The following is a 71,695-nucleotide window of genomic DNA, read 5'->3' on the forward strand; positions in this document are numbered from 1 at the left end:
AGATTTAGAAAAATACAGGCAGAATAATAACTATGTTTTTAGTATTGTCTCACTTTTGCAATGAAATATATTTGTGTATCCCCAAAGAAAATTCTCTGAAGGAATGTTCTCAAAGCTATAAACAGAGAATATTTCCACAGATTTGACAGGTGAAGGAGATGCAAGACAATTTCATTATCTCTGTTATACATTTGTATTTTATTTGATCTTTATAAGGATATTTTACTTTTGAAATTGGAAGAATAGAGATTAAAGTTTAAAACTTGAAAAGTTTTATTTTAAAGTGATTTATAAAATAAAGTACAAATCTATTTATTGACACTGAAAGATATTCACAACACATGGTTAAATTTAAAATGGTGGTTACAAATTGTATGTACATATATATTTGTGCATAGGAAAATTCTAAACTCTACAAACGTACAAAAACACAAGAGAACACCTGAATTTAGGAGTCTGGGTAACATATATTTTCTTCTTTATGCTTTTCTGAATTCTACAGATTTTTCTTTATGGGCAAGTATAACTTTCATAATCAGAAAAAAGCTGCAAACGAGATCCTATTGTTATTTTAAATCCATGCATGTGTGTGTGTGTGTGCGCGCGCACACACACACACACACACACACACACACACAGCTTCTCTTCAGCTGAGAGTGGAAGATTCCATAGGACTGAGATGGCTTCCTGCCTGCTCTGAACAGGCCTTGGCTATTGTTCCCACCCTGATTTGTGTATGTTGTAGGAGGAGGAAGCTGATGAGGAAGAGAGGGGAGAAGGAAGAGGAGGGGGAGGAGAAGGAGGGGAAGGAAGGAGAGGTGGGGGAGAGAGAGGAGGAGAGAAAAGAGAAGGAAGGGAAGGAGGGGAGGAGGAGAAGCAGAAAGCACAGTAGGGGCCTTGCTGACTTGCTTGGAGAAAATCTCAGCAGAGACTGCCTGTCCCTGATGTGTTTCCTATGCCACGCAAATTTCTGGAAAGCTCTGTCTGGTCGTTAGAGCAGTAGTCCCTCCTTCCTTTACTCCCTCCTTCCTACCTTGCCTCCCAGCATTCCTGCTCTGTGATGTTCAAGCTGCAGTTCTGACTTTGAGCTCCAAGTGGCACTCAGTTGTATTTTCTAAATATTTCCCAATTCACATGTATCATTAGTACAAGGGGGAAAAAGCAATGAAAGTTATTTTCTAAGCAGTCTATGAGCCAATATGTACAGAAATTATCCATTTTTCTTTAAATAGATATAGTTAGAAAAAACTGGAAAGATAAACGTTGCTCAGTTGATTGATAGGAGTTGAAAAGAAAACAAAACCAATGATACAGTGTCTAGCAGATATTTGTCACTTGGCTAAGGGTAATACCCTTCACTATTGTCCTGAGTTCTTCCCATCCAAAGCAGCTAATCTGTTAATCAACAAAGCTTACTATGTCATGGCAAGCCTTCAAAAGGTAACAGCAAAAAAAAGGTACAACAAAAAGGAAAAGACCCACTATCATCTAGATTATGTAAAAATGTCAGTGTTATTTCTATAATTTAGGGTGTTGTCTAATGGAGTAGACTGGGGGAAATTCCTTACCTCTTTCCTATTGAGTCAGGGTGACTTTTTGTTCCCTTTAGGAAATACACATGAACTGGATGTCAGTGTTGTCATTGAACCCTAGAATATTAAGACACTATAGGGCCACAAAGCACAATCACGATCTGATGGACAGGATATTGGCATGAGACTCAGAGGATATAGCTAGGTGTGTGAGTCCTTGGGAACATCACTACTACCTTACTGCTAAAATTATTTCATGTTGAAATTTTTTCCTATAATTCATTCTACTACCCTCTCTTTACACAGCATCTTTTTGCAATTAAAAGGCATACTTCTGGTGCTTGAAAGAATAAAGTGACTTACACCACATTACAGAAAATCAATTGAGTCTACAAAGCAGCCGACGTGACAAGGATTCCCGACACCCAGGCAATGGCCTGCTTCTCAAGCATTATTTGTTAGCCATGTTAATTACTAGGTAACCATGACAACCATCAGGACTCTGACACCAAACCCACACTCTTAACCGCTAGTTTATGCTGCATCTTAATGTACTTGTCTAGGAAGTCCCCACCAGCAGGCTCTAGCAGACAGAACTGCACCAACAGCCTGGAAGGGGAGGGGAAAAAAGAAACTGCCTCCTCAAAAGAGGAGGAACAGCAAGAGCGCTCAAATACAGCCCAAAGAATACAAGGAGAGGAAAAGGATGACACACCCTTCCCCAGGCCACCCCACCTCCAGATACATAGATACACATGAAACGGCGTTGACTCACAGTCAAAATGGAAACGTGTGTGTATTTTCCTTCTTCTCTCCACATGCTCTCCAGATCACGCTGTCCCTCAAATATATTCACATCTGTAGTTCACACTCTCCTGCCCCCTCCACTACTAGTAGGGTAAAGCTCCACCAGATTCCTGACTCTCAGCAGATCTGTCCTCAAAAATTGTGAGTCCCTCTTCCTTTTTCCTTTGAATGTATGGCTCGGCTTCCGTCTTCACAGGCCCATTGAGGCTGGAAGGGGATGGGACCAAGGCCCTAAGTCACACAGTGACTGTACTGTCCTCACATTCCCAGGGTGCTGGATGCCTCCTGATGAGCATCTTTCTGATCCCGGTGGATCACTCCAGGAGAGCAGGGAGGTGGCGGGATCCTCCTTTGGAAGAAAGCTGTTTCTAGGCAAGAATTATAACTCAGAGGTTGTATTCAGTTCCATCAGTTTTAGACATGGAGAGAGTCACAGAGTAAGGTTGTTCATGTGGTAGATTCTTTTAAAGGAATTAATTTAGGCCTCCTGGCAAAGTGAAGGGAGCTGCCTCTGATGAGAGCCAGGCAAAGGGCTTCTGAGAAATGACCTCCTCTCCCTGAGACTAATTGGGGAGAAGGGTGGATGAGGTCTTTCCTTGAGGGCCCTGGGGGACAAAGAACCCCATGTCTAGCATAATCCACCCAAAACAAGAGTAAGGATTTATAGTGAAGCCCAGAAGGAGATAACTACATGTGACAAACAGTGGCTGGACAATTTTGATGAGTGCTACAACATTTCTTTTCCCACCCCATATACTGGCAGAAAAGAATCACAAGTCATTTTTTCAGTACGAAATGGGAAACACCAAATAAATTAGTCAGTGAATAAAGTTTCTAGGAAAACTAGCAGTAGCTCCTCCACCCAAGGCTGAACTGGCAACCAAGACTCTGATAAGCAGCTCTGCATGCTAGGGTAATAATGGAAGTTTCAGAGGAGAAAAAAAAGAGGCAGGTAATAATGGAGCCACCCCGTTGCCAGGTCAACAGACACTGAACTGCTCTGGCCAGCCTCCCTTTAAGCCTCTTGCCCAAATCACCCATCACTGTGAACTTAGACTGAGTGAAAGAGGAGACGACAACCCAGAGAGTTTGTGACTGTGGGACAGCTCCTCTTCCAACACTTTAAAATTATGGACTCCTTGCTGTTGGCAGAGTGAAGAGAGGGCCTTCTCTGAGTGAAAATCTGTCCATCACAATGGGTGGTTGGTCAGACATGATTCCCTATCTCTTTTTCATGTTGCAGCTGATTCTCTCTCTTCTGCTCCTCATCATATTAGTGTCCCACAGGGCTTTTCAAATGTGGAAACAACTTCGGACAACTTAACTCCAGGAGATTCAGCCTCTCTAAGATGAAAGATTCTCAAACTCCATTGGTGTCTGCAGCTCTCAGAAGAAAAGAACAAAGAACAGGCTGAAAGAGAAGATCATGTAGTCCATTACCATCACCTTTTGGTATTGAATAGCTGGCTCTGGCTTTGCTCAAAGAACCACGGATCTCCACGCCATGTGACATAAGAGCAGAAAACATAAAGATCAGCAAATATGCCTCTGTATATTTTTGTTATTATCTCCTGAAGTTTCTCATTTTGTACAGGTTTTGTAAGTAGCCTTTACCGTAAATACCCTATACTATGTGACAGGGATTGTGTTAAGTGCTCTACTTGCGTCATCTAATCCTCAGCACAGGTCTCTGAGGTAGGTACCACTTTTATACCTGTTTTACTGAATAGGAAGTAGAGGCTGAAGGGGTTTGTCTGCAGAACTAGATAATTATAAGTGGCAAGGCTGGGACTCAAACCCACACCATATGATCCCCAGACACTCAGTCTCAACCACTGTTATGTTCCCTGGTGGGCAGAGTGTGTGACAGTCTTCTGTGGTCCTGGGTGTACAACTTTGTGAGATGGGATGATTTCTCCTGGTTACTTCACATTTCTCCTAGCTTAAAATGAACCCCTTATAGCCTGGTGGAGAGCCAAGACAACCAAGCCTCTTAACATTTCATAAGTAGCCTGATGACATACTTGTATAGAGTAGAGGAATCCTTTACACATCAGAAAATAATGCTTTTCTTTTATTTTGTTTAGGATATTTTTCTTTGAAATACATTTCTTAGCAAATTCATGTTAAGGGTGAAAGATAACAAAATGTGGTTTCCTTGGAATTTACTATGTAGGCAATCATGTCTTCTGCAAATAGCAAGTTTTCTTTCTTTCTGATCAGTAGGCCTTTATTTCCTTTTCTTGCCTTATCACAATGATTAGAACTTCCAGCACTGTGCTGTATAAGAGTGGCAAGAGCAGAAATCTTTCCTTGCTCCTGATCTTAGGGGGAAAAGCATTCATTCATTCATGATTAAATAGTGTTAGCTGTAATCCTTTGTAGATATTCTGTATCAAACCAAGGAATTTCCCTCTCTATTCCTAACTCGTTGAGAGTTTTTGTTATGAATAGGTGTTGAATTTTGTCAAATTCTTTTTTTTCTTTTTTTTTTTTTTTTTTTTTTTGCAGTACACGGGCCTCTCACTGTTATGGCCTCTCCCGTTGCGGAGCACAGGCTCCGGACACGCAGGCTCAGCGGCCATGGCTCACAGGCCCAGCCGCTCCGTGGCATGTGGGATCTTCCCGGACCAGGGCACAAACCCGTGTCCCCTGCATCGACAGGCGGACTCTCAACCACTGCGCCACCAGGGAAGCACTGTCAAATTCTTTATCTCTGTTTACTGATCTATTATTTTTCTCCTTTAGACTCTCCATATGGTGGATTATATTGGTTGGTTTTTGAATGTTGAACCAGACTTGCATCCCTGAAATAAACCACACTTGATCATGGTGTATATTTCTTTTTATATATTGCTGAATTCTATTTGTTAATATTTTGGTAAAGGTTTTTGTCCTTATATTCATGAAGGATATTGGTCTTTTGGTTTTTTTCTCTTTGTACTGTCTTTGTACTGGTTCTGGTATCGGGGTAATACTAGCTTCATAAAATGGAAGTACTCCTTCCTCTTCTATTTTCCGGAATCAGTGTTAATTCTCCTTTAAACACTTGGCAGATTCTTTTATGAAGCCATCTGGGAAATTAGTGTGATTCAGCCCAGTTTTGTTTTTAATGATCTTTGTTTCAGTATCCATCGCTGAGGTCCCTTCTTCCATTTTTTTCATCCTTCAAATGGGTGTTTTATTGTAATTTTACATTCACTCCAAAGCTTAAGGTGTTTCAATTAGTGGGACTGTACATCTGGCACTTTCCTCTTCAGAACTACTGGGAGCTACATCCATAACCCCATGCCCTGCTAGAGGACCTACAGCAAGAGAAAGAGCTGGGAGTCTCTCTGAGATGCTGTAAGGGCTGAAGTCTTGTCTTGGCCCCCTCTCTCATGGCTGCCTGGAGAGCGCTGGGCTTTGTACTCCCTGTCGCAGGCTTGTCCACACAGAGAAACAGACACTACAGAAAAGGCAATCAGTCTGAAACTTAGAAACGTGAGACTTGGGAGAAGAGGTGGTGCAGGGAACCAAACTCAGGAATGTAAAATTGCCATGGGACAACTTCCTCCTGCCCTTACCAAGCTGTATTCAGAATATAAAACATAGTGTTTGGTTGGGTATTGGTTTTATAGTTGGAAAAAGTCAGGGGAAAAATCCAAGAGAAACTTAATTTATACTGGCAATCTTTATTGTTTTTTTAAAAAATTCTCCCTTTAAAAAAGAACATTGATTATCAATGTTTTCCTTTGTTATTGTTTCAAATGCCAAAAGTAATCATTGTGGTAAAAATTCAACAGTGTAAAAGCATATAATGTAAAAGGTGAATTTCTCCCCTCCCCTTTTTGCTGCCCTTTCTCTTCTATTTTTCCAACCCTTCTCAGATTTCAACTTCGTTCTGAGCTTGCCCACATTCCCATTTCCTTGCTCTTCTTCCCCATCCCTTTGCATAAGAGTTCTAAACAATTTTCAAAGTAAGCCAAGGTTTTTAAAAAGCCAAGGCTACTTGTGTTTGCATAAAGCACTGACTAGCAACCTCTTATTACACACACTGCCTTGATGTATTACCCACCCTCTTCCCGTGCAGATGTCCCTGCCAGCAAAAGCTGTACAGGCACCTACTTCCAGGATCTGGCTGAGCCACTCCATTTTCACGCTAACCTAACCACATAGAACTATTTCTGGCGAAATCTCTAATATCTTGATTAAAAAAATATATTCTTAGCACTTGTTGAGTTATGATTTGAGATGGACAATTACTGTGTGGAAGACTGCTAATAATATGGCTTTGGCAGTGAACTCTGAGGAAGAAAACTTTTCTGACTTTACTCCCTCCCCAATAGCTGGTACTTAAAGCAGGATAGCTCTGAATGGTCAATCATCTGAGGAAGGCATTCCTTTGTTCTTTTACTTCCTGGTTAAAGGAGTTGGAATATTTCTCTTAAGCAAACATGCCTCAGGCTTTGGAGTTGGTTACAGCCCTCCTGTTAGTCAAGTACACTAAGTAGCAAAGGTGAAGTGGTTCCACTTGTGGATTCTGGAGCCATACTCCCTGCCTGCCTGCCAGTCTGCCTGCCTAGCTTTTAAATCCCAGAACTACCATCTACTACCTGTGTGGTGTTGGATAAGGTAGCTAACCTCAGTGTGCATCAACTTGCTCATCAGTGAAATGGTGACGATTATGGCAGTATATACATCCACAGGGGTGTTGTAAGGATTACATGAGTTAATATATGGAAAGGACTTAGAACAGGGCCTGGCACACAGTAAGTCCCATACAAGTATTAACTCTTATAGTGATTACATAGAAAATATCTGGTAACTTATATTTGGCAGAAGGACCAAAGAATCTGTGTGGTCATGGCTTATATGGAATATAAAAGTATGAGACAGTCATTCACTGAGCAAGAAAAAAATCAGAGACCATCATCCCCATACACTCAGGAAAAAGGGTAAAGGTTGTAGCAATTACTAATTTCTTTGGTGTCTCCTGATAATATTTCATTAACTCTTCCCACCCTTATTCCACTTGATCCTTTGCATGGCTATAGTGAAGACAGAATTCCTGGCAGTGGAAGTGATAAAAACAGGCCTAACAGATTATTTATGGTAACTTCTCTCTGAGGCTACTTGCGTTGGGAGTAGACTTCACTTCTATAGCCTGGAAGGATGCTATATTGACAGTAAATAGGATTTGCTTGCCAACAGTCTCTCTCCTTCTTAATTTATATTACCCAAAAACGCTAGAAGCCACAGATACCCCTTAAGGAAGTATCCTACAACCCATCTCCAATGCTTTCTCTTCAGTATGTTCTCCCATTAATTCAACATGCCTGCAGGTACTTCTTATCTTGCTTTAATCTTGATTCAGTGAGAATTCATGGGTAATTGTCCTCTCAATAGTACCATCAATTCTCTGAGCTCATAATCATTTTAATCCACATTCCTCTGCCACTCACTAGCCCTGAATCAGTTTTCTCTGCTGCTGCTCCAAGGGGCTTCCAGACTCCACTACTGCTGCAGTTGCTGCCACTGGAGAAAATCCTGACGACAAGGTGCTCAGGGACTTCAGTTATACATTCATGAGCCCAACGTTCAGCTGGGCTCTCTGTCCCATCCTACAGCCATTTTAATTAGTCCTAGTCATTTCTCCATGCTGTGGTCTATGGAAGAACAGAGCACTTGGGGTTTTACAAATGAAAAACCTCTCCCTCTTATGACTGCATCGTGATGATTTGCATAAGTTGATCCAAGTGCTGTGCTACTGAATCAGATGCCCCCTCACTGATGTTAACAACATGCATTATTTTGCATGCATTCCTCTACCTTAGCTGTGTGGGAAATAATATTTTTGAGACATTAACCTATATTCTTGTGGCTCCTCTGGGCATTTAACTCTTTTGCCTTCCTGTCATTCATGCAGATATCCGTGAAAGTTTGTAGCAGGGTTTCCCGGTTTTTGTGTTTCTATAAAAACCTGAGCCCATTATTCTAGGAGCCTCTGAAGCAAAAAACAAGAATAATAGGGAGGAGGACTTTTTTCCCAGATTAGAGAAAGGGCCCTCCCCCAACCCAGTGGAGAGAGAAGGAAAGGAAGTGATAAGAGCAGAGATTCCAGGAAGGAAATGAATGCAAGTTGTGTAGAGGTGCATGAGGCCCTGGGCAAACTTACAGAGTTCCTGTGCCTTGGTATGGAGAGGAAGCATCTGACAGAGGTTTTAGAGTTGAAGGGGCCATCAGACAGTAATGAGGGACTTTCAGCAGCAATCTCCAAGGATCGATGACCCAGACCTGTGTGACGTATGGCTCAGGACCAGATGTCCACCTCCAGCCAATATCTTTGCTCCCATCTCCTTTTTGCACTGGAATTTAAACACAATCCTGCAAAAAGGGAAGAATTCAAACCACATGGGAATTAAATTTCTGCCATCCCAGGGGAGTGATAGGCTCAAAATAGAAATTAGGTTGAATCAGTTTTTAAAAGTTTTGTTTCTTGCTAATTAAATTAGATTCTTAAAACATAATGTTTGCAGACCTGAGTGTGTGAAAGGCTTGCACACCCAAGTTTGTGAACACTACTTTTTCACAGAGCTTTCTCTCCGCTGCTAATATTTTTAATATAATACTGGCAGTCATGTAAAATAGTGGCTTTCCAACTGTGTTCTAAAGAGCTCTGGGTTTCAGGCAAGTTTCTTATGGACCTGGGTAGAGATTGAGGGGATAGCAAGTTGGCAGGAGTCTGGTCATCCCCCAGCACAGCTTTTTCCAGATTACTTTCCCTATTATCTATTTAGTATGAAGCTTATTATAACATTTCCTTTAAATAGAAGATTCAGCAGCTCAGGAAGTTGGAAAGTCATTTATGTAAAGTATAAAATAACTCATAGTTATACTATGAAATATATCTATACAGGCATAACCATGTTTTTTGTTTTCATTTTGACTTGCTTTGTTTTGCCTGTATAACTTTGGAACCAGTTCTGAAAGCAATTCCCAATGTATTTTAAGCAAAGACAACAGAGGCAAATGGCTCCTTTCAAAGGTAACTATTCTGAAGGTCAGTACTTGTTTGCATTTTAAGTTCTCATGTTTGTTAAAGAAGAAAGTCGGTCTCTTGATCAGCGTCATATGCCACATTTTCACCGTCAGTACAGTTCTGGTAAAACAGGATTAATATTTCTGTTCCTTAAAATGCAAGGGCAGAGCTATGAATAAGTTATGTTTTAGTAGGAGCTACTGGATGGAATATTCTTTGGCAGCTGAGTTTATTAGTTCCACTGCAATAATCTTTCCCATTTCACAATCAAATGACTCTCCTGTAACAATATAGGAAATGGTTTTCTCTTTCCAAGTTTCAAGGAAGAATACTTGGAAATGAGCAATATTTTTCTCCATCACCTTTTACTCTCTTAATCCAATGCTAACATACTGGGTATTTCTTCCTTCCTAAGACTATGCAGAACTTTTCGTAGGGGAAACTCCTTGGGCTCTGGGCTGTAGCAGGAGCCCTCCAGCAGAGGAATAACTGCTGGAGAAGAAACAATCTCTGTCTAGATCATTGGTCTGTACTCAGCTTTCTCTTGGACACCACAGTCTGAGAGCATCTGGTTTTGGTTTGCTGTTAAGGAGTGTAGCTCACACAACAGGTAGCTGCTGCAGGTTGGAAGATTCAAAAGTCTTATTTTACTTCATAAAACCCTTGGTACTGACTAGGCTGGTAAAGAGTAAAAGCAGAAAGCCTCTAGGAAAGAGGAGGGGGAATTCCATTCAGAATGCCTTGCTGACACTTAGTGGATAGAACAAATCAGAACTGATTAAAGGACACTAGGGATAATATATAAGGGCGGTTAGTCACTCTTAGGTAGAGCAAGATGCATGTGTTTTAACGAAGAGTAGTGCCATCTCTGGTTTCTGTTGCTCTCTCTCTTTTCTCAGCAAGTCAGGTCTCTAAACATCTATTTATCATGTGGGATTTTATTTCCCAAATGGTTTTGAATTTAATTGATTTCCAAATTAAATGCAGAGAAGCATTCCTCTTAGTCTTCTCTGAATGAAACCTGAGACAATAATAAAAGGTACATGGAAATGGTTTGAGCTCATTGGTTTCAGTGAGTCAATGAAGTATAAAATCTCAAAAGGACTAAATATTCAACATCCTTAGCCTGAATATTAGAAACTTACTGCAGTCTCTGTAAACCTACATTTCTATCTTGGATAGGAATAGCAAAGAAGTTACAAATAAACAAAAGATCACTTAGCATGAAAAAGTTAATTGTGTCACACTGGATTTAAGTGATAAATCTGTCATAAATGAATAATAAAATTTTAAATTGAGAAGATAGTTCTACTGAACAAAACTGTTCAGTGTTTTTAGCTAAAAATTTTTGAATGTTTGAATTTCTTTTCCTTGTAATCTTTGAATAAAATAACGTAAGAGGTCAGAAAAAAACAAGATAAATTAGAAGTTGTGAGTAAATACCTCCAACTCTGCAATGAGATGCAGCTACTAATAAGTATTAAACTATTTCTTTTACAAAGACCCATAATCTTTATTTCAGAAAATTACAGTTATACTTGCAGAGTATTTTGCATTTTTTCCTTTAAACTTAAAATAAATTATTTTAAAGTTAGTCAATATTGTGAAAATAATTTGTGGCTCAAAACTCACCTTTAATATTTGAAAAAAATCCAATGGCTCCAATCAAGAATTATACACTCAAAATTTTCATCATTCTTCAAAAAGTCACAAAATTAGAACAAATGACTTAAGCATTTTAGTATCAAAATCTCCTTCTATAAAGAAACCCTTCCTTTGTGTAATCCAAATTACTCAGAAAAACTATTTCAACTTTTTAAAATCATGCTCATTTGTTCTACTTTCTTACCATCCTTTCATTACTTCAGTGGAGCAGGAAAGGAAAAAAGGAAGGTGAATTTTTTCTTAAGTAAACTTAGTGGTGTCATAAAAAGTCTTACCATTGTCCCTGTTCTAAAAGAAAACAGACTTAAACTTCTAACCTCATAAAACAAATCATGTGTGAACTCTAAAGGTTGTTCTTTCCACCGCTGCTCTTTTCTCATTATTCAAAATGGTAATTTTTTTTCAGTTACACAATTACTGGAATTGCTCAAGAGAAAGGGAATTTACCTTTCAAAATGTGCATTAGATCACACAGTCTTCCCACTCTGCCACTCAATATTTGGCATCCTGTATTTTATTTGGCAACACTACCAGTTACCAAATTCTCTCTCTCCTTTTATTGAAGTGTCTTTTACTTACAAAACAGTGCCTCCAATTCCAGCATTCTCACCTCTTCCTCTTTGTAGCAGGCCTTCTTCATTCATGCCTGTACCATTACAATGACTTCCAGACTGTTTTCATGTCTCCAGTCTCTCTCCTCTGCACATTGCTGCCAGGATAGTTTTTTACTAAGCCACTTCCCAGATTAGAACTTCAATGGTTCTTTAAGAAGCAGATAATTCCCATGTTATTTAAACTATTCAAAGCATGAAGAAACTTTTAAAACTTTCATTTTCTTTTTTATAATGCTAGCAATAATTATAAAAGTTATAAATATATTTTCCCAATACAACTTCCAAAATCGAACACTTGGACTCTTTAGGAATAACAATGCAAAAATCTTGTATATAAAATAGAGAAGCAACAAGGACTTACTGTATAGCACAGGGAACTACATTCAATATCTTATAATAACCTATAATGGAAAAGAACCTGAAAGACAATATATACATATTTATAACAGAATCACTTTGCTGTACACTTGAAACTAACACAGCATTGTAAATAACTGTACTTCAATAAAAAAATTAAAAATGCAAAAATGTCAAATAAAATATTAGCAAATAGTACCCGACATTACATTAAAAATAATACTCTTTGTTAAGTTTCATCTCAGTAGGGTAAACCTGTGACAATATTAAGAAATCTATTGCTATCAGTAATTAAAATAATAGTTATAGGAGGAAAACCATATGATCATTCTTAAAGATGCAGAAAAGGAATGTGCCAATATTTATCACCTAATCCTGGCTTTTAAAAAGACTTTATAAAATTGATAAGTATATTTTCAGTCAAAGCCACAGTCATTAATGAGGAAACACAACAGAAGCATTTTCAGCAAAATCAAAAACAAGGTAACAGTGCTTTCATCATTATATTTTAACATGGTTCTGGAAGTACCAGCCCAGTGCAATCAGAAAGAAAAAGGGTATATAAATACTGGAAAGGAAGAAGCAAATTTTATCTTTATTTATAGATGATATGATTTAATACCTGGAAAAATCCAAGAAAAAAACTGGAAAGCCATTAGAAGCAATGAGCCAGTTCAGTAAGTGACCATTTACAAGATTAATACATAAAAATTAATAGCTTTCCTGTGACTAAATAAAAAACAGCTAGAAAACAAGGAAAAGGAAGTTTTTATTACTGCAGTTCCTAAAAAACCCACTAAGTCTCTGTTGCTGGAATATGTGAAAATCAGTAATTTTCTTGGGGATTAAGAAGGAATATTGTAACCTGATGTGATGAACTGGCATCCAGCTGAGGCTCAATAAAGGCTATTTCTTTCCTTCTAGAAGCTCTGACTTCAACCTCCACACATCCAAATTGGAACTTAACCCTGAACTAAAGCCCCAGTAAGACCTGCAGTAGGCCTTTTATGGAACGGGTGTTTTCCTTGGTGCCTGTGGATAAATGAACTGTTAAGGACATGGCTGGGGTGGGGACTCTTTATATCTGCACCTCCTTAGCAACTCACCGACAGCAGTCCTTAAAAGTAGAGTAGCTGTCTCCATGCCCAGATCAGAAGCAGGGAAAAGATCAGCCCAGAACACTGATCTCAAAACTCATAGTTCCTGGTTCTGGGTAGTGGTCTTCAAACATTTATCACCTCACCATTACCCCTCTTATAACTTGCCTTCCTACACACACACACACACACACACACACACACACACACACACACACACATTGATAAAGTTATAAATGACTGCAAGTGTAATGTCTGGTCTCTGCTCTACCCAACCAGAAGCCCAGGAAGTTTCCAGTTAAAGAGAAACTAAGACTGTTTATACAGAATGTTTTCAACTACATAAAAAAGTCTCTAGATTGTAGCAGAGTAACATGGAATTGATTTCTTCTTTATACTCAGTTATACTTCCTAAACTGCCTTAGTATCTTATTGCCTTTTCACTGGGTTGAGTCATTGAGGCTGGTCTCTAAGCAAATGGGAACCAGAATAGATCTAAATATTCAAGTTCAAAGCTGTAGGTAAAAAGAAAAACAAAAGCAAGTCCAGGAGAATATCCGTAAGATTTTCCTTGAGGCAGGATGGCAGAGTATGGGAGCCTCAGATAGAGAAGCAAACCTAGTGTTCCTGAATGGAGAGAAAGCTGTGGAGGACACAGCTGGATTGCTATCTGGAGTGTGAACCAGGAGTCTTCTTGAAGGTTATAAAGATTTTCAGTGTCCTAATAGGACAGGACTTAGCAGTAGACCTGGCACCCAGACAAAACCCAATTTGCCTGTACTCCCTTTCCCTTGAATTTCTGTCCTCATCCCTTGCCTCCAAACCCTATACCCTGGATTAGGATTCAATCTTAATTTACTGCTCTGGTTGAGACTTGCAGTCAGCTAGAGTCATGGTTCTATTTTTTTATGTGCAAGGTGATGTTCCAAAAACTTGTTGAATCTATGCAGAAATGTCCAGACTATTCTTCATCTACAGTTGCATAGAGAGCAGGAGACATTGGAGACTGCTTTATGGACTGACTATCATTGGCCATCAGTGCCAATACCTGTTATTTCTGATGCAGGGCCCTGGTTTTCTACTACTTCCTACTTTGTGGACTTGCTCTTAGGCAATTCCATGACACCTGTTCCTAGCTACATTTTCCCTCTCTCCACAGATCAACATTTGGACAGAAAGTGTAATCATACAAGGTGATAGAAAAAGGAAGATTGAGAGAGGCTGAAGCAGCCCCTCCCCTGAAAGAAAACTAGACAAATATTGAGCATTAAATGTTTGAGGGAAGGACAAATACTTGCAGTTCTTTATTCATGGCCATGCTTGTCAAGCTGTTCCCACTTGGAAGTCTATTCCTTTTGTGGCTCCCCTACCATTCTCTCCCTTCATACATCTCACTTACCAGAAACACACCCCCCATCAGCGCAGTACAATCAGGGGTGTGTGGAGGGAGACTGATTGAAAATAGGAAAATAATCAAAGAGTGGGAGACAAGACTGGGAATCCAGACTTTGATCTGGTCCTTACTCCCTGGGAAGATAAACAAACCGAAAGTAGGGCAGCAGAGACTGCAGAGGTATTCAGAAGAGATAAATAAGTAGCACAGAGTGCAAGAGGTCGTGGCTGCCCCAGGATCCCAGCTGGCCTCAGTCATTCCCACTCTGAAGACACACAAAAGTGGAGAATTGAGTACTCAATGAGTATCCAAGTACTCAATCAGCTCCAGGACACGAGTCTTAATATCAATCTTTGCTGATTGAAACATCCCACTTCAACATCTATCCACTGTGTCCCCAAATCCCACTCCAAGCTCCTCTGTTACCAGCCACTTCCCTAGAAAGTCTTTAAATATTTAAATTCATAATTTTTAAGGTAATCATGGTATTTTAACTAGGTGTTGACAAGGCACAGACCCAAGTTTTAGGATAAAGAAAAGTATACAGCATGAACTTAACTATAGTTTCTCTCTCTCTCTCTTCTCTCTCTCTCTCTCATTCTCATTCTCTCTTCCACTCTTTTTCTTTTCCTCTCTTAATATCCAGTTTTATCTTGATAAATATGGCCTTGAGCAATCCATAAATCTGAAAGAGGCAGTATGATTGATGAACTAAGGTACATCCTGAAGACAGGGTTTCCTGGTTGCCAGAGAATCCTGACATTGTGATACACTGAAGCACAGGATAAGGGAAGTAGTTTAAATAGTAGTAGTAGTAGTCTGTGCTTCCAACACCTCATCCTGTGGCCCACCTTCATTCACCCCCTCCTGTGAGCTGGCTGCCCAGAGAAGCTTTATAATGATGTGATTATTCTAACTCAATTAGCAGGGAATGAAAGGAACAAAGGAAACCTATTTTGCAGCTGGCTGGTCATTCAAAAGCATCCTAACTTGAAATGTCAGCTAATTAGGACATGGTAGGAGGGAGAGATTTTGCTTGAGTACTTAGACCTTATTAACAGACCTCACTGTGATTATTAATATTATACTTCAATAAAATAAACCAAAAACATATTACATATCCAATTTTATTTGAAGGGTGAATTTCTATTGCTCTCACCCCAGACAGACATTAGATTCATAATGTCCCAAATCATAGGAACAATTAATTCCCAAATTAGTGTTTTCTCCATTAAGCACTGACCACTTCTTTTTAATTCCTTTTTGGTCTTTGAAGCTGTAATAATCTTTGGATATATTTAACTCTCAATTTATAAATGGGAGAGAAGCTGAGAGAGTAAGGTATGTTTGAAAAAATACAATTGGAGTAGACCTAATGGCTACAGACTCTAAAATGCAGAGAGAGTAACTGTTCTGTTCTCTGAGAAGGAAAGGCATATGCAAGAGAAAGCAGCATTTAGGATGACAATTTTAGTTAAATTTACTGAGCACTTACTATGTACCAGGCTCTGCTCTAAACATTCTACACTCAATTATACCCTGTGAGAAAGGATGTTTGTTATCCTAATTTTTCACATAAGGAAAAAACACAAAGAAGTTAAATGACTTGTTTAAAGTGATACATATAGCAATTAAAAAAAGATTTGTACCTAGGCAGTCTGACTGGAGAGTCCAAATTCATAACTATTATGCAATTCTGATAAAAATATGAAACCACAGATATTATTGGGCATCAATAAAGACGAATAATGAGAAAGTATGCTAGAGGATTAAAGGAATGCATGACTAGAGACAAAGGGCTAAACTCAGTCTCTAGCAATAAATTATTAAATCATCCTGTAACCAAGGTTTTTTTTTTTTTAAGGAGGGAAATATAGACACACACACATACATACACACATTGAAGAGCTTAGAAATGAGGTTTCCATCTGAAAGCTAAACAAGTAAACCCAGCCACAGTGGATTTGAAGAGCAGACTGTAAGACACAATCAAAGGACTGCCTTCCCAGGTACAACAGCAGAACATGCACACACCCAACATGCCAGTCAGGGTTAAGTGAGGACCAGCCAGATGAAAGTGAAGAAAGAGCGTGTTCCAGGCAAAAGGGACAACATGTGCCAAAGCTCGGAGATGAGAGACAGCATGGTGCATTCAGAGAACATGAAAAGGTTCAGTATGGCCAAAGCAGTGAAGAAGGAAGAGTAGACAGGGGCAGGGCTGTGGAAAGCTTAGCTGTTTGGAACTTATCCCCAGTGCAGTGGGAAGCCAGCCATTGAGGTGTTTGAGAGACATGGAGGAACACAGATTGGAGGGAGATCTCTGGCTGCAGAGTATGTTGGAGCTCTCCCCACCCCACCCCATAGCAGAGGTGGGTAGATCAGTTAGGAGCTGCTGTAGTCATCCAGGAGAGAGATGGTCAGGCAAGGTTGGCAGAAGTGGTGACTGGGAAGAGGGGGCTGATGGGAAATATTTCAGAAGTAGATAGATGGGGTGTGGGGGTGAGGCAGAGGAGGGGGTCTGGTTTGGGCAGCAGAGTGTGTTGTTGGTGCCCTTCACTGAGAGTGAGACCTTTCAGAGGAGGAGGAGGGGGAGGGAGAAGGGCAGGGCAGGGAGGAGGAGGAACAGTTTGAGGAGGAAGTGGAGGAGCTCAGGTTGAGAAAAGCTGAGTTTTAGGAGTTGGTGAGTTGTCTAAATGGAGCTCTTCAGTGACCAGTTGATGATATGGGTCTGGAGTTGGGCTGTGACGTCTGTCCTGGAGATAAAGATGTAGGTATCATCAGCCTCAGACCCTGTGAGTCTATCAGCTGGCTAGAGGAAGGAGAAGGGAAATGGGAACCAGGAGAAAACTGGAGGTTCAGACAGCACAAGTCAAATGGACATCACATAGTGTGGAAAAGGAGGACCTTTGTAATATCCCAAAGTCAGTATCATTTCTTTCCTCACTACTTTGTTTTCCTATTTACTGTGTATCTGTGTATCTAGAGGTGGGGTGGCCTGCGGAAGGGTGTGTCATCCTTTTCCTCTCTTTGAATTCTTTGGGCTGTATTTGAGGGCTCTTGCTGTTCCTCCTCTTTTGAGGAGGCAGTTTCTTTTTTCTTTTTTCCCCTCCTCTTCCAGGCTGCTTGTGCAGTTCTCTCTGTCAGAGCCTGCTGGCAGGGACTTCCTGGACATGTACATTAAGATGCAGCATAAACTAGTAGTGAAGGGCATGGGTTTTGGAGACAGTTCAGACTCTAACTCCACTAATTTCTAGCTTTGTGTACATTATCAAAGTTGATTAACTTCTCTGAGTCTTTATTTCCTCATCTGTAAATTAATACCTATCCACAATGAGATTTTATAAAAATTGAAATAAATAACACATAGAAAGCTTTCATTACATTTATCTTTATTATTATTATTATTATTACTATTTCTATTTTTATTATTCTTGCTCCAGGACAATCTGGAGCCTGCCATCCTAAGGCTTTTATGTCAGGTATCAGGAGGAAGAAAGAGTGCCCAAGAAGCATATTGTATTCATGATCTATAATAAACTTTGTACTTTCTAGATGAAGAGAAAGCCACAGGGCTAGTTAGAGCCTGATGAGCAGTTCTGGGTGTTGATTCTGAAAGCCAAAGGTAAGGTTTCCCTTTCTCAAAATACCATCTCATCTACTACAACATATGATATGGGAAGTTCTCATATTCCAGCAGATTGGGTTGGAGTCCCAGCATCTTTCTTAATGAGATTTTGATTGGATGGTCAACCAGTAAACCAGTTCTACACTCACTCTTCAAAATAAAACTAAAATAGGTGAAACATGTTTCTCTGGATTTCTGATCCCTGGGGGGCCCTAGATGGAGATAACAGAAAGGCTCTTCTCCACTTAGTAGTCAGGATTGTCATGGTTACCAAATTGTTCACAAGACTCACAAGTACACCCTGCTCTCCTATGAAGCGGCATTTGCATTTCAAAGGAACCAACAGTTTCAAAATTCTCCTCTAAAAAACATTTGTTTCAGTGGGGAAAATGGAATTAAGTCTAGAAAACTTGATACTTGCAATAGCAAATTTATATTTGCTGCAGGAATTTCAATAATAAAGGTTTTATTAAAGGTACACGTGTATAGCTATAAAACATAGACTTCCAATGACAAATTCAGGTTTTGATTACATGGAGCATTTGTTCAGGAGTAATGGCTTTTCTTTTCCTTATCACCAAAAGCTCTATCATTAACACAAACCTTCTTACACATTCTTATCAATTTTTATCACTTTTATCACCCACTGTTAGGATAAACAAAATTTAAAGGCATCTCAACCAAGTTGGTATGTTCTTTAAAAAAATACAGGTGATAGTGGCTCCTGATTTTGAAGGCGTTAATACCAACCACTCTTTACATAATGTAAGTTAGGTTTCCTAATTAATCAAAGACCTTATATCTGATTTGAATTATGAAAACATGGTTGTGAGAGAAATGCATACACTGAATAAAAATAGGCCATTAGTTGGGACTTGGGAATCCTTGTCATGTAGGCATTGTAAACAGACTCTTACATAATATCCTACAGTGTGCTGTAGTATTTTATTATCTCACAACATTAAAAGCTATGACTTTTAATTATAAGTGAAACTGGTTAGGGATAGGAGAGGGAAATAAATTGAATTATAGTGCAATTTCTCAGTATTTAATTATTTTAATGAGATATATGCTTTTAAAATGAGAAAGAACTTATCCAATGACCCATCAGTATCTATAGGGTCTTGCTTAATTTACTTACCTCCTCTTGGCCTCATCTGTCAAGTTGAGCAAGATAACTTATGGTTTAAAGAGACAGGAATTTCTCCCTAGTCACACACACACAAAAAAAATTCCTCTGTTCTGGGAAAGGGTTAGTGAAAATGAAGAAATGAGGGACTCCTAAACAAGGAGACACCTGTGCCCTGCCCCAAGAGTGCCTCAGTGATGTGGCAAATCTCAGATAGGACAGCCATGATGAGATGCTCAGCAACTTCAGCTTTGACAAAGATTTCTGGTCCTCTAGTATAGAGCAGAAGCACCAGAGCCTTGAAACCTCAAATGGATTTGCAATCTGGGACAATGTGTGTCTCAGCAGACTATGTGAATAGGCCTACCTTTCTGACACTCTGGTCCCAAATTTTGACAACACTCAAGGAGTAAGGGAACCACAAAAATAAATGAGGCTGCTTTTTTTTTTTTCATATTAGCAAGATGAGGGCCCAAAGTTTAAATTCCTCCAAGGTGCTTTCTATTCCCAGGAACCCAGGGCCATTACATAGATGTTAAATTAATGGGCAACCCATTTGTCAGGCTAACAAGGTCCCTTTGCCTTGACACCCTCCCACCTCTGCTTGGGTCATCTGGTCTAGGTGAATAGCACCTGCCCTTCCTCTAGTAACTTCTCAGCTGGTTTCAAGAATTTGGAAGAGAGTTGTATGGCAGTCAATTTAACACCTGCCAAAGCCTGTTCTAAATGGGCCAGAGCCATACATCCTATATCTAAACATCCCTCAACCTTTGTACTAGCCTACAATCTCATAGGCAGAACACATTTTTGCAAGGTGCTAAACTACATGCTACACAGCGCCCCTCCAAAATCTGTACATTGAAGGAGGAGATTTGATTCTTACTCAGGTTGTAGAGAGAAAATTAGCCTCTGAGGGAGAGTGTTTCTGAGACAAACGCTAGAAGATTAGAGAAGTACGAGCACTCTCCTCTTTTTGTTTTGTTTATGGAGAAGCTGGGCATTTCCTGATAGACCGCACCCATGAAATAACTCCACAGCTAGTAATGCTGAAGTTAAGGCTTCCTGATGGGAAGATCACGTGGATAGGAAGCACATTTTCATCACAAGAATGCAGAATGGTTGAATTGGGAGATTGAGATTGACATGTATACACTGATGTGTATAAAATTGACGACTAATAAGAACCTGCTTTATTAAAAAAATAAAATAAAATTCAAAACTTTTTTTAAAAATTAAGGAAAAAAATAATATTATACAATAACAATGATAAGTTTATAAAAAAATAATGCAGATTGGTTGGTTATAGTAGAATTAGTAGACACTATTTATGCCCTGTCCAGATTCCACTTACTGGGCTAGTACATCCATCCCCCTAAGCTGCTATGAACATTGGTTGCTAAAGATTCACAGTCACACCCTTGTCAGAGGATACCTTGGAGCTAAAACCCCTTTTCTCTCACTCCAACTCACCCATACACCAAGGCTTTCGGTCAGTGGATACAAAAGCCTGGCTCCTTTGTCTCACAATGGATCAGTTCTGTGGCGCCCTTCACATCCCAGATCTGCCCTGGGCTCAAGCTGAAGTTACACTTCAGCTGAACTACAGCTATGCCTAGGTTCTTCCCCTGTCCTATCCTGCTCTCCTATCTCCATACACGTTTCATCTGAGAACACTCCCTCAATAAACTACTTTCAGAAGAATCCCCATGGCAGGCTCTGCTTCTAGGGAACTCCACTTAAGACACAAGACTATTAATTTATGTTTCATCTCTATGGCTGTCTGTGTTCTCTGCTTTCCCTTTCTCAGTCCAGCCAGTTCTGTACTTCCTTGCCTCAGAGAAAGTTTGTGGCAGGACTTCCCAGATTTTATTTCCTCCATACCCCAAGTCCATTGTGAAAAATGAAGTTCAGGGAGTGAAGGATTTCCCTAACACTAAAAAGAAATCCCTTCCCTCACTCAATGGAAAAAGGGAGAGGTCTCTGAGTCCCTTGAATAGATGAGACCACTGGCCTGCTCCCTGACAGCCCAAAGAAAAGAGAAGGAACTCAAACCTGCTGGCCATATGATGCCCCTGGAAGTCTGGATCCTACCCAGGGCTCCCAGGCTCACCAAATTCCTATGTTCTCTATGCCAAGCAGAAGCTGCCTAACTGGTCATTCTGGAATCTGGGATGATGGCTATCACAGCTATAACTAGTGTGGAAAGACATCCTCTTGTAAGTCTATGTAGATTTTTTCTATATACGGTTATTTTTTCACAAAATTAAGATATCTAATATTTCTTTCCCATCTGAAAGGCTGACAAAAGGAGATTATGATTATGCTGTTATTATGAAACAATCTGTTAAAAGACTTTATGAAGCATTTTCATTAACTAATAAAAGGCATACCCTGCAATGTAACCTGAAAAAAATAATTCCAGGATATCATACACAGTGTAATTGCAGTAATGTTAAACACATCCACATTCTTACAAAGATAGAAAGACAAGGAATAGTAGTTGGTGGCTTATTTTTATTTTCTTCCTTACAGTTTTCTGTATTTTCTAAACTTTTTGTAGGCAGGATTAATGTCTTTTGCATCAGCTGGCCTCTTCTTATTCTGCTCTCCCAACGTCAGTCGGTATATGTAGTACCAGGAGCCAGCCCCGACCACCAGGCCTGTTGCCATCAAGCCCAAATTCTGAGCGCGGCCCATGCTGCAGCTGGAGCGAAGATCTCAGGGGACTCTCTCTCAGGCTAGTGAGAGCCGCTGGGACGCAGGAGTCTGAAACTGCAATCAAGGGGGCGGGGGTGTTCGGGGCGGAGGAAGGAAGAAGGAAATGAGGCGTTGAGCTTCTTTTTCTTTTGCATCATCAACCCACTGATAGATGGACCAGCAGACAGGGACAGACCAAAGCCAGAACCAGACAGGAACAAACAGGAGACAATGAGGACTCTGCTCTGGTGAATGCGGTGAACGCACCAACACCCGAACGTGGGTTCAAACCCGGACCTTTCCTTCTCCGTCCAGGTGGTCAGGCCTGTCTCTCACGTCACAGTCCCCCATCGCTCCACTCCCCGATAACCGCCTCCTCCCCTCCCTTCCGCCCGCTGGAGTCACCCACGCCAACCATTTCAGCTGCCTTTTACAAGGCACAACACGAAAAAGGGGCTGGGTTCGGGTGTCTCCGCGGGGAAATAGAGAAGCGCCTCCAAACTCGAAAGTCGTGCTGCTACCCTCCACCCTCACTCCAAGAGTCTCCAATCAATACCCACCCTCACCGTGACCGGCAGGAATCAGGACGGGTTTCCTCTTGTCCTCCTCCTTCCTTGCCCACAGCCACGTCACCTCAAAAGAAATTGGGAGCCGGTTACCTGAGCAAGAACCGCTATCTGGACAGACCAGCACACAGGCTCCTAGTCACATGAAGTTACGTCACTGGTGAGTTCGGGGTCCCAAATTTCCCCTCCTATTATTGGCAAAGCAGAGGGTGACCCGCCCCCTCCCAACCCCCCCCCCCACCACCATTACCACACAGGACACTGTTGCTCTTTCTAGTCTTTGCACATCCAACAAACGTGTTGTCTTTGATTATTGGAAGGGGCAGTATTTTCTCCTGAGCTACTGGCCAATTCTACTGCTTCTCTGGGGAATGGTCCCGTCCTTTTCCGTGCTCCCTCCACCTTTTTTCTTTGGAATCCTTAATGTTCACCTCTGCAGTCCTGAAAATACCTGTAAATGGGGACGGTGGAAGGGGTGTCAGGAAAAGAAGCAGAGAGTAGGAATGAATTTGTTATTTTATTTTATTTATTTATTTATGGCTGTGTTGGGTCTTCGTTTCTGTGCGTGGGCTTTCTCTAGTTGTGGCAAGCGGGGGCCACTCTTCATGGCAGTGCACAGGCCTCTCACTATCGCGGCCTCTGTTGTTGCGGGGCACAGGCTCCAGACACGCAGGCTCAGTAATTGTGGCTCACGGGCCCAGTTGCTCCGTGGCACGTGGGATCTTCCCAGACCAGGGCTCGAACCCGTGTCCCCTGCATTGGCAGGCAGATTCTCAACCACTGTGCCACCAGGGAAGCCCTGTTATTTTCTTGTTAGCACTATTCTGTTTCTTTTTTTGCCCAAATTTTATTATGGCAAAATAATGATAGAACTATTTTCATTAAAAAAAGATTATTTTTTTAAAAGGCATGTTTCATAAACAATCATTCTCACTGCATAATGAGTTTTATACATGCCACTCAAAGCAATCTTAATTAAGGTCTTCCACATCTTGTCACATGACGAGGCCCTGATTTAGCTAATCATTTATTTGAGAGTTAATAAATCTGCTAATGCAGCAAAGCCAACTGGCTTTATTTCTGGACTGCAAGAGAGTCGTTGTAAGTGCAATGTTGGAAAGCCATTTCTTTATTTATTCATTTGTTCAACGTATTTACCGAGCACCTACTACATACCATGCATTGTTCTCCATGCTGTGGTTACAGGGGTGAATAAAACAGACCTAAATCTCTAAATCATGTGGCCCTTACATTGTAGTGAGAGAGACAAACAATAAACAAGTAAATAAACTATATATATATATATATATATATATATATATATATATACTGTTAGTGATACATACTAAAATATTTTAAAGCAAGGAGATATGAAAAGTCGAGATGGGTTAAACTTTCAGATAGGGTGGCCAGAGAAGGCATCACTAGAAAGGTGACCTTTCAGTAAAGATCTGAAGTTAGTGAAGGATCTAAGTGTGGTGATATCTGGGGGAAGAATATCCCAGGCAGGAGGACAAGCAAATGCAAAGGCTCTGTGAAGGTAACAAGCCCAGTATGTTCCAGGAACATCAAGGAAGCCAGGATCGCTGAGCTAGAGACAGAGCAGTAGAAGATGAGGCAGAAAGGTAATAAGGTTGAAGAGAGTAGGGCCTAGTCAGTTGTAGTGAGGACATTTGCATTTACTCTAAACAAGGGGAAGTGGGTGGGGAGTTTGAGGAGTTAAGGGGAGTGGAGTTAAGGGGAGTTTGAGGAGTTAAGTGGGTGGGGAGTTTGAGGAGTTAAGGAGACTAGAGTGAAAGGGAGACTGGTTTATCTACATCATTCATTGCAACAGCAAACTGAAGGAGAAAATAAATCTTACAATTAAAGCACTTGATAAACTGAGTCAGCCAGTCCTAAATTAAAAAACAAAAAAACTATTAGTAAAATAGGAATAGTGGAAACTTTGCCTGTGCAGTAAGGAATTATATATTTATAATTTAATGAATTATTATTGGTTAAATTAAATTAAGTATAAAAGAAAATAGCCTTAGTCTGATGAAGACTATATCAGAGGCTCTTTTGACCTAGCAGATTCCTCACTCTTTGTGGGCTACCAAGACCACAGAACTTGTGACTTACCTCTACTCACTGATATTATTTCCTTCTACTACTTTTTGTGCAGTACTGGTAAACATAAACAAAAATAACCTTGAAAAACAGATAAAATATATCAGAAACAGCAAAAGTTACACTAAATGATGAAACTTCATAAGAGGTATTCCCATTTTCTTCAAGAACAAGAACAAGAGGTTCTCAAGCACCACCATTGTTCAACATAGTTGAACAATTTTAAGATGCTAATGTTCCTCAAATTAATCTGCAGATTTACCGCAATTACAATACAAATTCTAAATGCTTATTATTTGTTTATTGTTGTTCAATTCAGAACTTGATTAATAACCACAAATGCACTTACTAATATATGCATAAAAAGAAAGTTGGAAATCTTTAGCAGTGACTAGCAATGGGAAAGATATCATGGAGCTCTTTCCCTGCATGCTTTATACATTTCCTTATTGTTTTGAATATTTTTAACCACTAATATATATATTACTTTCATTACCAGAAAAAAAAAGATATTTCTAATCTGGACTATTTTATATAACACAGACTCTCTAGGCCATTGTATTGGTTCTTAATATCTAGGGCAGGGATCCTAGACCCCTTGAGAAACTGATGAGGTCAATGACCTTTATTCCCCTTTCCCCCAAAAAATGCACTTAATCACACATACACTCAAAAACAAAACCTTGCATACAATTTCACGTAGAACACAGAGGTAGCCAGTTGAGAATGCCTACTCTAGGTTAATCAGTATCGTCAGTGGGGAGAGACCCTGGGGCCCAGGTATACATTTGGCTAAGGAAGTAGCAAAGTGGGTGTGGGCCTTGGGCAGTGACCCTGCAGCAAGGCTGGGTTCTCCCTGGGTGCCCTGAGGTGAGGAGGCCAGAGGTGAGAGGTCAACAGGCTGCAGGCCAGGTGATAGCAGCAGACAGCATCAGGAACAAGGTTAACTCGGCCACACCATGAATAAGGGCAGAGCAGGGCAGGCAGGCCTGGGTGCTTCCCCCAGCAATCTTTGTGGAAACCTGCAGCTGCAGGGGTAGGTGGGAACAGCAATCCCTTCTCTGCATCCCTAAGTTACCACTGTGGGAATTTGAGGGAGGGAGTGAGGGAAGAAGCCAAAGGCATTTACTCAAATTGGTCACCTGAGTAAAGATGGCATTTACCACCCTGGTCACTGTCCATGTATACTTTTAGGATAAACAACAGAGTCAGGTGCCAGAATGCAGGGGATGAGAGGTTCTGGAATATAGGAGAGGTGGGAGGGCAAGCACCTTCCTCCCTCCCCTCTTGACAGGACTGGAAGGATTTGACCATCTCTGCATCCCTCATATCCATCATTTCCTTCGTCTAATAGTTCTTCCTTTTGCCCAGAGCTGAATCACAAAACTGGAACCTAATCCATGGACAGATGTTCAAAACTGTCATGGTTACAGCCATCAAATTACAAGAGGTTCACACAGCAGTCAGCAATGGTTTGGGAACATTAAATAAATGTGTTTCTCTAAGAGAACAAGACAGCATCATTTATTTACCCAACTTAAAAGCTGTCCCAGAAGGAGAAAAAGTAGGATATTATTTGTCCAAAATAAATAAGATCAGACAACTGAACATCTCTCCATGGATCAATTTACAGATCGTATGGAAACATGCTTATCTTGTTGAGAAAAATTCCATTTTTGGATATTCAAATGCCTTAGCATGTTTTGAAAACTATTTCCTATGTGGACAATAGAATCTTCTATGTGGTAAAAATTAACTAAAATTAATGGTGTCTTCCAATATTAGTGGGAAATCTTTTTTCTAAAACATGCCTACTCTTTTTCTTTTGTTGCTGCTTCCCACACTGAACTCTTGTTTTGTTGTATTTTCTTACTATAATAATAAAGAGTGGTGATAGCTTTAAAAACAAAACAGAGACGTATTACAGAAGTAAAGACCCCACTACCATTCCTACCCCTTACCTATACTGGAGCAGGGGCCCAACTGCAAGGTAAATGGTGGGCACTAGTGGATGGAGGATTGGAGGTGGAGTGAGGGGAGAGTATCCAGTTACCCAAGAAAGGATGAGACGATTCCCCAACAAGAAAAGCAAAAATTGTCAATAGCCCTCCAAGAAGATGCATCCCCTCCCCAGTAACCAGAGAAAGGCAAATTCTAACACAAGGAGAAGGGGCTACTTGTGGCCTCTGGGACTACAAAGACAAAAAAATGAGTGACAGGACCTGATGTGGTGGGGTGAGGTGCTAGTGGGGGTAAAGGAGGGGGCTCCTGCTCTTGGTGGGAGTGGAAGTTGGGGACCCAAGCTTACTGGCGATGCAGCCCTCACGTGACCAGGAGCTGACGTTGGCAAAGGTACTTAAAGCCCTGACCGCCGTCCTCCGTCCTCCTCTGGGTACCAACTCTATTGCGCTGCGCACTGCCGTGCGTTTAACCCAGGCGAGGAGGAGGAGGAGAAAATTCCCCCAGATCGGGCAGGTGGGTGTGAGAGTGGGCATGGCCTGGCACCCCCGAATAGGGGTAGCCCAGAGATGAGGGAGTCTGAGGCCGCGGGTGTCTCCGCCTCGCCCGCCCCTGGCCGGCTCTCCAGACCCCCGCGCTCAGTCGCAGCTCATTTTGGTGGGCGGCGGGAAGAGGGGGAGGGGGGAACGTAAAGACGCTGATATACTTGTGGAGAATCCGCTTACTTCCCCTCCCAGCCAGTGTTTTTTTGGTTTTGTTTTTGACACTCAGGCCCCGCACCCCACATCCCGTCCTGTTTTGAAAGGAGGAGGGAAGAGAAATAAACGTGGCAGCGCATATAAGGCCAGTGGGGAGGTTGGGGAAAGGGTGATCGGAGGGGCACGCAATTAGTAAACAATCCGGCTTATTCACTCCCACTCTCACTTTGCAGATACCTCTCCCGACCACCGCCCCCGCACCCTCCCCTCTCCCCCGGCCGACCCCACGTCTTTTGGGGGTGCTGGGAAATGGGTGTGACAGCCTTTGTAGGGGAGGTGGCGGTCTGGCTCTGGGCTTTACAAGAGGGAAGGCCCTGAGAGAATCTGGTATTAAACCGCCGTGCTAAGTCCTAGGCTGCTTTCCAGACACCTCCGGCGCATACAACCCTTCACCCCCGTTTCTTCAGTCCTGAAAAAGGAGATCGGGTACCCTGGCGGGAGAAATGGCGGTTAACAGGAGATTGCGATGGGGTGTGGGAGGTGGAATCCAGAGCGGAGAAACAGTGGAAAATCATGACCCTCAAACCGAAAGGGCAGACACTGGGGACCCGTTGTGCAGGCTGATGCTAGGCGTGGGGGCTGGGGACTGCAGGACTGGTGGTCATAGGAAGGAGACGCTAGATTGTCTGGCCATAATCCCCAGTCGCGCGTCCCGTCCAGCCTTCTGTGCACCCTCGCTCCGCCCCCTCCCGCTTCGGTGCAGGAGAAGGGGTGTGGCCGTCTGTCCGGGAGAAATGGCGGACGGGGGGGCGGGGCAAAGGGAAGGAGAGGTTGACTGCCTGGGGAGTCTGCGTAGGGGCGGGGGTTGGGGTGCGAAGGGAGGGGTGAGAAGAGTTGAAGGAATTGAGAGGTGGAACCGTTTGTCATTCTGGTATGTGAATGCTGAAAGGCAATTGGGGACTTTGGTCTTCAGTCCGTTCCATCCGCCGGGCTCTGTCTCCAACGTCTTGCTATCCGTATTTCTGCCCTTCAGTCTGTCCTTAGGATGGAGCTCTAACTGAACTGAAGAAAGGAGAAACAGCCCTGAATCATTGGAGGTCAGTGTGGGGGCTGGGAACTGTCTTGGAACCCCTGGTATGGTGTGGCAGAAACCAGAGCAGAAATTGGAGCCGGGGGCTCCTCTTCCCCCATCTTCTTCCTCCTTATAAGAAACCCTTGCCCTGGGCCTGTCCTTTTTGGTACAGCGAAAGGGGTGTGGCATTTGCCTTCTTAAATAAGGATTTGAGGAGGAAGGGATATGGAGGGAGTGAGGAGCCCTGAGCGGGGGAAACTTGCCCACAAGGGTTCAAATCAAGAAAAGAAGAGAATCCATCTACCAAAGGCCCCCGAAACCCCCTTTCTGGGATCTCTCCACAGGTCTGTCTGCCTTTTGGGCCCTGCACAACTACAAGCCTGGTGGAAAAGAGAAAATTGCTTCTGCTCCCAGCAGGTTGGTACGTGTATGAGAATCATTTGGGGACCTTTGGGCTGGGGGTGAGGGAATCAGAGAAGAATCTGGGGTTCTTTCTGGTTCTCCACCAGCTTTCCTGAAGTCTATATGGCCTCTCATCCCCCATTTAGGTGCTGGGAAATTAGATGTGTTTACATTGGGCAGTGAGGGCTAGGGATGAAGATGTAAGAAACATCAGACAACCAGGCTCCTGAATCAGCACACAGAGGCCTGGACACTTGTGTCTGGGTACTAGTCCACCCACCAAGCATTATGTTCCCAAACTCTCCTTTAAGTAGGCCTGGTTAAGCACGAAGTGAGCCAGAGCCCTAAGCCTCATTTTTATCCTTTACCCCAGGTCCTGCTTAGTTTGCAACCTCAGCAGAACTTTCGAGCCTGAACTGAAGCACCTTACCTTGTCGTGCACGCACCCCACTTGGGCACACCAGCTCCACACCCTGGATCAGGGAATCACTCCAGCTGCATCATGAGCCGTGTTCGGGATGCTGGCTGTGTAGCCGCTGGGATAGTGATTGGGGCCAGTGCCTGGTACTGCGTCTACAAATATGCCAGGGGAAGAAACCAGATGAAGAAGAGACTGGCCAAGCCCAAGACCAGGGCTGTGGCCGGGACTGGAGCCCGGGCTAGAGCTGGACTAAGGGCTGGATTCACAATTGACCTTGGGCCAGGATTTGGTCCTCCAACCCCAGTCCACACTGGGGCAGAGGTCAGGGTCCAGGATGAAACCTCTGCTCTGGACATGGCTGGAGCTGAAGCAGTGGCCCCAGCTGCATCTAGTGCCAAGGCTCAGAGTGGGGCAGGAAGTCAGGCCCAGGAGGCAGAAGGGGCCGGGGTTGGGCCTAAAGCTGAATCAGAAGCCACAGTGGCTTCTACAGTGGCACCAGCTCCCTGGGAGGCAGAGGCTCCCGTGGCTGCAGAGACCTCCACAATGACAGGGGCTCCTAAATTAGCAGAAGCCCCTGGCACAGCAGAGGCTCCTGGGGCACCAGCTCCTACTGAGGCAGCACCACCTACTGAGGCAGTGGAGGCTTCCATACCAGCAACGCCTACTGTGGTAGCAGCACTTTCTGGGGCAACAGCATCTTCTGGGGCAGCAGCACCTTCTGGGGCTGCAGTGCCTTCTGGGGCAGCAGCCCCTACTGGGGCTGCAGAGGCTCCTGGGACTTCAGGGTCCTCTAAAACAGCAGCAGCCGCCAAGAAAACAACCCCTGGGGCTCATACTGGGGCTATACCTAAGGCCGGGTCAGCTACTGGAGCTGTACCCAAAGGTGGAGCTAAGGGTGGAACCAAGTCCCGGACTGGAGGCAAGGGCAAAGGCAAGAAAAATAAGGTTGAAGTAGACGAATTGGGGCTGGGCTTCCGCCCTGGAGATGGGGCTGCGGCAGCTGCCGCAGCCTCCGCTAATGGAGGACAGGCTTTCCTGGCAGAGGTTCCTGATTCTGAAGAAGGGGAGTCTGGGTGGACGGACACAGAATCGGAGTCAGACTCTGAGCCTGAGACCCAGCAGAGAGGGAGAGGGAAGAGACCCGTTCCCATGCAGAAGCGCCCCTTTCCTTATGAAATTGATGAGATTCTGGGTGTCCGAGATCTCAGGAAAGTCCTTGCTTTGCTTCAGAAATCGGATGATCCTTTCATCCAACAGGTAGCTTTGCTCACTCTGAGCAACAATGCCAATTATTCATGCAACCAAGACACAATTCGCAAATTGGGAGGCCTCCCGATTATTGCAAACATGATCAACAAAACTGATCCCCACATTAAGGAGAAAGCCTTAATGGCCATGAACAACCTGAGTGAGAATTATGAAAATCAGGGCCGGCTTCAGGTATACATGAATAAAGTGATGGATGACATCATGGCCTCTAACCTGAACTCAGCAGTACAGGTAGTTGGACTAAAATTTTTAACAAACATGACTATTACTAATGACTACCAGCACCTGCTTGTCAATTCCATTGCAAACTTTTTCCGTTTGTTATCTCAGGGAGGTGGAAAAATCAAGGTTGAGATTTTGAAAATACTTTCGAATTTTGCTGAAAATCCAGATATGTTAAAAAAGCTGCTCAGTACCCAAGTGCCATCATCATTTAGTTCCCTCTACAATTCTTATGTGGAATCAGAAATTCTCATTAATGCCCTGACTCTATTTGAGATCATCTATGACAATCTCAGAGCAGAAGTATTCAACTACAGAGAGTTCAATAAAGGCTCCCTTTTCTACTTATGCACTACATCTGGAGTGTGCGTTAAGAAAATTCGAGCCTTAGCAGATCACCATGACCTCTTGGTGAAAGTGAAAGTTATAAAACTAGTGGACAAATTCTGATTGGCTATGTGTCTCAGAGACTTGAAGAAATGTCTGGTTTTGCAGTCTGGAAGCAATGAAAATTGAAAGTTACTGCTTTTCCACTTGCTTATATAGTAAAGGGATCCTTTCAGCTGCCAGTTTTGAATAATGTATCATCCAGAGTGATGTTATCTGTGACAGTCTCCAGCTTTAAGCTGAATAATTTTATGAATACCAAATAAATAGTCCTCTTGTACTGAAAACACATTTGTGACTTTAATCGTGCTGCTTGAATGGAAATATTTTTACTGGTTCCTCTATGTGAATTGATAGTGAACCTGTCCATCATGAATAGCCTACACTTCTATCATCTGTTTTGACTTGAATTTATTCACCAAAGACTTCATTTGTGTATCATTAATAAACTTGTATGTTTCAACTGACAAAAAAAATCGTTCTCTTGCTTGAATTTAAAATCTAGCTGGAGAGATAAGGTACATAAATAGAAAAAGATTACAGTACCTGAGCATATGCTCATTGTCAAATATATGCTATCTGTTTAAATGAAACAGAAGTGGCTAGAATGCTTCAAGGAGGAAGGGCACACTTAAGGTGGGCCCTGAAGGACAGCATGAGAAAACACAGAAGGGCATTCCAGGAGAGGAAATGGCTTGAAGAAAGACACGGAGGTAGGAAATCTGTTCCAGTGACAGGAAGGTAACCAGTTTGCCTGGAATGGAAAGTATGGGAATAGAAGTGATGGGAGATAAGGGTGGAAATGTAGGGCAAAAAAAGTTTAGGGAAGACCCTGAACACCAAGCTGAAGATTGAAATATGATCCTGTCATTTTCTGGGAGTTACTGGGCATTTTTGGCAAAAGGAAAAATAATCTGGTGGCAATGTGAAAAATGGATTGGAGCTGTGATGGGGTTAGGTGTAGAGATATTCGTTAGGAAATTATAAACCAAGCATGAGATGATGAAGAGTGAAATAGGGCGATGGCTATAGGAAATGTTAGGGAATGATGATAAGAGATGCTTACCAAAAAATGTACCAAAATCTGCTATCTTGGCTATAGGTCAACAGAGAGGAAGGATTGTATGATCTTGTGCAGGTTCTGACAGAGAAAGCCCTCTTTCTTGGGCAGTTCTGGCAACCAAGCAATGCCAAAGTGAGTTACCATTTTTTTTCTTTCCATTTTTTTCTTTTTTTTGAGTCACCATTTATAATGATGAGAAAGAGCAGTGTTACAAAAAGAATGACTCTTGGTGCAAAGTGATTTTTCCCCCCTCAGGTTAGAGGTCTAGGTCCTCCTTTGTTTGGAAGAGGGGCAGTGGTGAGGCCTTTTTGGGAACCCCACCCCCACCTCTGAGTTCACTTAAGAGCAGGAAAACCTTCCTTCATCTGCCCCCTGGCCAGTGAAGCAATGAAAGAAGAAAATGGGAGAAGTTGCAGAGATTTTCCAAACCCAGCCTGCTCTCCTGACACCTCTCATGAAACCTTCATTTTGGTGCAGGTGTATGGTAGGCTGTGGCAGAAATAGAGACAGGGACTCCTGGGAGGGGGGCACATAGAAAATGGACAGTTTGGCCTAATATACTGGCACAACTTATCTGGAAGGCAATTTGGTAATCTATATAAGAAGCTTTAAAGGTACACCTGCCTTTCAGCCAAGCATTGCACTTGTAGGATATTTTTCCCTATGGAAATAATCAAATAATTGTATACAGAGGAATATCAAGGGTATTCAATTGAGCAGTGTTTCTAAGAGAGAAAAAGAAGCAACTTAAATGTCTAACACTACAGAATTGGCTAAACAATAGGTGGTATGTCCACACAGTAAAATAGTATGCAACTGTTAAAAACTGCGATGTAGGGCTTCCCTGGTGGCTCAGTGGTTGAAAGTCCGCCTGCCAATGCAGGGGACACGGGTTCGTCCCCCGGTCCGGGAAGATCCCACATGGCGCGGAGCAGCTAGGCCCATGAGCTATGGCTGCTGAGCCTGCGCGTCTGGGGCCTGTGCTCCGCAACGGGAGAGGCCACAACAGAGAGAGGCCCGCGTACCTCAAAAAAAAAAAAAAAACTGCGATGTACTTTTATATTATTGGCATGAAAAGACATTCACCATATGTAAGAGTCTGTTGCATCAGTCAAAAAAAGGCTCCTGCAATTGAAAGTCAGTGAAAATTCTTTCAGATGTTTATTATGTCATCTCAGTGTATTTTTACACAGAATTGGAATCATATTGTACACCAGTGGTTCTCAATGTGTAGTTCACAGACCACTACAGGTCCCTGAAACTGTAAGGTCAAAATTATTTTCAAAATAAAACAATGGTTGGTAAAACTGCTGGTGCCTCAGCATAGATCAAGGCAGTGTCCCCAAACTGTACTAGTAGTGATTGAATTCTTTACAGCCACACACTCAACAAATTTCTGTAATCCAATTTCATTTCTAAATGTCTTTAATGGAGTCCTTATTTATAATAAAATTATATTTTTTATTAAATCTTGTTGATTGAGTGCATATCTTTTTAAAATTCTGTAACACAAAGTGTGCACAAAGCACTTCTCCTGCATAGCTTAATACAGTGGTTGTCTCAAAGGAAAATGTTTGCACCATCATTTGAGTTGTGCACTGAATTAGCTGCTTTTGACGTGGAACACCATTTTTACTTGAAAGAATGACTGGCAAAAAGACTGTGGTTTTTCAGACTTGAGTATTGGGCAGACATTTTCTTGAAAATTAATGAAGTGAACCTTCAAGAAAAACAACTGACTGTATTTGCCACCAACAATAAAATTTGAGCTTTCAAGCAAAATTAGAATTTTGGAAAGCTTGTATCCACAGCCATAGGCTTGACAGCTCATAATATTTAAGGATTTTCTGAAGAGATCAGTGGTGAAAATAATGAAGGTGAAAGCCTTTTTTCTGTTTCTCCTTTTAGGATAGAAATGATGGAGGACTCTGGGGCCTAATGTTGATCTTACTCAGTTTTACTGTGACCATTGTAACCCATATGACATCAAACCCATGGTCATTTAATAAAGAATATCATTGCTCTGGTAACAAGGTGACCCTGGGTGAGGCTAGACCCAAGATTGTTTGAACCCTTAATAAGGAGAATCTGAAAAGATGTCAATCCTGGAACAGTAATGTCTTCTTCTGGATGAAGTAGAGATGGTATCTGAGCCCATATACTGAAGATGGATGCATTAATGTCTCTTGGCTTGATCCCAGATATGAAGGTAATCTAACCAGCTTCCTTTGCTCTGATTAGCAGTGGAAATTTCCATCGCCTTCAGATGGAACCTATTCCCATGCAGAGACATGTAGTCTGGTCTTATGAATGAGCTAAGAATCACACAATAGGCAAATATTTCATTTCCTAAAGTCTAGGTTTTTGTGTCTTAAATCATCGCATGAGAACGATCAACAGCATAGTCCAGGTGGTGCTGAGATTTAAAAAGGTAGTTCTTTGGAAAGATTTAACCTGGTAAAATTATGACAACAGGCACCAGGAATTGAGCACCAACTATATAGTGTTCTATTATTACTTAAGCATGATTGTTGAAACATTCCTTAGACATTCTGTAGTACTATAGTTTTTACCTTCTACATTGTGTGTTCAGGGCATGGTTGAAGTGGGGGCAATTCTCACAACCATGTTTGCACTGAATAGTCCTGCCTTCCTTGCTTTAATTTATTGGTCTGGGTAAACAATTTGATCGAAAGTTATCATGGTTTCTTTAATTATTTTTAAAGAATATGAACTGATAAATGCAAGAATTGAGAATACAGGGCTGTCATTTTAGTGGTAGAGCACAAGGATGAAGTGATACAAACTCCTGCTCTTGGAGTCCCTGAGCTGCACTTGTTTCCATCCTTTATCAGGCCAGATATTCAACTTTTCCATTACTTGTAAAATATATCACAACATCTTTCCTTAAATTCCCTTTTTGTGCTTAAACAAAAGTCTACAGACTAAGAGTAAGACCAGAAGTGGGTAGTAAGCAATAGAGTCTCAAGAAAACGTGAGGGATTGGGGTTGAGGTGGGCAAAATGCAAATAAGAATTTTTTCCACAGTCTGGGTTTGAAAACTAATAGCCTACAATTAACTGGGTGTCCTTTCCCACTGACAATGGGTTCTAGGTGACAAGGTTTTTCCTCCCATAGAATGGTTTCATGGAGAAGAGGATTTGGGTGAGATCAGATGTTTGTTTGTAAAATCATTGAGCAAATTCCAGTGAAAACAATGAGTAGACTAAATTATGGAATACCTGATTCAATGTAAAAGATAAAATAGAGCAATTATGAACTCCTACTGCGTGAATCTTTCTCCACTTAAAGCTGTCAGAGACAACTTGAAGAATGAGTTTAGAAACTGGCCTTTTCAATTACTTAATTGTTATATCAGTTGAATGCACCATTTTATCAGATTTCTTTAGTAATATGGGAACACTGGTAACTCAAGTAGGTGATCTGGGAAATTCTGAGCCTTTCTGGGCCTTTTAAAAATAGTTACCACTGTGCCCTGCTTATAAGGAAAATAAATAGCAATTTGCCTCCTGCCTTAACTGAGATTCATACTTTCAAATGTGAAAACACCTTAGGGCTGAGGGTGATATTGCATTATCAGAACAAAAAAGAAAAGAATTATAGATTTTGAGTGTGCCTAAGAACATAAGTTTATATCAGTCCAAATTAATCACAATTAGGACTCTCATCTATTCTTAATATAATTGATTAACTCTAGACTTAAGTTAGATATGAATGATAAAATTGCAAGAGTGACCACTAAAATAATAGAGAGTGTAAAATGTCCAATGCATTAAAGGGAAAAATGCACTAAGAAGAATAATTTAATCCAAAAGAAGGTGAGAAATGAGAAAAGTGAAGCCTTAAAAGAGCAAGAAAAAGAGAAAGCACAGAACTCACATGTATTAGTAATCATAATAAGAAAAAATGGGCTAAACTTACTAGTTAAAAGATTTTGTCAGATTTAAAAAATCAAGCTACATGATAAAGAATAAGCATGCAGAAACTTTGAAAGTAAAAGTCAGAAAAATATACCATGTAAACACTAACCAAAAGGAAGTTGGAAGAGCTAAATTAATGAGACAAAAATAGGTTTTAAGACAGAAGGCATTATTAAAGATAAAAAATATGTGAATGGTTAAACAAACCATGGTACATCCATACCATGGAATATTACTTGGCTATAAAAAGGAATGAACTATTACTGATACACAAAACAACTTGAGTGGATCTCAAGGGCATTGTACTGACTGGGGGGGAAAAGCCAATCTCAAAAAAAACATATACTCTATGATTCAATTTATATAACATTCTTAAAATGAAAAAAATTATAGAAATGAGGAATAGGGAGTTAGGGATGGTGAGGGGGAGAGTGTGTGTGACTAGAAAGAGATAAGACAAAGGAGATCTTTGTGGTGTTGGAAGAGTTTAGAATATTGGTTGCCATGGTGAGAGAAAATGGCATAGAGCTATACACACATATTGTACCAATGTCAGTTTCCTAATTTTGATATCACACTATAGTTATGTAAGATGTAACCATTGGGGAAAACTGTGAAAGGTACAGAAAAATTCTCTGTATTATCCTTGCAACTTCCTGTAAATCTATAATTACTTCAAAGTAAGATTTTTTAACTGATGATAAATGGTTCAATTCACCAAGATAAATAAAAATTCTAAGTGTGTGGGCATTTAATAAAGTAACCTCAAAATATGTAAAGAAAAAAGAAATGAACACATCAACGATCACATGGGATAATTCAACACACTTTTCTAAAATATTTAAAGGACAAGTATTTACTAAAAATGGTAAAGTTATAGAATAGAGAACAATACAATCAACAAGCTGATTTAATGAAAATAAACAGAATCCTTCACCCAATAATAGGAAAATACACTTTCTTCTCAAGCATACACAGGACTTTTACAATAATTGATCACATAGTTGGCCATAAATCAAGTCTCAACAAATTTCTGAGAATGACTTTCATAAAGTTCACCTTATCTGACCAAAATGCAATTAGAATAAAAATCAATAATAAAAAGGCAACATTTTTTAAATCCATGTGCTTGGAAATTTTAAAACATATTTCTAAATAATCAATGGGTTAAAAAGGAAGCATAGTGGACATTTTAAAATACTGAGAACTGAATAATAATAAGAATGCTAAAGATCAAAATTTGTGGGATTCAGTAAAAACGGTATTTCAAGGGAAATTTATGGCCTTAAATCTTTATGTTATACAATACGTCCAGAATAGGTGAATCTATAGAGACAAATAGTAGAATCATGGTGGACAAGTGCTGGAGGGGTTGTGGAGGAGAGATGAAGAGTGACAGCTAAAGGGTACAGGGTTTCTTTTTGGAGTGATAAAAATGTTTTAAGGGCTTCCCTGGTGGTGCAGTGGTTGAGAGTCCGCCTGCCGATGCAGGGGACACGGCTCATGCCCCAGTCCGGGAGGATCCCACATGCCACGGAGTGGCTGGGTCCGTGAGCCATGGCCGCTGGGCCTGCACGTCCGGAGCCTGTGCTCTGCAACAGGAGCGGCCACAGCGGTGAGAGGCCCGCATACCGCCAAAAAAAAAAAAAAAAGTTTTAAAATTGATTGTGGTGATGATGGTTGTACAACTCTATGAATATACTTAAAACACATTGAATTGTACACTTTAAATAGGTGAATTATCTCTCAATAAAGTTATTTTTTTAAATCTGTTAGACTAGAAAAAAAGGCTAAACATTGATAAGATAAGCATCCAAATTAAGAAGTTAGAAAAAGACCAACAGAATAAAGACAGAAGAATGAAAAAGACAAGAGCAGAAATAGATAAAATAGAAAGTAAAAATACTTTAGACAGTATCAACAAAGCCAAAACCTGGTCCTGTGAATGGTATAATAAAAAAAGCAAACCTTTGGTGAGACTAATGAAGGAAAAAAAGGTGTTAAGAAAAAATATTAGCAATGAACAAGAGGACATAATAATGAGTAAGCAAAGATTTTTAAAGATAAAAGAATATTATGATTAACTTTATGCAATGAATTTGAAAATGTGGATGAAATGTTAGAATTCCTTGAAGAATAGAACCTACCAAAACTGACTCAAAAAGATACAGAAATTCTAAAGGGTCCTATAACCACTGAGGAAATTAAATCAGTAGTTTAAAAGTCCCTCTGCTTCCCAAAATAGGCCCAGATGGAATTGATAATTCCAATCTTGTACAAACTCTTCCAGAGAACAGAAATAAGTAATACTATCCAATGCATTTTATGAGACTAGTACTAACCTTTATATCAAAACCAAAGTTAGTATGAAAAAGGAAAACTATACATCTTACCTATAAACATAAATGTAAAATTTTTAAACAAAATATCAGCAAGTGGAATCCAGCTATGTATAAAAAATTTTTTCATGATCAACTTGGAATGCAAAAGTGGCTTAACACGAAAAATAGCTATCAAAGCTTGATTGACACATTCTAACATATATATATATATATATATATATATATATGAAGTATTAAGACTCTAAAAGAGCTATGCCAGTTTTGAAAAATAATGATAAAGAGAGGAGACTGATTCTACCAGATAGTAAGATATACTACAAAATTTTATCATTAGTCAAGATAACAATAGGCTATGCTGCAGTAACAAATGAACCCCCAAATCTCAATGAATACACAAAGGTTTATTTCTTGTTTACATAAAATTTAATGCCGGTTGGGCAGCTCTCAGTCTTCCATGTTGTTACTCTTCCATCTTGTGGTTTCTTCTATCTCGTGGCTCCTCCATCTCAAATGTGGCCTCTTATACAGGATTTTAAACTACCTTGAACCAGAAGTAATTCACATTACTTTTGCTTATAGTACCTTGTCCAGATCTAGTCATATGGCCTCAATTATTATAAATGCAAGGCAGGCAGGAGAGTAGGAAAAAACAGAGATCATTTGGTGATTGATTACTAGCTGTCCCTGCCATATCATAGTAATAAAAGAAATATGTAAGAGATAAACAGATAAATTTAAAAGCTTAGAGGCAGACTTAAGTAAATATAAAAACTTATACTATAAAGTTGGCACTACAAATCAATGGAAAAGGATGGACTCTTTAGTATATGGTATTGGGAAGACTGGCTCTCGATTTGGAGAAAAATAAAACTGGACCCCTGCCTAACACCAAATATAAATCTGGACTCTGGAGGATGAAAGACCTAAATACGAAAGTTAAAATTATGAAGTTAATGGAAGATAATATAGGAGAATATCTTTGTGGCCTAGAATTGGACAAAAATTTCTTAAAACCTCAGAAATACATACCATACGGCAAAAAAGATGAATAGATTTTGTTATATAAAAATAAGAATTTCTATTCAATAAGGGACGCCATGAACAAAGTTAATAGAAGACAGATAGAAAAAAAGATATTTGCAATATTTTAAACTAACAAAGGATTAATATCTAGCATATGCACAGTACTCTTCAAATACAAGAGAAAAAGACAGAGACACACCACCCTAAATTGGCAAAATATATGAAAATTATACCTAGAGAAGAGGAAAACCAAAATGCTTAAAAATACATGGAGATGTTCAAACTCATTATTAATCAGATAATTGCTAATTAAAATATAATTATAAATACAGGTTTCCCCCACTGGCTGAAAGTAGAGTGTTTCATAAGCAGAAATGGTCTAAAGTGAAGAAACAATTACCTTAGGACACATCTTGCTAACGGATGCACAAAATAAATCGAGATAAAACACAGATGCTTACAGACACAGTTCACAGCTATGGTAGCTTGATGCTGAGTGTAGTTCCGGGAGAAGGAGCTTGATGGTGCTACTCCTGCTGCTCTGGATGCACGCTGCCTCTATAATGGCTTGCTGCAAAACAAACCCTGAACTGCTATTTTCACTTTTCTCCATTTTTCATAAAAGCAAAATCCTCTTCAGATTTCTTTCTGTTAGCAGAAAGAGCTACTAAGGTTAAGTCTTTCGTAAAAGTGAACTTTCAAAAAGCAGAGGATACCTGTACACTTACACCTATTTGGCCAGCAATTCAAAAGATGGGAAATGCCAAGTGTTAGTAAGGGTGCAAGGATATAGGAACTCATACACTTACAGGCAGCTAATTAGATTTTAGACTGTCACTGCTATTCCAAAAAGCAATCTGACAGTATTTAATCACATTAATTATATATGTACCCTATGACCTAACAATTCCATTTTTATATTCCAGAACACTTCTCACACAGGTCCATAAGGGGACATATATGAGGACATTCATCTCAGTGTTTGGGGTAGTAAGGAGTTGAAAGCAGTCTAGATTCTATTCCTAGGAAAATGAAGAAGTAAATTAGAGTGATGAACACTTTGGTACATCATGCAAAAGCTGGAAACTACAGATTAGATGTACCCAGAGTAACATGTAACATAAAAATAATACTGCTGAGTGAGAAAAAAAACCAAAATAAGAACCACAGCAACATACCACTATCTAAATTAAAAATTCATGCATATTAAATAACATAAGTTCTAAAAGAAACTCAGACAAACAAGAATATACACATCAAATATATTAAAACAGTTGCCTGTTGGGAGGAAGATGGAAGTGAGGAATAGAGATGAAAGAAACAAAGTAGTATATGAATGAATAAAGAAGAGGGATTTTTAAAACTTATTTATATATTTATTAAAATAAGCAGAATAGATCTTGTGCCAAAAAGCCTTTCAAAGAGGAAAAGGTTTTGATTAGACCTATGCAAATGGTATGATATGAAGGAAGGAATCTGATTAGTGTAATCTTCATCATCTGAGGTCCAAAAAAAAAAGGAAGGAAAGAAAGCCATCAATGTCATAGTAGCATAAAAGGGTAAAACTGTTACAACAAAAGACTCAAAAAAGTATGATTTTATCCATCATCGGATGAATGGATAAAGAAGATGTGGCACATATATACAATGGAATATTACTCAGCCATAAAAAGAAATGAAACTGAGCTATTTATAATGAGGTGGATAGACCTAGAGTCTGTCATACAGAGTGAAGTAAATCAGAAAGAGAAAGACAAATACCATATGCTAACACATATATATGGAATCTAAAAAAAAATGTCATGAAGAACCGAGGGGTAAGACAGGAATAAAGACACAGACCTACTAGAGAATGGACTTGAGGATATGGGGAGGGGGAAGGGTAAGCTGTGACAAAGCAAGAGAGAGGAATGGACATATATACACTACCAAACGTAAGGTAGATAGCTAGTGGGAAGCAGCTGCATAGCACAGGGAGATCAGGTCGGTGCTTTGTGACTGCCTGGAGGGGTGGGGTAGGGAGGGTGGGAGGGAGGGAGACGCAAGAGGGAAGAGATATGGGAACATATGTTTATGTATAACTGATTCACTTTGTTATAAAGCAGAATCTAACACACCATTGTAAAGCAATTATACTCCAATAAAAAAAATAATAATTTTTTTCCCACAAAGGAGTCTCAAGTTAATGTTTCAGTTTAGCAGAGAGGTTCCGCTGTCCATCCATTCAGCTGGTGGATGGGAAAAGAGAGAGCACAGGTCAAGCATGGAGAGGTTTTACGTGGAAAAATCTGGAGGTGACTTACATCACTTCTGCCACAATTCTTTGGCCCACAATTAGACTTATGGCTGCACTCAATCAAAAGGAACACTTACCATTGTCATCTAGCTGGATACCCAGAAGGAAGCAGACAACATGAATATTGGGGAGCATTAACAGCCTCTGCCACAATAGGCAAGAGCTTTGTGGAAGGAATTATAAAATGTTATTAAAAGACATTAATCATCCAGGATGCTGGTCTCAGTGGCTGCTTTTTCTGACTCTGGGTAACAGTTTTCAAATGTTTTCAGCCCCATCGATATCTTTCACAAGACTAGTCTGATCCTCAGGCCCCCTCCCTCTGCCTTCAATCCCCTGGGGCAGTAACGTCTTCCATCTCCCCTACAACCATATCCATATACCAAAATGGAGCAGGGGATTGGGGTTAGAGAGTGGGCAGGAAGTCAGTAGTAGAGGCAGAGAGTAAACATGGGATTTGTACTTACTTCCTCATATTTTCTAGTACTATTGCAGCCCTTTTAAAAATAAGCATCAGCATGCAATCATTTTTTACCATCAGAAAAAAAGGCAATGAAATTATTTTCACTGAAAAAGTAACAAGGAATCAATTCGAGGAAATATATATCGTAAAAAATATTTCCAACTTAAGAAGGAGGCTTTGCTTCATGCAAGTGCCTTAGTCCAATTAAGTTTTACGATTGTACTGTTTTTCTACATAAGAAGTGTTATAAACATGCTTAAAGTATGTTTTTTTAAGACTTTTTTAATGTGGACCATTTTTAAGGTCTTTATTGAATTTGTTACAATATTGCTTTCATTCTACGTTTTGGCTTTTTGGCCACAAGGCATACGGGATCTTAGCTCCCCAACCAGGGATTGAACCTGCACCCGCTGCGTTGGAAGGCGAAGTCTTTAACCACTGGACCGCCAGGGAGGTCCCCCACATGCTTAAAGTATTTGGTAAGTTTTTAGACTGAATCCTTCTGAACAGTGAGATTCAACTCTGAGCAAAGGGAAGAGCTGTGAGGCTGAGGCAGCTGAGAGTGTAAGGGTTGCAAAGATGGTGTGATTCTCCCTGTCCTGTCAAGATGGGCATAAGGTGCTGTCTCCCAACCCCTTCCCATATTCCACAGCCTCTCATTCTTTGCACCTGACTCTGTTGCTCACTTCAAAAATATACACGAACAGGTGACCAAGGTGGTAACCTGGGTAAATGCCTTTGGCCCTTTCCATCCCTCTCCCAAATTCCCATAAAGATAACTCAGCCTCAACATAGATGGGAGCACTGTTCCCACCAATGGAAAACAGAATGGGATCGCTCTCTCCTAGACCCCTGTACCTGAGGGTTTCCATGTAGCCTAGAGAAGTGATTGCTGCAGGGAGAGCCCCCTAGACCCACTTGTTCTCTCCCTGAGTAGAAGCCTCCCTGGACCGTGTCTACTACCTCCCACCTAGCCTGAGGAGTGCAGTCTGGTAGGCCTCTCATTCCCAAACTCCAGGGAACCCAGGAGGAGCCTAGCCTTGCAGCAGGGTTGCTGCCTGCCATTCCATATCCTCCCTGGTGGCCCCTCAGCCAGGCTTAGGCCAGTGTCCAAGGAGCTCTCACCCACTAACCATACTGATAAACCTAGACCAGGTGTTCTCTGGCCAAGTCTAGAAATACCTAAAGTATATGTAAAGTTGTGTGTTAGGAATGAAAGGAGGGTGTATGTGGATTTTTCAGGAGAGAGAAGCTATAATTACCAACACATTCTTATTAGGAAGTGTGACCCTCAAATAATCACTGGCCCAGAAGATCTATGTTTATATTTGTTCTAAATAGGATAATCTTTATTTTCTTTTAATAATGAAATTAATACAATCATTGTAAAATATTCAAACAATGTAGAAATATATTCATTTATCCATTTAATAAGTCTTTATTGAGTGCCTATGCAAGGTACTGAGAATACAATGATGAGAAAAACTAAGTCTTTGCGTTCATGAAGCTCACAGAATAGTGGGGGATATACATTAATCAAATAATCACACAAGTGCATGTATAATTATAATTCCATATAAGTACAAAGAAAGAATGGGACACCGGTATATAAGAATATACAACAGAAGATCAAAGCTCTCTGAAGGGGGTAGAAAGGGGACAGAAAAAAATTCCCCAAGGAGTAAAATTTGAGCTAAAATAAGGAAAAGTGTAGTTAACTAGGCAAAGAAGACAATGTAAATGTCTTGTAACCTTACTGCTACTACAGAATGCCATTCTAATACACTGTGGTATATCCTTCCAGCTTGTTTACTATCCATATACAAATATGCGTGTGTGTATATATGTATGTATTTATATGTAACTGGAATAAATCTCAGTCCACAAATTCAAGTGTGTAAGACATCCAACTTTTATTTTCCATAGCAATACTCACAATTTTCATCTTGTCTTCTCATTCCATGGGGGTGACTGAAACAGTATCAGTTCAAGATCTACTGTTTTCTCCATGGTGTGTCTAAGTTCAAGGATGCTTATGGAGTGCCTTAGAGTTCTTAGAAGGAAGGAGTCCATGTGGATCTAGTATTATTCTACATAATTCACCACTTCCATTCCCTCCTTGTGGCCCCTTCAGACAAGATGGCTCTCTATTTACTTCTGTGTCTTCCTTGAATGATCAAGACTTTCTCTGCTGCTTCCCTGCCGTTGCCATTCTGGGATACAGAAAGCTTGGTAAGACCCTATATTATTTGGCTGGAAGAAATATAAAACAGCATTCCCCCGAGATATCTCTTAAGAGGCATCACATAAGTCACCTACACAATCCAATGCAACAAACCTGTATGAGGAACTTCCAGTCAATAGCATACTGAACTGACTCAGAACTGACTCCTTCCACTTAAAACTCACAGAAATTATAGAATATGAACCCCCTCTAAAAGTAGTAATATAGTCAAGCTCATAATCATGAAATGGAAATCCCCAAGGAACAAAGAAGGAACTAATAGCAGTGAGCAAGAGATAAAGACGAACAGATGGATATTGGCCTTAAGGGCTGGGGAACAGGGTTTTAATCCCACATGGCAACAGGAGGCAATGCCTCTAGGAAGTGGAAGATGGGAGGCTGGTACTGAGCTCCTGTCTAAATCCAGATCCCATAGAAGCACAACCAGTACCTAAAATGATGACTAGAAAACCTTTTCTCACAGCGAAGATATATAACAAGAAAGCTTGCCTTTTATGTGAGGTTATGGGTGGATAAAGAGATCCCTGAGAGCAATCAGAACACAGGCCAGCTCCACCCATAGGTGTAGGGTTGAATTCACAGTTCCTACATGTTAGTGAACCCAAAGGACACAAACTAACATAAAAATTAATCTGGAACTGGTTAAAGTTGTGTGACGCTAGCAGAGGTAAACTCAAACCCAAGGAGATAATTAAGACATTCAAAGATATATCTCAAAAAATAATCACCCAGAATGCAGCATAAAAAGATAAAGTGGTGCAAAATATGCATGAGAACCTAGAAGACATGGCAGAAAGAATGAAAAGTATCAAAATACGCTTGGAAGAAATTCCATAAAAAGAAGACTAGAAAGAATAAGCAAAAGGTAATATTTGAAGAGATTGTGGCACAGAATTTTCAACAACTGAAGCAAGACATGAATCCTTATATGTAACACACTGACTCTTGAGCAGGTTGAATACAAATAAAACCATAACTAGACGCATCTTAGTGTAGAGCATCAACTATCCCTAGCATGATACTTTCATGTGTTTGGGCTTTGGGAAATGACAAAGCCCTTCCATAAACCTTTCCTGAAGAAAGGAGTAGGGAAAATGGAAAAGTAAGAGATATTGTGGGAGAGAAAAACAAGAATATAAGTTTATATCTAAAACATAATATTATATCATATATGAATACACATAAATATGTGAGAGAGTACATGGAAATGTTCATGTAGTTTTTGGTGTCTGTCACCCCATCCCTTAGTAAATTACTGTATATTTTTTTCTTTCTGACTATTCAGACGTTTCCCGCAGAGACATAAGTAGGATGAGCCCATTGGGAAATTGTATCAGCTGTTGGTTAAGCCACAGTCTCTACACAGCTTATTTGCCTGCACTGTGTTTTCTCTTGGACTCTAAATTCTGAGCATAGCTTTTTTAAGCTACAACTAAGGTAACCAACATACAATACAATAAAATAATGATAGCTGGAGCACTGTGTTAATGAGATACATTGCAAATCTGGAAGAGGTAAGAGAGACAGAGTGAGAAAACAAATGAATTATGGGTAAGAGTCTAAAGATACTTTCTAAAAAAATCTTTAATCTACCACTTAGGTAGGCATCACTAGGTATGTCTAAGAAACAATGTTTGAAGAAAATGCACATATAGTGAAGAATAAATGCAGAATCATAAAATTATTTCAATCAAATCCCAGTCCTGCCTCCAAGGGATATCTCCCAGAAGACCTTCCTCAGAGTTTCTATTCTCCAAATTTCTCCAGTCCCTTGTATTACTTCCACAGATGACTATTCATATCCATGTCTGTGCACTTCAAAACATATTATCTCCCACTGAAATAGAACTACTTAAGGAGTCAGATATAATCTTTAGCAAAATAAGTAATAAGAGCACTGAAAGGAGTACAACTAAAGCAGAAAAAAATAATTTCTGGGATTGAAAAACATGATTTTCAAATTTAAAAACTCAGAATAAATATAAGAGAAAATACATTCTAAAAAGGAGAGAATTTATAGGCACATCCTCTTACCTTAACAAAATAAAATTAGAAATAAATAATAAAAGATCACCATTAAACATAACTGCCTGACAATATAGCACTGTTCTCCATAATAACCCCTGGGTCAAAGAGGAAATTAAAAGCAAAATTGCAAGCTATAAGGAAAGCAAAGAAAAAGAGAATACATCATATCATAGCTTATGGGGCATGGCTAAAGCTGTATTCAGAGAAAAATAAATAATCTTAATTACCATTATTATTCAAGAAGATCATAAATAAAAGAAATAAGCCCTATTCTTGAAGCATTAGAAAAGCACAATAGAACAAATCCAAAGATAGAAGAAATTAGTAAAGTTAAAAATAATGACCAGAAAAAACATTGTAGAAATGATAAATAAAAGCCTGTTTCTTTGAAAAGACCAATAAAATAAACACACTCTTCATAAGTAAAACTAAGTAATAACGGAAGAAAAGCAAAAGTATACAAATTATGAATAATAAAGGATTTCACTACAAAAATAGATGTGATTAAAAGAGTTATAATTTTACATATACATCTTCGACATCAAATTTAAAAATCTAAAGGTAATGGATGATTTCCCAGTAGAATAGACGTTACCAACATTAACCCAAGAAATAGAAAATTTGAGTAGACAAATTACAAGAGATAAGATTGGAAATGTGATTGTAGACCTACCACTAAAAAAGGAATCAGGATCAAATAGTTTTGCAGTTCAGTTCTATCTAACATTTAAAGAGGAGATAATACCAATATTATTTACACTCAAACAGAAAAGAGGAAAAAAATTGAAGTTCACTAACGAATTTTATAAAGCTAGCAAACCTAAGATCAAAACATGCTAAAGGTAGTACATAAAAGGTAACTATAAATAAATATTAATAATAAATATAAAAATCAAAATAAAACATTAACAAACTATAAAACTTATAAACAAACAGAACTCAGAAGTTTGGCAATAAAAAGCTCTACTATGACCTAGTAGGATTAGAAAAAAATCAGCAGCTACTTCTAATGGGTACCAACAAGAATAGAAAGGAATAACTTAAACATTGAAAGTGCTTTTTACCAACAGTCAACAGCAATCCTCATTCTAACCATGAAATGCCAAAGTCATTTCCACTAAAACCAGGAACAAGTCAAGGTCATCCACAATCTCCATTTTTATTCAATAGTATTTTGGGTGATTCTAGTTATTGCAATAAGATAAGGAAATAAATAATTAGTGTAAAACTGGGAAAAGTTAAAAGCAATTTCTATTTACAACTGATATGACTGTATTTGTCTAAAACACAGAGGACTATTTAAAAATCACAAAGTCAATAAGCAAAATAGAAGAGATGGTGAGGCAAAGATAAACACAAAAAAATCAATAGCTTTCCTCTATTCTAGCAAGTTTTTAGGAAGTATTGCACTCTAGAGACCATGTGCTAACATTATTTTCTTATTTCTTTTGCTTAAAAGGATACATATTACTAATGAAAGGAGTATCCTCTATCAAACTCATCCATAGAATGTTTTAATCAATTGCCACTCCAACCAATTGTTTCAGTGTCAATGTGTCACTGATGTTTATTTCAGTTTTTTCATTATATTATTTTCTCTATTTGTACACAAGTGTCTTTTATAAATTTAAATCTGTATCTCTACCAGTTTTTGATAAGAATATTACTTTATCTTGTAAGTGTCCACCAAAATGTCTTAATTCATAGTGCTCAAGCCTTCTAGATCTGACAGTTCATTCCATGTTTCAAAAATATCGGTTTCTTATCTTCGGTTTCAAGGCACATGTGACAATATGTAATAACTCCCCTGCTTGGAAGACTGAGTTAGCTAGCGGATTTTCAAACTCTCAAATACACCGATTAGCTTGCTCATTGTCAATGCTTTGAGCGAAGTGTTGTCACACTCGTGTAAGTCACTTGCTAGACTACTTTTTACAAATTGTGGCATTTTCATAGCCCATAGTGCACTGTATTTACCCTTTGGTGTTTCAAATTTCTTCATAATAGACCCATAAACAATTAATTACTAGTATCACAACCCAATACTATTCATTCCAACTTTAATAAAACAGGTTCTGTGATATAGGACTTCACCAACAGTCTTCAGTGCATCATGCCTCAAAGATAGCAAAAAGAGCAATAATGTTTCCATTTATAGAGAAGAATAACATGTGGTAAATAACCTGTAACTAATAATCTCTAAAAAGTTCTGTCAAAAAGTGGAGAAAAGGATGACACATTCAATGTCTGGGGATGGGAAAAAGAAATAAAATTACATCTCTACTTCATACCACATACAAAATTATATACCAGAAGGATTAAACACACACACATACAAATAGCTATTTTTAAAAGCTTGAAGAAAATATTAAAAATTATTGTAAACTCTTGGGATAGGAAAAGCTTGCCTCAGCATGTCCAGAATCCTAGAAGCCATAAAGGGAAAGGCTGAATTATATGACTACCCAAATATGTAGCTCTTCTACAGAAGAAGACACCATGAACAAAGTTAAATGAGGTAGGATATGCATGGAAATACACACATGATGTATTTTAAGTGAAATAAAAGTTGCAGAACAGAACAATATACGGACTGTGACTTCATTTTCTGATAAAAATATGAATATGTGTATCATTTATGTTTAAATACACATAAAACACATTCATAGTAAGTAACTGTAAAAATGGGCGAGAAAAGGGCAGTTTTACATTTTAATTTATATTTTATCTGTTTTAGTTTTTAATAGAACTGCTATGGTTTAAGAAAATAAAGAAGATTAAAATAGAGTTCTTTATGAAAAATAATCTCTCAGAGTGGTGTTAATTCCCAAATCTGTCTCAGAGTGGTAGTCAAATATCCAGATGGATGCATAATCCTGTCCACCAATGCAGAAGCGATAATATGGCCTTCTTCCCCAGATACTAATTTTTCCCCTTTCTAAGTTAAAACAAATATGTCTGGGACTTCTACTGATAGGTTTAAAATAGATGAAAAACAGGGCTTCCCTGGTGGCGCAGTAGTTGAGAGTCCTCCTGCCGATGCAGGGGACACGGGTTCCCGCCTGCCAACACAGGGGACACGGGTTCGTGCCCCGGTCCGGGAAGATCCCACATGCCGTGGAGCGGCTAGGCCCATGAGCCATGGCCACTGAGCCTGCGCGTCCGGAGCCTGGGCTCCGCAACGGGAGAGGCCACAACAGTGAGAGGGCCGCGTACCACAAAAAAATAAATAAATTAATTAAAAAATAAATAAATAAATAAAATAGCTGAAAAACAATTCCAGAGTGTTACTAATATCTTAATATTTCCCCAATTATAGTCATTTCCACCTAAACACATGTGATGATATATGTATGACATATATTTATAGACATTCACAAGTTATGACATTCATAAATAAAGATTTAACTTTTATATCGGAAGAAAATCAACCAGAATTTAATGGAATTATAAGCGACATGGTGCAATTTAATACTTCCAACTTTGGCTATAGATTACACAGACCAGCATAACAAGAGCTGATGACTGATGATGTTAAATAATTAGTGATTACAAAGAATCATTCCCCAAGTCAGCTTAAATGGATTTAAGATTTAGAAAATATTTTAAATATTGTTTGTTTTATTTGGTCTTGCCTAGATTCCATCCTTTCTAATAACAAAAAGAGAATCCAATTTAATTCATTTTAAATGATGGAAGAAGGTAAAAATTAAAAGTTTTCTTTTATTGATCCATTTCATTATGTCAGGGTTTTCATTACAGCTTATTGAAAGAAAGCCACAAAAATTAGCAAGATTATAGTTAAACCACATTTTAGCAAAGACTGAAATAGAAATGGAAAAAAAACTGAAGAGGTGACAATTCATTTTGCTTGAGTTTAAAAAAAAAAATCAATAACAAGTTATCATTACTCATCAAAAAAAATCCAGAAAAGAAAGATACTAATCAACATGTAGGAGAGGATGCATTGCAGATATTACAGTTTTCTCCTGTTGTAAAAGTATACACTCTCAAACTCTGTATGAAAGCTAATTGATAATATACCTTAACAGTCATAAAACTACCATCAACTGATGATCCACCTCTGGCAAAGGGGTATCTAGGCAGACAAAATTTTTAATTGTGTCCAAGGAGAAAGATGCTCTAGCTCTTGAATACAAGTATTTGATTTCAGCCACAAGTCAATCACCATAGCAGATGTGGATGCACCTGGTTCTACTACTTTGACAGCACTAACATCTAGCTAAGTCAGCTTGCCCTGATTCCTTGAGCACTAAATAAAAAACCTTCTGATAATTTGGTTTCTGATGCAAATTGACCTTAGGGACAGAATGTTCTTAGCAGCCAACACTAAGAATCTGATCTATTTGGTAATTACATTTCTTATAGTAACATAGACTGTCATTCTGTTATTTTATTTTCAAAAAGAAATTCCACCCCATTTAATAACATGTTATGTCCATGTGCAAACTTAGAAAAATGCTCAATAAACAGAAGGCTCTAATGCCCAAACAAAGATGCTTGTATTACACTTACTCTTTCACTTTTTAAAATGTAAATGGTCAACAGGGCCAAAAAGTTACACTTAGCCCACTGCCAGTGCTGGATTGAATTCCATTGGCATGAACCTGTTAGGATAAAATTACCCATCCAATAAGGCTTCTTTCCCACCCCCTACCTTCTCCCTCCACTCAGGCTTACCCCCAAACCTAACATTGCCCAAGCCCTTAACACAAGGCCTGAGAGGGACCCAATGGAGAGGGGAAAGCATGGAGATACACATCTCTGAAAGTAAATATGTGTTAACCTGCTTGACACCACACCTTAGGGCAGAGCAAACCAGGGGTCATTACCCTAGTCTTTGGCACCCCGAGATGGCAGCACGATAGTTCTGGTTTAAAGGCAAGAAAGAGCCACAGTTTAAACAGAGAAATCAGAATAAAACGTTCAACCTGGGATGTGATGTAAAATGAATGTAAAAAGATAGCATTGAAAATAGTCATAATCACTCTTCAAAAAAACCATTCTCAAGGGAATTTAGCAGAGAAATTAACCAAACAGAGGCATAAACACAAAATTTGCCTGAACCACATCAATTTGCTAAACCTACACTTAGAATCCCTTTTGAAACAAGGCAAGTAAAATATGAATTTAAAAATAGAAAACCAGTTTCCTGAGCCTTGAAATATTATGCTTTCGGTGACAATTTATAAGAGAACTATACTCCATCTTTGTAAAATTCCCTTTGAACACATTTGACTGGGATAGACCCACTTAAATTCCTAAAACAATTAGATGAGAGAAAAACCAAAATAGCAAAATATCCTCTGAGTTTCTAATTTCCTCAGTTACCCAGAAGTTGCCATCCTCTCTAAAGAGAGGACACTGCCCCCTCCCTGCCCCGATGAGCTGCCACAATCACAGAACTGTGCCCTTCCCAAAATGTTTGAGAGTGGCAGCCTCCGATGTGAAAGCATGAGGACATCTGCGTGTGGCTGGGCCGGCCCTGTGGCCTCCCTGGACCAGGCAGTCACATATCTGTCTCACACAGCACTTACCAAAGTCTGGGTGATTCTGTGCCAAACAATACCAGGTGTGGGACATCAAAATTGCATGCAGTGCACATAGTGCTGTGCCACGTTAAGACTGGTGCCTTCTCAGTCTCTGTTCAACAAAGGTCCAAAAAATCTTGGCATCCAGCCACACCCAGGTCACCGTATTACCACAGCAATGACAAATATTATTCTGTATCAAATGCCCACCGGTGCATGACCTGGTGTCATGGGGATTAAATGGTCATCCACAAAAGACACAGAAGCACAGAGACTACTGCCAATGGTCTCTCAGAAGGAGGAAATAAAAAAGACAAGTGCAAGGGAGGGAGAGGGAAGAAGAATGGGAAGGGATGAGAAAAGAGACCTGCAGGAGCAGATGGACACTGGTCAGACCTGTGCCCCTGCTGCACAGTGGCTTTTTATTACGCAAGTTGACCTCATTTTTCACCCCATGTAGAAAAGTCACTCAGCACCCCAAGTTCAACATGGCTTGATCTGAATATTTTTTAGATGTTCAAGATACAGATCTGGGTCAGTGGACAAGTTTGTTCTTGTTGTCTCTATTTTCTTAAGTATCTCCAATGAATAATTTTTAGTAGAAAAATAGAAAAAATTTAAATCAGGCTCTGAAAATTCATCTACAGTATCATCCAATTTGATGTATAGAATATATAGGTATATGGATAGTACAAGTGTCTGGAAGGGTATCCACAGTTGCAATTCTATGCTTCTCTCCCCAGCTGCCACAGTCCCTTACCCAGTTCTTTCTGCAGCCCTCCACTCTTACTCTCTGCACCTTCTCTCTGGGGATCACATCCACTCCAATGTCCTCAATTATCATTCATCCTCCAGTGGCCCCCAAATCTGTATCTATAGCCTAGTCTTCTCTGAGCACCAGATCAATACATTCAAGTGACAATAGGGTGTATCCATCTGGATGTCACACAGTTACCTCAAACTCAATTTATTTTAAATGGATTAGGCTTCCCCTCCCAAATCCTTTTCTCCTGCCTAATAATAGAGCAAGAAAAAAGTTAGTTCCCTTTACCCTCATCCCATCCTTAAAAATGATGTCAAATTAGCCCCCACGTGTTCATGATTCAGTAGGGTCACCATACCCAACAACTTTAAGCTAACCAGTCCTTGGTCCTTTTGTCGACTATAGGCAACATTAGAGTAAGTATATGGAAGCCTGAGGCTAAAACCAGATCATAACTGAACAGACATTTTACCCTTTCCTGGCCTCATGTATAAAGCAGGATAAGATCTCCAAACTGACTAGGAATATGTTGTGAGGGCGGGTGAGATCATGTCTGATGAAACACTTTGTGTCCTTAGAAATAAGAAAACCCTATTTCTTTGAGAAATTATTGTAACAGTTGCCTTGCAGGAATGACATCACTCTACACAGTGGTCACTTAATAAGTGCTAAACTTTATTGTTGTTATTATTTATTAAATGATGCTGACATGTGGAAGAATGCCCCCAGCGAAACAAAGGTCAACCAAAAAAGCTATCAACCTTGAATTCCAGGGAATTAAGCGTGCTCACTTTTCTTAATTAACTGCTATGTGCCAGAACATTCTAAGTATTTCCCATGTATTACTTCATTTAATCCTCACAACGAGCCCCATCTTCAGCACTCATCTATTATTTCAGAGAGAAAACTTCAACCCATCTCATGTTTAATCTAAATATTTTTTCCACTCAGTACATGCTCCAATCACCTGCTCCATTCCCAACACTTCTTTTTCAAAAATTTTTGAAAAAATCAGTATTTGTTTTAGATAAATAAGAACACATAGATGAATAAAAAGTAAAAAGGTAAAGATTACTCTATCCTTCCACCCAAAGATAACCACTGTTACTATTTGGGTGTCTGTAATTCCAGAGTTTTTAGTGTCTACTTAAACGTCTTATATTCTCAAAAAAGTGGAATCATACTATGAATACTGCTATCTAACCTACCTTTCTCACTTAATGCATGATGAATATCGTTCCCTGGCAATATGGATTACAAGTGACATATTTATCTTATACCGTGTGAATATTCTTTAATTTATTTAACCAATCCAGTGTGCTAAATTGTTTAAGTTGGTTCCAGTTTTTACTATTTTACACATTGCTGGGATGAACAGCCTTGTACATACAGTTTTTGGCCAATGAATCAATTATTTCTTTGGGACAAAGGGTTTACATATTTTAAGGCTTATGATATGTATTACAAAATGGCCCTCCACAAACCTTGAGCCAGTGTAAGCTCATTCCTACCACCAGGGTTTGAAAGGATCCATTTTGCCACACCCTCAAGCACACTGCACAGTGGGTGAGAGAGGAACTTTTATATGAATTCCAATTATTCTTTCTAGTCAAAATTATTTACTGGCTCTCAGTGTTCAGTGGGATAATATTCAAACAGTTCTCCACAAACTGGCTTCAGCCAGTTTTCCAAATTTATTTACTTCCCATCCTTACACTCTCCACTCTAAGCAGACTAGTCTCCCCCTTACTGTCATAGGAAGACTTCCTACCTCCATGCCTTTCTCACACCAGTCCCCCGTCGCTCCCATCATACGGAATGCCCTAACTACCTATCCCATAGAGGACTCATTTTAAATGGCCACTTCCTCCATAAATCTGTAGCTGACTATTGTATCCCACAGAAACCTTTGCTTCCTCTGTGCTCTGAATGCACATATTTGACGATGAATATATGCTTGAGATATTGTTATCTTTTTGTTTGTATGTTTCTTATCTCTCCAACTAGATTATAAACCAAAAGACAAGGATGGTTTCTTTTTCTTCTTTTTTTTCCAGCATTAGCACACAACTTTATTGATGATACACAAATTAAGTCAATGCCCATGACAGGAGAGAGCTTATTTATGACGAATTGGTTCACTGTCACTTGTGCAGAAGAAATAGTAAAAATATTTCAATCTAGGCAGTGAGATAAAAAGCAACAAACTTGTTTTCAGAACAGGTAGTGATATTCATTCATCCAGCTTAGACCTGAAGACCAACTCAGATAAATATCAGCGTTGATGATACAATATGATATTCATTACTCAAAATTGGCAGCTGAAAGGATTCCTTTACCATATAAACAAGGTGGAGAAAAGGAGTAGTTTACAATGTGTGTTGCTTCTAAACTACAAAATCAAGAAGTTATTCCTGGCTCTTTGGGAACATATGCTCAGCCAGTTTGGCCATGAATTTTCCAACTTTGACTTTCACCAAAAAATCATGATGGCTTTCTATCCCCAGAATCTTATCAGCACACACTTGAAATTCTTTTAAAAAGAAAAAAAGTGAAACTTCGCTGAATTGATTCTGAGTAGGTTCATTTTCCTCCCATTTAAAATTGTCATTTATGTTCTCAAATATGACCAGAAGTTTAAGAATCACCTCTTTGTTCTCCTTCTTATTAAAGAGGGAACCCAGCGAAGATGGTACTTGGGCCCTGAGCAGTTCTCTAGTCATGGCTGGATTTTCAGCCAAATTCAAAAGGAGTTTCAAAACCTGAAATTTGGTTTCTTCATTTCCTGCTGAAAATAAACGAAAAAAGTCTGAAATGGAATTAGCAAGCATGTGCTGATACTCATTAGTAACAGTCATGTTCGTAAGCAATCTTAGTCCCGCCAGCTGCACAGATGAGTTCAAGCGAGAAGTGATTGTGTCATCACACACTTGATTCATGTATATCTTAAGCCTGCGCTGATTTTCAGCATTCACACTCAAGTTATTTAGGACAATTAAAGCCTTTTCCTTAACTATGGGATCCCGAGTATTGAGAATCTTTGCAACAATCGGGAGACCACCCAGATCACGAATAATATCTCTGTTAAATGCGTAAGCAGCATTGTTACCCAGGGCAATTAAAGCTGCTTCGAGAATATAAGGCTTTTCAGACATCTCAACCAAGCAAAGAACTTTTTGCAACTCTTGAGGGGACAAAATAGTATCATCTGAATTGGGGGAAGCCCTTTTCTGCACGGCCCGACGAGCCCGGGTAGCCCTGGCCCTTGCCCTGGCCCTAGCTCTGGTCCCAGCCTCAGTCCCAATCCGGGCCCAAGGTGGGTACCATACTATACCTTTGTTCTCACTGTTGTCATCATCATCATCAGACCAGTCATTGTACCTGGCCCCAGGACAGTCCCCAACATCATCCATGTCGCCAGACCCGCCCTCAGCCATTTTCTCCTTGTTCTGTTTTCTTCCCCTGGTCAGTCTATAAATGCAATAGCAGGCGCCAGCCCCAATCACCAGTCCTGCGGTCACCCAGCCTACTTTCCTGGCGTAGCCCATGCAATCGTCCCTGACGATATCAGGGACCAAGGAACACAGTAGTCACAGGCTGGGGGAGGAGGGCTATGGGCTTGGCCTGGGTGCAGGCCTTCGGAGGATGATTGTCTTCAGCCTCTTCAAGGCCACAACAGCTGATTCTGGAGGCGGACCTTAGGGGGTGGAGGAAGGAAAAGGGGTTTGAGTTTCTCTTCTCCTTGTGTTGTCCCATGCAGAGAGTTGCACAGAGGGATAAGTAAATGAGTTCTTGGCAGGAAATGTAGATTGTTAACAAATTCTTTCCTCATTTCACTCTCCCCCTACCCTCCGCAGTCCACCCCCTCCCCAAGCCTAGATAAAGGCAACGGAGCCCATAGTCCGCTGGGCCCTCAGCCACCCCAACCTCGGGTGTTCCCAGGGAGTGGCACCTTGCACTAACCTCCTTCAGACAGGCAGTTTGCCCCTTCTTCCCTCCCCTGGAGGTGTGCCACGCCCAACAACCCTTGCAATCTGCAGAGAGACCAGAGCCAGTGAGAACTGAAGCCTTGATGGATTGACTGTTCATTCCTTGCTTTCCTGATTCACCTATCTAGGTTGTCAGATTTAAAAAAACAAAACAAAACAAAACCTCTCTATGCCATCCAAAACATGCATGTGCCTGCCCCTTCCCTAGCCTGAAATGGGAGGGATGTTAGGGAAATAAGGTAGGATTGGGTGAGCCTGTCCAACCGCGGGCGATTTCCAACCCCTCCCCCATTCCAAGCAGCCCCCACGCCCACACCGACCTCTACTGATCTGAGGAAACTTCCTCCCTCTTTTCAAGTGGTGCCACCTGCTACAGCAGACCTGCAGGATGACAGATCGAAAACATGGGGACTAAATGCTGTTGAGAGAAGAGGATTATGAACAAACTATCTGATAGGTTTCCCTTCTGTCATTCTCCCCCACCCCACCCCCCGCGACACACGCGCGCGCGCTCGCACACACACACACACACACACACACACACACATCGCACGCCATTTCGCCACAGTCCCGGGAGTGCAAGAAACACACTCAGACTCAAACCCAACCTAGATTATTGCCATCTCTGGTTTCTCCCCACCCCCACCACCGCCCCGGTTAGGGTCCCCATTTGGTCTTACCCTCAAATCGACCTTCACCGATCGGGGTTAATTTCCTTCCTCTTCTCTAGCCTGGCGTAGTGCCGCAACCTACGGAAAGACTGGCAACCCGGGAGAGGCTCGGACCCACAAAACACAGAGCCATGGTCAGGAAGACACAGTCACAGAAAAACTGGAAACAGCCGCTACCGAGTGCTTGGTGGACGGACCGGTCCCCAGAACAGAAAACTCTTTCCTAATTCGGAGGCCTGGTTGTCAAAGGTTTCCCACCCCTATAACCCCTCTCGGGGTTCTGCTGACACATCACGTTGCACCCCCGCCTCCCCATGTCCAGCCTTTCCCCGCCGGCACTGTCCTGGAGTACTGGGGGCAAACACCCAGGCCGCAGCTCCCTTTCCAGATTATGGCCTCGGTTCCACCAGATTCCCACCTCCCAATCTCTGAGCTCCTCCCCAAACACCCCGCTGCTCACCATTTCGCAGCAACGAAATGGGCTGCGGGCGGGACAGATGTCTTGGAAAGCCGGCGGCGAGTGGGAGAGACGATGGAGGCGCCCCAGGACTCGCGACGGTCTCCGCCCTGCGCCCTCGGCCACCCCCACCTTCTGGAATCTCCCAGGCACTGACCTGCAGGGATCCGGGACAATTTCCTTCTCCTCCTCCTTCTTGCCTCTGCTGCAGGCCCGCTCGCCCTCAGGGCAATGGGGAGCTGGTACTCAGACGGGAACAACGACCAGAACAAGAAGGACTTCTGCACACGTCAGCTCTTGGTCACGTGAGAGCTACGTCATCCACCAACTCGGGTCCCCAATTTCCCCTCCCACCAGCAGTGCGGCAGAAGAGGGCCCGCCCCCCTCCATTCCCTCCCCCATATCAGGCCTTGTTACTCTTTCTTCTTTGCTAATCCCATCTCCCTGTAGTTGTGTTTGCCTTCCTCTGATTACCAGAAAGGGACAGCATCTTCCCCTGGGGTTACTGGCCACTTGTACTTTTTGAAAAATTGCCTCTTCCTTCCCTAGGCTCCTGGGGCAGCAACCTCTCCTTCCACCTCCCCACCTTCCAGCTACAAATGTCTACCGTTTCCTCTGAAATCTAGTCCCAGATCTGAAAAGAAAAAGCCATCAGAAAAGGAGACCTGGAGTGAGTGTGGTTTTTTCTTTCTTAATGCTTTTTTGTTCTTTCAGTTCTGCCCTCTCCCACCCCCAGCCTACATTCTTTTTATGAGAAAAGAATTGCTGTAAAGCTATTTTCATTTGAGAAAGAAAAAAAGAGTGGGAGTTGGAGAGTGATGTTGGGTGATGGCCTCCAAAAGTCCCACATTTTCTCACTTGCAGGGAGTGTTACACACTTCACTCAAAGCAATCTTAATGTCTTCTGGGGCCTAGCACATAACACAATCCTGAATGAGCTCATCAGTGTGTCTGAGGATACATAAATCTTCTGACTAGGCCAGTCTTCTAAACAGTAGACTTTTACTCCCATCAGTTAGCAGGGAAGAGGCATGGAGACCTCAGAAGCCACTGACACAGAAAAGGTTGAGTAGAAATCACAACTATGTTGTGGATGTCTGTCAGATAGAGGGGCACGCACACTGACAAAGTGAGTGGCAGACAAAGAACATTACAAAATATACAAATAGTATCATCTTTAAATGAAATAGGTGTTAGAGGAACACTGAGACCAAGACAAAATTTGCTGAACTCGGAATCTAGCAATTAGTGTGAAACCTTTTCACTGACTGCTTTGATGAACTCAATGATTCATCTGTCAGCAATGAGAAAACTATTTAAGAGTGGGAAAAATAATAAAATAATGTCAGAACACGGGGTCTACAGTGGGATATGCCCTAATGTTTAAGATATAAGTTTATTATCTGAGTATAAATTTTAAGATCCACAGACCATATGGGAGTAAATCAAGAGTCTGGGAAGTTGGGGAACAGGCAAAACTCCAGGGAAATTCATATCGATGTAACTTCTGGAAGACAGTACTAGGATATGACTAAAATTTATTTTTTTCTTCCAGTTTTATGAGATATAATTGATATACAACACTGTGTACGTTTAAGGTGAACAGGATATGACTGAAATTTAGTAAGCAGAAACCAAATCAACTATATGATTCTGTATTTGGAGAAAGATCATGTGCAACAAGGGGGCTTATTTAAGCACAGGAATATATGAAAAGGAGAGTCAGAGGAAAGTGTTGATAGTTCCCACCCAAGCACTGTCTGGAGGAGAGGGAGTCTTGGCGAAGATGAATGGAAAAAAGAGCTTTCTTTGGCAGAGCCATCCCCGTGATGCATAAGTGTACTTCAAGTTTCTTAGCTGAGAGACTCTTCTTAACATGCACCAATGCCCTTGCTCTGACTTCAGGCTCACCACACAACCTTCTGAGGTTGTGGCTTCCCAAGGAGTAGCTTGTCAACAGGGAGAGAATGAGCTGGTAAAACTGACAGAAACCTCTAGTACCCCTGAAGGTTGTATTTCTCAGGATAAATTTTTCAGTTGTCATTCCTTTGTGAGACTTAGCTTCCCTTGTGGCCTTCTTACATGGAGAGAATGCAAAGATCCATGGGTTTGGGCATTCAGATATAGATTTATGTATGTCTCTATGAATGGGAGTCTTTCCTTGACAGAGGCATCTGCTCTCATCGTACAGACAAAATCAGGTATTGATCATGAAGGGATGAGAACAAGACTGAACTGTAGATGCAACCTTGTCTACAATCTTGTCAGGGAAGCCAAGTAGCTTTAGCTTAGAAGACAGCCTTGTGCGTCACCATTTCAGAATTGTACCTCTATAACGTTCACTTAATGTGAAAGTGAAAACTAAAGCATGCTGTGGCAAATAGGCCCCCAGCACCTCAGTCACAGCTGAACAAAGGATTCATATCCAAAGTAGTTAAAGGTCTCCTGCAAATCAACAATAACATCTGAAACAGTTTACATTTCTCTCTGGGAAAAGAAAGGAAGTGCATTTTACATTTTACATGCCCTGTCATTTTCCCCAGCAAAAGGGTGGGCATTGTGCCCAAAACAGACCAACTCAATACTCTCTTACTGAAATTTAAACCTTAAGCAGAGATAGAAAACCAAAAATCAGTGGAAGTATGGCATCCTGAAAAGACCATATATCAATTCCTTCTACCTAGACACCTCAGAGCTGATGCTGGTCTTCAACATTCGTTTAAGTTAAACAGGTTTGCTTTCTGTTGCTTGCAATTAAACAAAATTAACTAATACACAACACAAAAACAAATAACACAATACAAAAAGTAATACAGCTTTTTAAGATAACAATCTTCTATAATTTATTTTTTTCACCCTCCAAAATTCCATTAGTGTTACCATCTGCTGATCCTTTTCTGCTTTTGGATACTTTATAAATCACACATCACATGTGACCATATACTGATTTAAGCCAAAAGGTTCTTTCTGGCAGTGGCTTCACATAGTCTTTCGAAGGCTCGTCTGAAGAACTGCTTAAGGATTTTCCATTTTTGCTGTTGAATATTATGTCAGGCAAATAGCATGTCCTTAAATAAATATTTGTTGGTGGATTTATAACGGAGAGAAAAGTAGATTTTAAATGCTAGTCTTGGGCTTCCCTGGTGGCGCAGTGGTTAAGAATCCGCCTGCCAGTGCAGGGGATAAGGGTTCTAGCCCTGGTCTGGGAAGATCCCACATGCCGTGGAGCAACTAAGCCTGGGTGCCACAACTACTGAAGCCCCCGCGCCTAAAGCCCATGTTCTGCAATAAGAGAAGCCACCGCAGTGAGAAGCCTGCGCACCGCAAGGAAGAGTGGCCCCCACTCGCCGCAACTAGAGAAAACCCGCGTGCAGCAATGAAGACCCAACGCAGCCAAAAATAAATAAATAAAATAATTTTTAAAAAAATGCTAGTCTCCAGGTTCCTTGGTAGGAATTGTGGGTCAAAATTACAAAGTAAGAGAACTGAAAGTGTTATCATTCCCATGGGGTTTAGGAAGTTTAAGAGAGGGAGTGGATCCAAACAGAAAAGTTCTGACAGCCTGGGAGAATGATGGTCAGGGGTTATACAGTGGAATAACTGAAAAATATACCAAAGGGGAGAGATATTTTTTACTAATGAGGAGCGGTAAGAGTGGAGCTTTTGTCCTTGAAGGCTGGCTGAGTTGTGAGAATGAGTTCTTACTGGAAAGCCACGTCAATGACACTGAAGCACCTGCCTCTTTTAAGCTTTACATACTCCTTAGTTCTTTCTAATGTATATATTCAAAATAAATAAAAGCCACTTATATAAGTTCTTAGCAGCCAAAGATTGAATGATAACAGTTGAATCTGCGAGTTCTGTTAGTAAGGTTTCATAAATAGAATTCACTTGCCTCGGAGAAGCAAATAAAGGGCAATGAAAAGAATGGTGTAAGGAGATGATGGCAAAACAAATAAGGTAGGGGTTTAGAGAGATGAGCTGTAATACTGGTTTGTTTGGTCTATAAAAGTTTGAGGAAGACCAGAAAGCTGTGACATGTTCTTGACTTCTGAATTTTCACCAGCAAGGCACTCTGGGCTTCCTGGCTCACCTCCTGAAAGGGCCTCCCCCACACTGGGGCCCCTCACACAGGGAGCTTCCTGCTGGGGTGTCAGATTTCAGCGTTCTAAGAAAGAGGCTGCCTGAAGGGACTATATTTAGAGTATGACTCCCCACCGGGGACAGCTGAATGTCTGGGGACTAAGTTCTGCATACTTTGTCCCTGAGTTCTGGGATTATTCTGAGGGGCTTGTATGGGTGGTGCAGTAAAATTGTAACAGAAGGCAGGGAATGGAAAGGACTCTTTCCCCTGGCGACTGCTTGGGATCCTGTAAACCGTGCCTTTTGTGAGAGAAAAATGACGGATCTCAAGGGTTGTCGCAGTGATTTACAGTCACCCACAGACTCTAACTACTATTTCCACTGGAAAATGCTGGACACTAGCCGCTGCTAGGGGGACATACAGTGCACGAATGACAGATACCAGAGATATTTCTCCAGTGTAATGATGAAATGAAAATTCCATCTACCAAGTCTCATTTTCATCAATGGGATAGCAGGGAATCCTCTAATTTCTGGATGATTTATAGGTTACACCATGAAACTTCAGAATAGATTTAAATAAAGACATTTGAATGAAAAGCAAGCTAATCTGTGAAGTTACTAATTTGTAAGATTCATCTAAATTTGGGGTCTGCAGAAAGTCTGTCCTTTGAAGCCAGAATGAAAGCCATCCAGCAGTCCCCTCTGACGATCTCAATCGTGTGACGCCTAACACCAGGAGTTCAGCCAGGAAGAAGGGATAGTGGTTCACTTAACTAAACTGGTCACAATTAAAGCACTGACCACTTCACTATAGATTCATTTTATCCGTCAATTTATAAATCATATTGAAAGCACACTGGCTTTGTTTGTAATGATATGTTTTTAAATTTTAATATACTGCTTGAAAGCTGCTATTTCCTGTGCAGTCAGAAGAAAATATTTTCAGTGTGGTATAAATTAGCTTAAATCGATGAGGCCTCCTTATTAACTAGGAAATCTTGTTTTATATATGTATATATATATATATATATTTGTATTTTCTGATTACAAAATAGTGTAGCTTGAATCAATAAAAAAAGGAAGGGCCGACGAAAGCGAACATAAATATATTAAAAATACTAACAAAAATCTCACTGCTACTTGGGCTTTTCTTCCCCACCCCTCCGCTTAATTTTGGTGCAGAGACTGGTTGTGGGAAAGGGTAAAAATTAAGAAAGAGAGGACAGGAACTTCAGAGCCAAGGAAAGGATAAGACATTTCCCCAAAAAGAAGTATAAGTAATGATAGACCCAGGAAAAGATGCTGCCCCTTCCTGTAATTAGAGAAAGGCAAAGGCAAACACCAGAGAGCCACGGTCACTTCTGGTTTCTGGTATTGTTACAGAGGAAAAGAGTGACAGGGCCCAGTGTGATGGGGGGAGGTACGGGGCAGGCTGGCGCCTGCCGCACTGCTTGTGGGAGTGGAAATTGGGGGCCAGAGCTCACTGGTGACGTGGTCGTCACGTGACCAAGAGCTGCCTAGAGCAGAAGTACTGCTAGTCGCCTCCGTCTGGGTACCAGCCCCCTATCACACTGCAGGCGTGTGAGGGAAGAAGGAAAGTAGCCCCGGACCGTGCAGATCGGTATGAGCGTGGGCTCTGCTTGGAGGGAGATGGGATGGGAGAAGGCCAAGAGCGCCACGGATCCACGTTCGGGCCGATGGGGGCTGTGTCCCCTTCTCGCCTACTTTCTAAATACCGCCGCCCCCCCCCCCATGCCCATTTTAGTAGAGAGAACTGGCGGACTTCGGGCGGCGGGTGAGGGGAGTGAATGGCTGGTACAGAGACTCCGAGGAAAGAAAGGTTCCACAATCAGGGCACTCGTGTCCCGAGTGCTGCTCCGTCCACCAAGCACTCCGTCCCCTCGGTCCCCCGTCTGTCTGCAGGTTTGTAGATCTGTTGGCCAGTAGGTCGCTGGGGAAAGTCGCGGCGAGTGAAGGACCAAAGTGCCTTGGGACCGTGCAGGTCGGTGTGAAGGTGGGATGAGCCCTGGCCCCTGGGTGGGGGTGGCGGTGGGGATGGAGCAGAGGGGGTGCTGGGATCGGTGCGGGCCGGGTCCGAGTCGCCCCCTCCCGGCCCCTTCTTTCTCCACACCCCCTCCCATTTCAGTGCAGGGAAAGGGGTGTGGCGGCCTTTGCTGGGGAAATGGCGGACGCCAAGGGGGGTGGGGCGGGGAAGCCCGCGTTAGGAAAGTCAGGAGGGTGTGAGAAATATTTTAAACTCAAAGGCTGGAAATTCAGAAAAGCGGGTACTGGGACCTGTGTTCTCAGTACTGATCCATCCACTACACTTTCACTTCCCCAAAGGCGGCTGTCTTTCCATCTGTCCTTCTGCCAGACTGTCTGTCCGTCAATCACTGTGGAAGGCGCACTGACCACAGAAGACAAGAGAAGGAGAAGGAATTTACCTGACTTTGGTAGAGGTTGGTGGGAGAGACTGCCTCTGAGTCTTTGGGGGTGGGGGTGTGGTGGAGGAGACTACCTGAGGGTTAGCCTCTCCTGTCACCCTCCTGGCTGTCACAGCCCAGCCCCACCTCCTGCCCTTCTCTGTAGGCCCTGGAAGAGAAATGGTCGGTCCTGAGGGTAGACAGAGGATGACAGAAAAGAACAAAGAAATAGTTGCCAAATAATCCACCTCTCTCAACCAGAACTCAAACTCCACTCTGTCTGCCTGGTGAGGCACAAATCCAGGCACAGCCCAAAGTCCTAATGTTATTTTTCACCCGTAGATTCATCACAAGAGAGCCTCAGGAGCCTGGGATATAGACTGAAGACGTCTCCCCTCCACCATCATTCAGGTGGAGCCTTAAGAACACTCTTCATTCAGGTGGAGCAAGGCCCTCTCCTGTCCTGCCCCCAGGCTGGCACGGACCTGAGCATGGGCCGGGCTCGGGAAGTGGGTTGGATGGCAGCAGGACTGATGATTGGGGCAGGTGCCTGCTACTGCATTTACAAACTAACCATAGGAAGAGATGACAGTGAGAAGTTGGAGGAGGAGGAGGAGGAATGGGATGATGAACAGGAGCTTGACGAGGAGGAGCCCGAGATTTGGTTTGATTTCACAACTATGGCTCGGCCCTGGAGTGAGGATGGGGATTGGAATGAACCTGGGGCCCCTGGTGGCACCGAAGACAGGCCTGCAGGTGGGGGCAAGGCCAACCGAACACATCCGGTAAAACAGCGCCCATTCCCTTATGAACGTAAAAATACTTGGAGTGCTCAAAGCTTTAAAAATTTCAGTTGTGTTCTTGGCCTCTCCAAGTGCCCTTTCATTCAGGGAAAAGTGTTGTTAGCTCAGCCCAGGGACACTGGTTTTTCATTTAGCCACGATATCAATAGTCATTTGGCCAGCCTCTCCATTGCTGGAAACACGATCCCTATTCCCGACCCTGCTGTTGAGGCTTTCTGTGCCCTGGATAACTTGAAAGCCAGTGTTGAAAATCAGGGCCAGATTAAGATGTACATCAACGAAGTGTGTCGGGAGACTGTGTCACTTTGCTGCAACTCATTTCTGCAGCAGGCCGGATTAAATTTGTTAATAATCATGACAGTTATTAATAACATGCTTGCCAAGTCCGTTTCAGACTTGAAGTTTCCTTTGATACCAGAGGGAAGTGAATGTGCTGAGGGGCACGTTGTGAAACCCTTGATGGGTTTGTCTGAAAAGCCAGTCTTGGCGGGGGAGTTGCTGGGAGCCCAGATGTTGCTCTCCTTCTTGTCCCTCTTTATCAGGAACGCAAACAGACAGCTTCTCCCAGAAATCCCGGCCTCTTAAATGGCCCCCTCCAACAGGATGGGACTGATCCACCCCGAACCAAAACCCGATCAGTGAACCACACACTTGTGTTCTCAATCAAAGACTCTGCAGTGGGTGCTATTGAAGATCCAGCCTTAGCCAGTAGCCATATCTCTGGGTGAAAGTTACACTTGCTAAATCCAGGACCACTCTCTTGTTGGCCAGGCAGGGGTTCCCACAGAGCTTTGAGTAACCTCTTGGTTTTGCAGTCTGCAGGCAGTGCGCATTGTAAATTGCTCCCTTGCGGCCTTCTTCCTGTGGTAAAGGGATCATTTCAGCTGTGTGGTGAAAGGACAACATTTTCTAGCCTGACAAGGGATGCCTTGCCTGTGGTGGTCTCCCTGTCTAAGCTGGACCGTCTTGTGGAGACCAGACCCATATGGGAGCTTGTGCCGAAAATGCATCGGTTGCTGCGTAGGTTGAATTCTTTTTCATTTACTCTCTTTTCTTCACGAGCCTATGGATGGTAAACCTGTTCAGCAAAAAATGTACACTCCCCTTCTATGAGTTGTACTGACTCAGCCTCGTCCACCAAGTCTGCATTTTTATGTATCACCAATAAAGCTGTGTGCTTTAGCTGGCAAAAACGAGAACATGGTACTTGTCTTTGAGTTTATAGTCTGCGTGAAGAGGAAGCCCAAAATACATGATCAGTGCTAACTAACTGGGGCGTTTGCTCCTGAAGAATGTCCGCCTAGCAGTGCCCACAGGAGGCAGTGGAAGAGATGGGCTGCAGGGTTCAGGATAAGCTTCCAGAAGGGGCTGGGGGCGGGGCTGGGGCAGGGGAATGGGGTGGAGGGTGGAATTAAGAAGGACTGCTGGGAGGACTAAAGGAGACAGCACCTGTGAAGCAGGCAGCACAGTGCCTGATGCAGAGGAATCCTTCCCTCGATGAAGTTGTCTTTCCTCGCCTGCTGGCCTCTTAGAGAGGAAGGTCAGTATCCTTGAGGTTTTGTCTACACATCCTTGGGGGCCACAGGGCAACCCATCCCTGCACAAGTTAGTGCACAGTTATAGCAGTAACAGTTGCTACTTGCTGAGTGCCTGCTTTGTGTTGTTCTCTCTCCTGAGAAGCAGCTGTGAAACCTACTTCCAGGCCCCCTCCCTTCCTTGGGATGCCAAGCTCAAATTCCTGGCCGAGTGAAAAGGCTTGGCCGTTGCTTCCTCTGGCCAAGGAAGGGCAGAACCTCCTTTCTGCCCTATCCCTGGTACTTCTGTGGGATCCAGGAAGGGGACAGTGGAGGCCTCCGTGAATCCCCGAAGGGGTGGGAGGGCAGATGCTGAGGGGCGTGGCATGGCCATGGCTGGTCCATCCATCAGGAGACATATTCATGCCCTCCATCCAAGCCCCTGGCACCCCTTGGAGGAAAGGAAGAACACAGCCCTGCACACTGAACCACTCCATGAATCTGGGCAACTCATTCCACCACCCCCTCCCAACATTTACAGACCCCTCCCAGCAAGCCTCAGCCCCTGCATCACCAAAGCCAGGTTCCCTGCGTGTTTTTGATGTGTCCTGAAATGGTCCTCTTCCTCAAAGCCCTGGCTAACAGAGGGGACAAGAAGCTTCCTTTGGGCGGTGCTGCTTCTGAGCTCGGTGCCCTCTCCTGGTCTCCCTGGGATGTGACTCTGGGCCACTGCTCCCTGGGCATCAGCTGTGTACAAGTGCTCTGCCTTCTGACTGCCCTCCTCCATATAGAGCATAGTTTTATTTCAAATTTTTAGGGTTTTTTTTTTAAATTTTTTCCTCCCTTCTCCTGGAGTTTGGGGAGCAGGTGGGTTGCCACTCTCCTGCTTGTACTCATCCACCCCACAGTTTGGGCTGACTAGTAGTCACGGGTGCCTGCCAGGGACTCTGCCCCTTCCCAGGCCCTGCTGCCTTGATGGGCCAGCATGTGACTGTGGTTGCTGCAACATCACACCCGCAGCAACGTTCACCCCGCTGGGGCTTTGTTTGCTGGCTCTGGGGTTCTATCTTGTTTCCAAAAAGCTGCTAACGTGGTCCCCCCTTTCTCCCAAGCCAGCCTCAGGTGGGCTGGGCAGTCTGTTTCCCACGCAGGATTGCCCTGCGGGCAGCCCTGCATGCACTTGTCCCAGTGGAGCCTGCTGGCCGATGGTGTCTTCAGCGACACCTTACTGCTCAGCCTCTGTAATCTCAGCCCAAAGGCAGAGCATTTCTCCTTCCTCCTGGCTCGGGGTCCCAAATTAACACGTGCTTCCCTCCTGCTCTGCACTCTGCCGAGTCCCCCGTTTTGAGTCCTGCCACAGGTAGTAGGCCCACCATCTCCGAGGCAGGCATTTGGCACTTTCAGGCCACAGCTGACTCCTATCGCAGGGAGGACCTCGGAGACCTTCTGCCCATCTCCTGAGCAATTCTGTCACAGGGCAGCCTGCCAGCATTGATGTGTCTCCACGGTGTGGTCTTGGCCCAAGTCAAGAGCCCCTTCTCCATTTGCTGGCACTGCCCTCCCGAAAACACTCCCTGCGTGTGGAAGCACAGGGCTCTGGTCTGCCCTTCATCCCTTTGTTGGTTGCTGTGCCAGGGCAGGAGCCCAGTTCCCAGTTCTGCCTACTACCGGGGTGCGGAGGGGGACTTCAGAGGGGGGCGTGGTGGGGGGCGCAGGGGGCGGGGCGCATGCCTGCCAGTCAGGGCCTGATTAAGACATTCAGAGGCTTTCAGCACTGGAAAGACTAAGGTGCCTCCTCCCATGCTTAATTCAAAAATGAAACAGCAGGGGACCACCAAGCACAAACTAACCCACCTCTCTTCTGCAACCAAATGAGCTTCTTGCCAGGTTTCCCCATGGCAAACATTAGACAAGGTCATCAAAGCTTGAGCTTGTCACACTCTGTGGGGAGATGCCTGCCTTGATGGGGTCGCCCTAGCCGAAGCTGTCTCTTTGGTAAATCTGGAACTGCCTCCACAGACTGCCCTCCAGCTCCAGAAAGGGCCTTGGATTCCCTTCTTCTTCATCTCATTATCTTGTCTACACTTTGTGCCTGTAGGTGCTGATTTCTGCACTAACTCCCAGCCTGCTACATCTCCTGGGAATTTTGTTATTTGACCCCCCACTGCACCCCTCCCTGCCCTAAGTGCAGGCAAGGTTGCAGACATCCAGCTTCCCAGCTGGTACACCCAGTCTCACACAATGCATCCCCACGGGGGCCCTTAGTGCCACTCTCAGAGCAGTTTCAACCACGATCCCCTCACTTTGAAATGTCACCAGGGACAGGCACAGCCCTCACCAAGTCGGTCTCTACGCTGGGCCACCACAGCACCTTTTGGCTAAGAGTGTGACAGCTGTGTGCAGCACTGCCCCCCACCTCCTCGTAGCGGCCACCGGTTGGTCTAAGATGTGATGGGCACTGCAGCACAGTCCTGTGGGGCATCAGTCAGTCCCTTGTCTGCTCCTCATGCTGCATGGATCACCTTACACTCTGTCGCTTCCCCCTTCACTTTACTCACGACCTCCTCTTCCCCTGAAGGCTCATTTTCCCTTATTGCCTCTTGCTTTTGCGTGTGGCTTAGGACGGCCTTCCCCACTTCCCAATTACAAAAGGAGTCTCCTATATGGTTTCCTAATTCTTTCATACCTTTCTACTTAAAGGGTTGTCTCAGGGATATACTTGGAATTTCCTGACTCCTTTTCCAAATGGATAACCTGTTAACCCAGCACCACTTATCACTCCATTCTCACGGTATAATTGGTGCATTCTGGGACCTTCATGCACCCAGCTGAGCATCCTCGCTGTGGCTGCCTGCTGTGGAATTCCTCTTGGGGCACAACCCTTTCTCCCAGGAACCCCTCACTGACTCGGGGACCCTCTGCTCACTGGGTGGCCTGTGGCAGGTGGGGTGTGTGTGTTGGCAGGGAGGCTGTGTTGGTGCCTGTGAGCAGGTGTCTGCCCCAGGTACCTTCTCAGGACATGCTCTGGCCCACAGGAAACTTAGGAACCCCCCGCCCTGCCTGCTTCAGCACCAAGGGAGATGGGACTGTTTTCTTCCCTCACCAAAATTGCCTCATTTTTGTGCGGCAAAACAAGTTGGAGCACACTGTGTTATGCATATTATTATAAACATTTTATGTAATATATTCTGTCGTGTATGATTTTAAATTTTCTATTTTAGTAAAAATTATCTTTTTTAAATCATCATATAAAATTGTGTAGTGATACGCATTTATAGGCATAACACTTTTTGCCTCCATTTGGATATATTGGGTTTGTATGGGGAAAAGTCAGTAAAAGACTCATTTTTATTTTTCTGTCTTTTGTGCCTTTGGAATTTTGTACTTATATATATTTTTTTCCATCAAAAGTAAGTATTATGGGAAATGATTTTTGCTTGTTTGTATAAAAGCTCTTGATGGAACATTGTTTCTACAGTCAGGCTCCTTTGGTGAACTCTCTTATTATATTTATTTTTTGCCTCTTTTTTCTTTCTGACTTTTTTTTTTTTTTTTGCAGTCCACGGGCCCTTCACTGTTGTGGCCTCTCCTGTTGTGGAGCACAGGCTCTGGACGCGCAGGCTCAGTGGCCATGGCTCATAGGCCCAGGCGCTCCGCGGCATGTGGGATCTTCCCGGACTGGGGCACATCGGCAGACGGACTCTCAACCACTGCACCACCAGGGAAGCCCTCTCTCTGACTTTTTAACTAGACAAACATAGTTTACAAATTATGACAGTTTTATCTCTTCTTATTCAATATTTTATAGCTCATTTCTTTTTCTTATCTCATTGCACTGTCAAGGACCTCCAGAGCAACAGTATTGATGATACAGTGCATACTTGTCATGTTTCTGATTTTAATGTCTGATGTTTCAGCAGTAAGGTTGATATTTGCTGTAGGTCTTTGAATAATATAATATGTCATCTATCTATATAATAGAATTTATAAAGCAGTAAAAATAGGTGAACTAGATCTCTACAGATCAGTCTAGACAATTCTCAGAAACCTAATGTTTAGTGAGATAAGTAATTTAAAGAAAGATACAATATAATGCCATTTATATAATTTTAAGACTATAAAACAATACTATATATTATTTTGGATACAAAATTAAAACTGTGTACTGAAAGATGCACATCAATTTTACAATATTACTTGCTTCTGGGAAGAGATTGAGGAAAATGTGACCCTAACAATTTTGTAGTTTAATTTTGTCTATTAATAAAGAAATTATAAACAAATACAAAAAAGTGTTAATGTTTGTTGTTAATTATGAATGATTTATATGTAGAACCTCATTATTTTTCTCTGTATTTTTTTTTTTTTGCGGTATGCGGGCCTCTCTCACTGCTGTGGCCCCTCCCACCGCAGAGCACAGGCTCCGGACGCACAGGCTCAGCGGCCATGGCTCATGGGCCCAGCCGCTCCGCAGCATGTGGGATCTTCCCGGATCGGGGCATGAACCCGCATCCCAACCCGCGTCCCCTGCATCGGCAGGCGGACTCTCAACCACTGTGCCACCAGGGAAGCCCCTTCTCTGTATTTTTTTTAATTAAAAAGAAACCTGTATTTTGTGTCGAATACAATGAATTAAAAAACCCTCATCTAGACATATCGCCAAGAAATTTTAGAATAATAATGATTAAAAGGAGACCTTAAAATTTCTCAACGGTAGGAATAAAGCCATCTACCAAGCAGACTGGCATCAGACATGTTATTCATAATACTGGATATGATATGACAATGTATAAATGCCTTCAAATTCTTAGAAAATATGCTTTTCTCTAGTATTCTACTTCTAAACAGACATACCCACATACCACATCGGTATGTGATGACCATACAGATGTTTTCAGGACGGAAAGTACACAAATTTTGCCTCTTGTGGACCTTCTCTTAGGAAATTATTTGAACATGGACTCCAAGAAAAGAAGGTAGTAATCAAGTCAAAG

The 71,695-nt window shown here is 41.7% G+C and overlaps 3 protein-coding genes across 12 annotated transcripts; 2 read left to right on the top strand and 1 right to left on the bottom strand.

Moving 5' to 3' along the window:
- Positions 1-26,944: 26,944 nt before the first annotated feature.
- Positions 26,945-31,518, top strand: ARMCX2 (armadillo repeat containing X-linked 2). 5 transcript variants are annotated; one of them, XM_067722181.1, is made up of 5 exons: positions 26,945-27,087; positions 27,343-27,414; positions 28,303-28,366; positions 28,686-28,758; positions 29,117-31,518. In XM_067722181.1, the coding sequence occupies exon 5, from the start codon at positions 29,246-29,248 to the stop codon at positions 31,103-31,105; it is 1,860 nt and encodes a 619-aa protein (XP_067578282.1). In that variant the 5' UTR covers positions 26,945-27,087; positions 27,343-27,414; positions 28,303-28,366; positions 28,686-28,758; positions 29,117-29,245; the 3' UTR covers positions 31,106-31,518. The 5 variants fall into 5 exon arrangements, with proteins under 5 accessions (XP_067578282.1, XP_067578281.1, XP_067578280.1 ...); XM_067722180.1 differs by lacking the exon at positions 27,343-27,414 and having other exon boundaries at positions 28,686-28,762; XM_067722179.1 differs by lacking the exon at positions 27,343-27,414.
- Positions 31,519-53,412: 21,894 nt separating this feature from the next.
- Positions 53,413-58,195, bottom strand: ARMCX3 (armadillo repeat containing X-linked 3). 4 transcript variants are annotated; one of them, XM_067723862.1, is made up of 5 exons: positions 58,033-58,195; positions 57,428-57,507; positions 57,068-57,165; positions 56,722-56,792; positions 53,413-56,455 (listed from the first exon to the last, which is right to left on the bottom strand). In XM_067723862.1, exon 5 carries the CDS (start codon positions 56,304-56,306, stop codon positions 55,167-55,169), a length of 1,140 nt encoding a protein of 379 aa, XP_067579963.1. In that variant the 5' UTR covers positions 56,307-56,455; positions 56,722-56,792; positions 57,068-57,165; positions 57,428-57,507; positions 58,033-58,195; the 3' UTR covers positions 53,413-55,166. The 4 variants fall into 4 exon arrangements, with proteins under 4 accessions (XP_067579963.1, XP_067579961.1, XP_067579964.1 ...); XM_067723860.1 differs by having other exon boundaries at positions 57,068-57,128; positions 58,033-58,194; XM_067723863.1 differs by lacking the exon at positions 56,722-56,792.
- Positions 58,196-63,430: 5,235 nt separating this feature from the next.
- Positions 63,431-66,386, top strand: ARMCX6 (armadillo repeat containing X-linked 6). Of its 3 annotated transcripts, XR_010939769.1 has the most exons (5): positions 63,431-63,582; positions 63,885-63,963; positions 64,305-64,420; positions 64,727-64,795; positions 66,003-66,386. XR_010939769.1 is itself a non-coding variant. In XM_067722453.1 (4 exons), exon 4 carries the CDS (start codon positions 64,876-64,878, stop codon positions 65,770-65,772), a length of 897 nt encoding a protein of 298 aa, XP_067578554.1. In that variant the 5' UTR covers positions 63,431-63,582; positions 63,885-63,975; positions 64,305-64,420; positions 64,727-64,875; the 3' UTR covers positions 65,773-66,386. The 3 variants fall into 3 exon arrangements, 2 of the variants coding, with proteins under 2 accessions (XP_067578554.1, XP_067578553.1); XM_067722453.1 differs by having other exon boundaries at positions 63,885-63,975; positions 64,727-66,386; XM_067722452.1 differs by having other exon boundaries at positions 64,727-66,386.
- Positions 66,387-71,695: the final 5,309 nt, after the last annotated feature.

The sequence above is a fragment of the Pseudorca crassidens genome, chromosome X (assembly GCF_039906515.1).
Source record: "Pseudorca crassidens isolate mPseCra1 chromosome X, mPseCra1.hap1, whole genome shotgun sequence".
Classification (NCBI taxonomy): domain Eukaryota; kingdom Metazoa; phylum Chordata; class Mammalia; order Artiodactyla; family Delphinidae; genus Pseudorca; species Pseudorca crassidens.

Bases quoted from the DNA above. Each gene is read 5' to 3' on its own strand.
- ARMCX2 (XM_067722181.1), top strand. From the start codon at position 29,246: ATGAGCCGTGTTCGGGATGCTGGCTGTGTAGCCGCTGGGATAGTGATT.
- ARMCX3 (XM_067723863.1), bottom strand. From the start codon at position 56,306: ATGGGCTACGCCAGGAAAGTAGGCTGGGTGACCGCAGGACTGGTGATT.
- ARMCX6 (XM_067722453.1), top strand. From the start codon at position 64,876: ATGGGCCGGGCTCGGGAAGTGGGTTGGATGGCAGCAGGACTGATGATT.